The 68254-nt window shown below is 37.3% G+C and overlaps 5 protein-coding genes across 11 annotated transcripts in view; 2 read left to right on the forward strand and 3 right to left on the reverse strand.

Moving 5' to 3' along the window:
* Window positions 1-3681: 3681 nt before the first annotated feature.
* fbp1b (fructose-1,6-bisphosphatase 1b) lies at window positions 3682-7229 on the reverse strand. Its single transcript, XM_024299781.2, has 8 exons — window positions 7023-7229; window positions 6743-6905; window positions 6576-6668; window positions 4592-4732; window positions 4371-4508; window positions 4171-4290; window positions 3908-4097; window positions 3682-3801 (listed from the first exon to the last, which is right to left on the reverse strand). Exons 1-7 carry the CDS (start codon window positions 7190-7192, stop codon window positions 3909-3911), a joined length of 1014 nt encoding a protein of 337 aa, XP_024155549.1. The 5' UTR covers window positions 7193-7229; the 3' UTR covers window positions 3682-3801; window position 3908.
* Window positions 7230-7240: 11 nt separating this feature from the next.
* Window positions 7241-28981, forward strand: LOC112163410 (KN motif and ankyrin repeat domain-containing protein 1). 2 transcript variants are annotated; one of them, XM_036214523.1, is made up of 12 exons: window positions 7241-7364; window positions 13111-13189; window positions 15352-17802; window positions 18893-19042; window positions 20701-20803; window positions 22577-22723; window positions 22807-22894; window positions 23145-23364; window positions 24181-24323; window positions 26285-26485; window positions 27974-28069; window positions 28145-28981. In XM_036214523.1, exons 2-12 carry the CDS (start codon window positions 13153-13155, stop codon window positions 28208-28210), a joined length of 3702 nt encoding a protein of 1233 aa, XP_036070416.1. In that variant the 5' UTR covers window positions 7241-7364; window positions 13111-13152; the 3' UTR covers window positions 28211-28981. The 2 variants fall into 2 exon arrangements, with proteins under 2 accessions (XP_036070416.1, XP_024155547.1); XM_024299779.2 differs by lacking the exon at window positions 7241-7364 and adding an exon at window positions 12947-12999 and having other exon boundaries at window positions 28148-28981.
* A 7841-nt stretch (window positions 28982-36822) lies between these two features.
* Window positions 36823-49017, forward strand: LOC112163442 (probable global transcription activator SNF2L2). Its single transcript, XM_024299827.2, has 7 exons — window positions 36823-38541; window positions 38652-38692; window positions 44095-44324; window positions 44599-44704; window positions 45512-45613; window positions 45773-45917; window positions 47535-49017. Exons 1-7 carry the CDS (start codon window positions 38313-38315, stop codon window positions 47645-47647), a joined length of 966 nt encoding a protein of 321 aa, XP_024155595.1. The 5' UTR covers window positions 36823-38312; the 3' UTR covers window positions 47648-49017.
* A 5208-nt stretch (window positions 49018-54225) lies between these two features.
* Window positions 54226-59877, reverse strand: LOC112163443 (neuropeptide FF receptor 2). Its single transcript, XM_024299828.2, has 4 exons — window positions 59167-59877; window positions 58011-58346; window positions 57838-57937; window positions 54226-56129 (listed from the first exon to the last, which is right to left on the reverse strand). Exons 2-4 carry the CDS (start codon window positions 58336-58338, stop codon window positions 55241-55243), a joined length of 1317 nt encoding a protein of 438 aa, XP_024155596.1. The 5' UTR covers window positions 58339-58346; window positions 59167-59877; the 3' UTR covers window positions 54226-55240.
* Window positions 59878-64639: 4762 nt separating this feature from the next.
* The window catches only part of LOC112163205 (electrogenic sodium bicarbonate cotransporter 1), a 44683-nt gene continuing 41068 nt past the window's right edge, over window positions 64640-68254 (reverse strand). For 2 of the 6 annotated variants that reach the window (XM_024299481.2, XM_024299477.2), the window contains 5 exons: window positions 66857-67030; window positions 66628-66792; window positions 66432-66522; window positions 66196-66263; window positions 64640-66116 (listed from right to left, as the gene is read on the reverse strand). In XM_024299481.2, the coding sequence (XP_024155249.1) occupies window positions 66220-66263; window positions 66432-66522; window positions 66628-66792; window positions 66857-67030 (474 nt within the window). In that variant the 3' untranslated portion in view covers window positions 64640-66116; window positions 66196-66219. Of the gene's footprint in view, window positions 66117-66191; window positions 66264-66431; window positions 66523-66627; window positions 66793-66856; window positions 67031-68254 lie in introns of all 6 variants that reach the window. The other 4 variants (XM_024299480.2, XM_024299476.2, XM_024299478.2 and 1 more) reach the window with 3 other exon arrangements.

The raw sequence follows: 68254 nt of genomic DNA on the forward strand, positions 1-68254 counted from the left end.
CTCACTGTAACGTGAAAGTGCTAACCACTGCACCACCATGCAGCCTCCCCCCCAATGAGCACATGTACTTTTTTTCTTACTTCAATATCTATAAATTCTTCTCTTTCTAAAGAATTCCCATTGGGGACTGCTGGGAAAATACCAAATTCTTCTCCATTGAAAAAGATGGAAAAAAACAGTTCTTCACTCAGATGCATTACATAAAAACACACAGCAAGCCTAACAGAAATGTATAAAAAGATGAATTGGAGCCATTCCAGAAAAACAGAACCTATCACATCACCAACGTATCCACTCAAAGATCTGGCACCTCTCAAGGGACCCCAAATTCTAATTAAAGAGATTAGGGAGAAGTCAAAACAAGCATCAAGGAGGGTTTTTTTTTTCTGTCAAAAATTCCCTTTCTCTCATCCAGTTGGCATTCCAGCCCGACTGTCTGACTGCACTTTCGATTTAAGTCGGCATCAAAGTGGAAATGACAAAAAGCCCAAACGCTGCTCTGCAGCCGTCTCTTAAGGTCCATGAGAACCTGACATCACTGCAAACCGCCGAGACCAAAATCAGCACTTGAAGAGAAACGTTGCTTTTCTTTTGCTGAAAGCGGCAATTCTGCGCTTTTGTGTACCTCCAACTCTCCTGTGAGTAAAGCTCAACAAGGCTTTCTTGTCCGTAACAGAGAACGTGCTCCAGAACTTGGCCAAGACACACTTGGATTTCACTTTTAAGGGGTTCGTAATGCGTTGCAGAACCAAAAATCCAATTATGGCTGGAGGGAGGCCAGATAAGAACAATGGACGGATTCAGTGAAGCCTGCAGCTGCTCCCCCCACCACGACTGTGCCTCTTAAATTATATCTCCATACATTCTTCTATTTATGCCAGGGTTTTCCGACTTCAATGCAAGACTCGGACTCCCTTCTTCTCATCTATTTCAAACTGCATGAAGATATGTTAACAACATGTGATGGTGTTTCCAGAATTGGAATGCGGTTCCCTGGAGCCGATTCGTAAATACTCATGCAGAGACAGACATACTCCTCAGTTTGTCTCCGCTGCTGTCAGAAGTCATTACACAAACAGCGCTGCCAGAGTAATTCACTCGGGTTTGGACTCAAGAGCTCCCAACCCAGAGAGAGGCCAAGAGAGAGAGGGGAGTTAGGAAAAACAGGGGATAAGAAATATGTGTCAAAGCTTTTTTTATTGTTGTTTTTTCCATCTGCACTTTTGGCTCGTAAATATTCTCCATTGTTCATTTTTCTCCCCTCAACATAAAAGTCATAACTCATTTTTAGGGAAACAACTGAAGGACTTTTTGTTGGCCTGCAGCTCTGACAACAAATCGACATTTTTTGTGTTTACTGTACCTACGGTGGCCCTGAAGTACAAATCGAGGTATAGGGAAGCTGTTACTAACTGCGTTTCTATGACATATTTGTGCAAAACTTTATTGAAATGTCAAAAAAACACTTAGTAAAACATCATTACATAATTTTTTTCTCAAATATTGTACTTAATACTGTACTGACATTGTGTTAAAAAACAATTGTCATTATAAACAATGCGGGTGCTCATGACATTTTACACATGCACAAAACATTTTTATGGAAAAACTATTTTTTCTACAGAATTACAGACACACAAACAGTTATTTTCACTGGTACAAAACCTTTTTATGGATGTACAATTTATTTTGATAAGTACAAAATATCTCATAATAAAATATTTTTATGGACGGACATCTTTTTAAAATAGATTTTTCTCAATTCTGTTTTTACTCTGTTTTACTGTTAAGCAAATTATTAATTTTATCTTAAAATGTGTTACATAAATAAAAATCATTATTATTAATACTTCTGCTGCACATCTCGCTTCATATGTCAACCATAAGTTTTCACTCTGTAGCAGTGAAAAAAATAAACATGCAGACTTTTGCTTTTCTAGCTAATCTAAATATTGGCTTTGTAAACTGTAATCATCCAGCGTCTGAATAAACAAGTTGTGCTTGAAAAATGTTTGTGTGTCTCACGAGGTTTGTGACTGCTGACGCTCACAAACAGCCGTCCACAAAGGAAGAGGTCTCACCAGACTGGATGGATCTGATCCAGAGATGTGGAGCAGCATAATTTATTGTTTAGACTCCACATATATAGAAAGAAGCTCGACGAAAAGAGCTGAACATCCAGTTTTCAACCAGAAAACTGCTGCTTTTGTGATTTTGGTTGATTTAACTTTTTTATATTTTGGGCTTTAATGACCTACTCCAGTGAATATCATGTTTTTAAAGTGTTCTTGTTGGATTTTCATTTTAATTTATACATAGTTTGTCTCCACCATGAGAAAAATGCTACAAGAACATGTTAAAAAGACGATTTTCATTGGAGTGAGTCTTTAAAGAGAGCGTGTCATTTAAGTGTCATAACTTCGCACTTTATGTTTAAGTGTAAATGTTGACCGGTAAGAGCTATCATAACATTAAGAAGACCACTTTCTTTCATTTATGATTTTATGTTTAAATTATAAATTGATATTTCAAATTTAACAGATGGATGTGATTTTATTTTTATTGTCCTTTTTTGTCAGCCCTCGCTACATAAACTTAGCCAAACATAAAATCAATCAGACAGTTCACCATATTTGGTCCAGATCGAGTCGTAAACCTTGCATTTGGTCCGGATCTACTGGAGATTTCTGTTCTGGACTAAAGCTTGTAAATAAAACCACATGACTAAAGATCTCTTCAGCCATTGGCCAACAGTTACGGGTCAAAACAAAAAGAGAAAGATGAAGATGCTGCATTTGGCAATACTTGTCAATACCAGCAAGTTGTCTTATGATTGCTTTACTTTTTGTAAATAGTGTATAACAGGAATTTGATGTTTTTGAAAGAATATTGCAAAAAAGAATACTGCCGTAAAGAGGAAAATGAAATGAAAAAACAACAGTTTGAGCTTTTAAGTCTATTATACTGTTCATTTATAATTAACCACAAAGTGATATTTTGATCACACATTCGGAGTATTCTTCTAAAATTCTGCGCTCTCAGTACCATCCGCTCCCATATGAAAACAAGTGTGTTCTCACATGCTGATGTCACAGAGTGAGAACGGCCCATTTAAGTTCTGATAGCTCCGCCCCCAGGTCAGGCACAGTTGTGCAGATGCTGAGTGTATTTATGTCGTTTGGATTTTTTTAGCGGGAGAAGCGCCAAAGTTTGGGCTTTAGGATGGCGTCATGAAATGGGCGGCACCCACACGCAGCGGGAGGCGGAGCCTCAGGAATTGACTTGTTTTACTTCCTAGTTGGAAAAAACTAACGAAAAATGACTAATATTTCATAAATAATTTGTTTTTTAGTGTTCCAAAGGTAAAATATGATCACATATATGAACATAGTTCACTCTGAAAAGCTTAAGAAAATCATGGTATGGCCCCTTTAAATAAAAACCCAAAACTTAAATTCAAGTTGTTGCAGTTTTCAACTGTTGAATGGATTTAGTTTTATTCTGATCACACATAAAAAGATAATCAAATTTTTTCTTTGTGCAGCTTTTGGTTCAGGCATGAGCCATCTTTTTTCTTGTTTTGTGAAGCCTCAAAGTCCTTACAGATGCAGATTGTGGGAAGTTTCCATTTTCAATCTATACTTTGAACACACATAGTAGTTTGGGTAAAGGACACAAGCATCTTTTCCATTTGTCTTTATTTAAAAAATACAGGGTATCTCTCTACAAATAGCATGCAGTACTAGGATGTAATTAGCCCAGTGTGAGGCAGAGTGTCTGGATCCTCTTCCTCCTTCAGTCCTGCGGAGAGACGGGATAAAAACAAACCGGAATGTCATCAGTTGTGATTTCTCTGAGCCACCACCGGACCGAACCGTCTTCTGGTGTCGTTTTCTACTGAAACTACCTCATTTGTGATGCTTCTTGTAGATGGAGATGTACTCTTGCACATCATCCGGGGATCCCAGGACCACAGGCACTCTCTGGTGGATGGATGTGGGCTGGATGTCCAGAATGTTCTCCGAGCCGGTCGTGGCCACGCCTCCTGCCTGCTCCATGATGAAGGCCATGGGGTTGCATTCGTAAAGCAGCCTCAGCTGAAAACAAGAAAGATGGTGAAGAAAAATGTATTTTTTTTAATCACTTTTAAATTTCTTGAGTGCTTCTCACCTTTCCCTTGGGACTCTTGACATTTGCAGGATAGAGAAAGATCCCTCCGTACACCAGCGTTCGATGAACGTCGGCCACCATTGAACCGATGTACCGACTGCCATACGGTGCGGAGCCATCCTGGATTTAATACACTCATTTTTTATTAATCAAACGTTTATAAGTCATTTTCATTATTCTGTTTTTATCCTCGACTTTACCTCTGGGAATTTCTTCTTCTGGAGATACTCTGTCACATCTGGGTAAAACTGTTGCGCATATCCTTCATTCAAACTGTAGATTTTCCCCTTTTTCTTGATTTTAACGTCTCGATCCACCAGTATGAACTCCCCGATCGCCTAACAGAAATCACGCAGGGGGAAAAATACACAATGTTAGCTTGTTGAACAAAATCTGAGCAAAGCTTTCAGGGAAATCTTACGGGGTCGAGCATGAAGCCGTTCACTCCCTGACCCGTGGAGAGAACCAACATGGTGGCGCTGCCGTACAGAGCATAACCAGCAGCCACGATGTTTCTGCCCGACTGCAGTGCATCCTTCTCACACGGATCACTATTGGTGGTCTGTGGAAGCAACACAAATGTGGGACAGTGACTATTTTACTGTGAATAATCCAACTAACAACTTTATACTTACTTAGGGTTAAATTTATTTTCTTATTTCTTTGCCTTTCCATGCAGAATGCACATTATGAAAGAACAGACTTTCAAGTTCTTTGAAAATTATGAGTTTCTCTTTTTAATTTCCCACTAATTACAAACAAATGGAATATTATTCTGAAAAAAAGGTTATTCTGCTTTAGTGAAATCTCTCAAAAAATCGGACATCTTTAAAACTGGTTCACATTTTTTTAAGTGTAGCTTTTTCGAAGCTCAAATTTATAGCATAAAAAATATAAAAATAATTTTCTGTTGGAAGAAAAAAAACAATTATTGTTTAGCTTGCTATCAACAGAGCTTCATTTTTTTAGCAGCCGTCCCGCTAAGCAAAACTTTTGGAATTCATTTAGTTTTGTCCATCCTTACAGGGCCCCCAAAAAATTTGTTGAAAAAAAAACAAGAAAGATCTCACTTTAACCTAAAAAATTGTCATTCAAAACTTTAATAACTACATTGAAATAAACTCATTCAAATTTGAAAAACCTTGTTTTTCGAAATTGATTTCCTGTTATAGACAAATATTGTGTGAAAGTTAATTTTATGAATTTTTATTATTACTAATCAAAATGGTGCTTAGACAAAAGTGTATTTTTATGGATATGTTATAGTTAAAAATCTGACTGGATATCTTTTTAAAATGGTCTGTGCCAGTTTCTTTGGCCATTTAATAATAATGATCAAATTAAAAAAAAAATGAAAAAACAACATTTCACTTCAGAAATCAAAATAAAATTCCAGAAACCAAAGTATTATTCCAGGAAAATTAATCAAAATAAAAAGGAAACATTTCAAATAATTTCCAGGAGTCGAAATGAAATGTTAAAAAAATGAAACACAATAAGAAACACGAAAAGGTCGGTATTTTAAGACATCATTGATTTGAAGATGATGTTTGTTCACCTTTTATCCTAAAGTTATTTGGTATGAAGCGTAATCTTCTGATCATTGACTGTATGTAAGAACTGGACTGAGCAACCCCTACCCCTTGAGTTCCAAACAGGAAGTACCCGCTAGTCCCAAAAAGCTGAAATCCTCTTGAATTTTATTGAGAAATAAGCAGCTATTCAGTCATTCTGTTTGCCAGAATAGCCATTCTTGCTCTGCGACATATTTTTAGTTAATTCAACAAATCAGATGCTTCAATAGAAGTAGGTGGTCTCACATCAAACGTTCAAAGTGTTTGATCAACCGATTTTCCTGAGACGCTTTCAGGGAATGGGGCGTGGCCTTCAAACATGCTCGGAGAGCGTGGTTGCCATGGAAATGTAGACCAAGACTACGACAGAACAATCTCAACTTCCTGACAATGTCTGGTTCCAACATGGCGACGGACATATCGTGGAAATATAGCCAGTGAATTGACTTCACTTAGTTGGAACCGGGAGTAATTTATGTGGCTGATGTCACACTTGATCTGTCCAGTTCTCTATGTACAGTCAATGCTTCCGACAGAAGATATTTCTTCAATCTTCCTTCTACAGCCACAATAAAAGTTAAGTGATTTTTTCATCCACTCTTCTGCTTTCTCTCTTCATTTTTTTTAGCATTTTATTTTGATTTAATCGTTTTTCAAAACGTTTTTTTTTTTTTACCTTTTGGTTTCTGAAATTTTGTTCCGATTTATTATTTGTTTTGCTTTTTTAAATTGTGATCTTCAATATGTTTTTGCGTCGATGCGATTTGAACTTCAGGGCCACCGTACTACTGTGGGCACCTCCCAGAATGATTTGATCCTCGTCACACCGACCTTTTTGTAGATGGCAAAAATCGTCCCGATGGAGACGAGGCAGTCGATGTTGGAGGAACCGTCGAGCGGATCAAAGCACACGATGTATTTTCCCTGAAAGCAGCAGAATGAAACAATGTCACGCAAACATGAATCCAGGTGGTTTTACTGTCACTCAAGTCACACACTTGCTTATCTGGTTCCACGATGAGGGCGTGCTCATCCTCCTCCGAGACCAGGACGCAGGAGCTGAAAGAGGACTTGATCATGTTGATGACTAGATCATTGGACAGGATGTCCAGCTTCTTCACCTGGTCTCCAGTCACATTGGTGCTTCCTGCGATGCCATACCTGACAGGAAGGAGGAGCAGGTGTTTTCAGTCACATTGACCTCTGGAGGTTAAGCATGAAAACTACACCCTACCATGTACGATTAAAAACCTTCAACTTTCACAGAGTCCTACTCACAGGTTGGCAATCCCAGCCTTCCTGACAGCAGAGGAAATGGCTTTGACCGCCGTGCAGATGGAGTTGAGCAGGTTCGTCAGCTCTCCCGTTCCATGGGCCTTCCTGCCCTCCTCCAGGACAAACCTGGTGAGCGTCAGCACGTTGGTGTCGAAAGCTGCTTTCTCAGACATTTTTTCTGGCAGGTGGAGGGTCCCAGTGTGCAGGCGCTGGAGCTGACAGAGACTGCAAACTCAAAAAGTGGACTCTAGAACGGAGATATGAGGATGAGGAGGGGTGTGAAGCTCTTCCAGCCAATGAGGTGGCTGGTTTGAACGCTGCTGTGACTCCGAGCAAAGTTCAAAGGTAGTGTTGTTTGGAAGAGACAGCTTAATTCAATCAGTAGGTTAAAAAAAAGATATTTCTTAAGGTTTACTGAATTAATTATACAATTTCAAACATATTTTTCCAAACATTCATTAAAATCTGAAGGTCTTTCTTTCATCTGAGCTCTACTTGACTTTTTAAATCCTAGCTACTAAGATTGTTTAAAAACTTTTAATCGACAAAATACAAAAAAATCAATTAAAGATGTCTCCATTTACCTCTTGCTAAGCACTTTTTCACAATTTTCTGCTAGGATGCCTCACACATGCCCTCTCTGCATGATCCTGAGGGAGTGTAAAGTTCATATCTTGCAGATGAGGACCCTTGCTCCCGCGTATGTGGTCATGTTTATCTTTATTTGAATCAATGGTTAGTTTTTGCATTAATATTTGCAGCAAAATATGAAGGATTTTTGTTTTTTAAGATGTTTTCAAGTAAATTCTTTGCACATAATACCTAGCTAACCTGAAATCACAGATTGTTCCAATCAGTGAGGAGACTAAAGAAACGGAAAAGTTAATTTTTAAACTTTCAGATAAAGATGAGAACAACATCTACAAAATTTGATCTCACTAGAATTTTGACAATTACTTTGATGTATAAACTTGTTTTATTTTTCACATAGAAAGACCAGTGGGAATTTTATTGGGGAAAACATGTTATTTAACCTGCAAGTGCAAAAAGTAGTGTTGTTCACAGTTTTTCCACAGGGTGACGCTGTTGAGTTAAAATCCGAAAAGTTTGGAAATTACCAAAAGTTCATTTGAGTTTATACCTCAACTACAACTAAAAAAAATGTTTGGTTTTTTTCCTTATATTGTATTATTTTAAAACAAACAACAATTAGTAACAAGATTTTTTAATTTTCAATAGTTAAAACTGTTGCTTTTCTCTCTTTTCTATAAAAAAAACTATATTTAAGGAAAAAAAGTCTAAATATTTTTAGAATAAAGTTGTGAAATGATAATTAAATGTCCATATTTTTTGGAAATAAAGTCATAACATTATGGCAAAAAAGTCTGAAATTTGCCAAAATAAAGTCATAAAATTTGGAGAAAAAATGAATGAGAATAAAGTCATAAAACAATGACAGAAAAATTTACATTTGTTGGCAATAAAGTTGGAAATTATCAGGAAAGAAAATTCAGGGAATAAAGTCATAGATGTGTAAATAGAACTAAGACAAAAAAAAGTCTAAATTTGACAAAAATATAGTTGCAAAATGAGTATAAAGCTGTACTATTCTGAAAAAAAATCATAAAGTTATGAGTATAAAGTCATAAATGTATGCTTCAACAAAATATAATTTTACAAGGACAAAGCCAGGCTTAAAAAAAAATAAAATGTTATATTTAGCTTTTGAAAAAGGGGTTGGGCATTCATAGAATCTCAATAAATCGGCTTTACTGTTTTGATAAATGTATACATTTATTTTCATGAATTTACAACCTCATTTTTGATGAGGGATGACCTTTGCAATGTTAAAGTAAAACATTTTAAATCGCAAACTTACAATTTTATTATTTATATTTAACATTTTTACATCTTTCTCTTATTTTGTTCCCATTTTACAACTTTGTTACAACCTAAACTATTCCTTACTTTACACTATTTTCAGATTAAGGAAGATAAGATTTTTTTTTAAAGTTACAAACAATACTATACTAATATCCTAGTAACTTATTTTTTTAGCTAGTTTTTGAGACAAGTAATTAAACTGAGAAATGTACCTATTTATTTGTCTGCATCGGTACTGTAGTACTTTGTTTTTTGTTTTCTGTAAAAGTACACACAGGAAATGGTTTAATACATTAAATTATTCAGATTTTAAATAGATATATTCAAAATGACCACAAGATTAAAAACTGTACTGTGTGTTGAATTTCAAATATTATTATTGGCCATAATTTATTTTGCTTTAAATATTTAGCCTATTTTGTTTAAAAAAAAACAGTGTAGGACAATAATTTTATATATCAAATCCACCAAATTAATTATTTTTATTCATAAAAAGTTTAATTAAATAATTAAACATTTATATATGTTCTAAAATAGCAATTATTTGTAAAATATACATTTTATTATTATTTTTTTTTAAAAACGATATTTTCAATATTGTCTCACAAAATTATATTTGTTTCTGGTGTTTTTGATATAAATTAATCGCTTCAAATATGAAATAATAATGGAGCTTCACAGCTTTACATCCATTAAAGTGGGCCAGCAGAAGAATAGATTAATATTTTAGTGAGGACCGCTCAGCACCTGACCGGCTCCCCGTCAGGTGAGCTCGCCTCAGGAGCAGTGAAAGTCAAACGCGCATGCGCACTGTGACGCCTGCTCCATTCGGGAACCTGAGCTAAAAAGGTGAAAAAACAACGTCAAAATGAACGAGAAATGCAGCTGGTAGGTTTATCGACTTTAAAAATACTCTATTTTACATTCGAAAGGTAGTATAACTATGTTTAACTACTTTAGTTAGCTTTGTATAACCTAAAAAAAAAAAACAGACTGCTTCTGCACAGGTAAGTGACTCTTCTAAGTTTAACTAGCTATGGTGGTAGTCAGTTTTAAATTCTTTTAAAAAGTACAAAAACTATAATTTTGCAGCTCTTTATGGCGTATTAATTAGATTACATGGATGCAAATTTATCTAGCTGCGCTTTTTCTCGTACTGGCCACTAGGGGGCAGATTTGGGCTGCATTTAGACTAGAAAAAAGGATGAATATTTTTGCACGTCATTTACTGTTATCATAAAAATATTTACGTTTATTACACAAAATATTCAGTATAGCATTTGATTATATATTCGATTAATTCAAAATGTTAATAGGATCTGCATTCAAATGAAGTTTTGAAATTTTAATGTGTTAAAAAATACATTATTGGTTAAATTGCATGCATGAATACAAATTATTATTTGCATACATGCCTGCATTTAGAAAAAATCATACAATATTGTGCATATAAATGTATGCATAAATACATAAAAATTGCATATTTAGTTTTCTACTTTTTATGGAGCCACTCCTTTGTGCTAGAAGATTTAGCATGTTTCATTCATTCTTTCACTAATAGAAGGAGATTTTTTCCTAACATTCTCACTATAACTGGACACAGTAATCCTTTCCTTAAAATGGTTCAGTTATCCTATTCCATTTGCAGAAAAACAGCCACAAATCATAGTTTTCCACCCCTATGCTCGGTGTTCTAGGGATTCATTTTAGTTTTATATGACCAAATAGCCTTCTACCAATCACTCCTTTGGATACAGACAGGTCTGGACATGTGCTGGTTTTGGAGCACTGCAGGATTAGAATCTAGAACGATGTTTGTTACTGATGGTAATGTTTGTAACTGTGGTCCCAGCTGTCCTCAGGTCATTGACCAGTTCCCACAGTGCATTTCTGGGCTGTTTCCTTATGAATTTCACTGAGATCTTGCTGTGTAACTCTTGGTAGTTGGAGATCGTCAGTGATCTTGTATTTCTTGCTCCAACAGTCGATCTCTTTCTCCAAGCTGCTATCTTATCGTAGATGGTTCATCACAGTCTCGTTCAGTTTTACTGCTCATTTGACAGCTCAAACTCACCTGTCTTGGTGAAGTCTAACTGTTTAAGGGTGTGGACAGGTGTCTCTTATAGATATAACCACTTCAAGAAGGTGACGTGAACACAGGTAACCATTGGAGGATAGTAGAGATTCTTACAGAAAAAGTAACATATGTGTTACTGTTAAATACATATTTCTGCACCCCTATGCAAGTAAATTATTATAACTAGTATTATTTGCCTTTTAAAATCATTTAAAAACATTAATATGCTAATCCAGTTTGAGTTTGCAATTTATTTCTTACATGGATAAACACAATTCAGAAATTTTTCTTTTTTTTTTACAAACAGCTTTCATAGAAACACTCATTTAAAACTAACTTAAATGTCTTTTATTACACATTTTTAAAAGAGAACTATTATGAAGACGTGCTCCAAATAAAACTGTGTTATTGAGCTGTTTTTTTCATGATGAGGGACAAAACAAAACAACAAATAATATTAAAACTGAGTTTCTGTGAGGAAGTGATGGTGGAGGAGACCAGGAACTTAACACATTTAATAAAGTAACCAAAACGTGACAAAAATCCATGAAGAACAAATATAGCAGAACAAAAGAGAGCCAATGACCCAACAAAGAAGAACTGAAAACCACACACTTCCATACACTGAGGTCGATGAACTAAATGAAGACAGCTGTGGGTGATTAACCTGAACATGATGAGACTGACAGGAAAACAGAACATGACAAATACTAAGCATAGAATCATGACAGTTTCTGAGTATTTCTTCATTTAAATCAGGAGCAGAAAAAAATCCTGCTTGAAAAAGCTCAAAACCCAAACCTAACATTAGTGGTGCAACAAAAATGGCAAGCAAAATTGGTGCTATCCAGATGTACAGCTTTGAGCCAGATTTCAGCTCAGAAGAGGAAAACAAAGACATTAATGGATCTTTTTGTCCATAAGTGGGTGTATCAGAATGGAGATGAGTAGGGAGATTGTGGTCCGCCTGTAAAGCTGATTTTTTTTTCCAACTCCTGATCCCCAAAGGTTTGAATAAAGAAATATTCAGAAATTTGATTTAAAGCTAAATTTTCTCTTTATATATATCATCACAAACATCTCACAAGAACATGTTAAAACACCATTTTCATCAGAGCTGGTCTTTAAATGCAGATTATCCTGGAAATTAGTCTTTTTCAAATATTTAATGCATCTTTGTGATTCATTCTGATGACAGGTCACTTTGCTTTCTGTAGAGACGACTTTCCTGTTGAAACCTCCTGAGGAGACGATGGGTTTGGTTTGCTAAGGACGGCTTCTGTCCTCTTATAAATTCCAGTTCGTTCTGTAGTTTTGCAAGTTTATTTCTTTTTTTTCAATAACAGTGGGGGATTTTTTTTTAAGTTTACTTTGTATGAGTTGATGAACCTGATTAATAAAGTCGAGAAAAGGTGACTGCAAAGAAAATGGTTGCGACAAAAATATATCAAAAATAGTAGTGAATAAAAATAAATAGCCCAAACGTCCCTCTCCTTCTCAATCACCAGTGCAGGTGAATAGATGGTTGTCAAGCCAAGTGTCACTAATTATCAAATTAAAAAAGCAAAATATACAAAAACTGCTAAGTAAATGAGGAAAAAGTGGAAAAAAAATCATTTTTAGGCTCCTAAGTTTATGAAATAATAATAAAAAAGGTTTTATATGACTGCAGATTCATTTTGAAACCTTTTTATAGTTTCTAGTTGAACAGTTAAGTCATACATGATTTTTTTCAGTTGATTAATAAGGTTTGTTTTTGATTGCCTGCTTTAAAAATCCCAAACTTCCTTTTTTCTCACGTTTACACACAAAATCCTTTGAAAATGCTGCAGAAGAAAACCTAAAGGAAGGCTCTTTAAATCATCCTGGGAACCAAAGCTGCTTACTGATGGGAAAGTGATATGACATAGCGCTGCACCAAGTCAAGGTTGTACACTGAGGCTTATCATTTTCCTCCCTGCAGTTTTGCAGAATTAACTGGGATGTGGTCGGGGATTGCATTTCCACTAAGGCAGCAGTGTAAGTTTAGCTGTTATTGACTCGTGGACCCGCACCCAGACAGGAGAAGTTGCAGATAAAAGAACAAAGAATAATGTGAAGGAATAATACAGTTCTGTTTTGTTTTTTCAGACTTAGATTTCTGAACCATTTGGGTTATTCTGAAACACCGTCATGGCTCAACGCAGCTACACACTGAGGCTTTGTCCAGGTAAGGATTGTGATGAAAAATGACCAAACTGTGAACATTTTAAGCATATTTTCATCCTGTTGGTACAAAAAGACAGCACAGCAGTATTTTTTCAAGCCTGCAACGATCCGAATTTACCACATTGAAGTATTACTTTGTTTTTTATATTTTACTCACTGTCTAAAATACGTAAAGAATGTTTGTGGTTAAAAAAAAATGCTGCCAAGAGAATGGCGGGCCGTTTAGAGGGAGAGCTGCAGAGTAATTACAGAGTGGGTTCAGTCTATCTTAAGAGACATACCATTTGAGAAGACCATACTGCTGAAAACAGTGTCTGTGAGAGCGGAAAAGTCCTCCTTGGTCCCGCCTTCTCTGGTGGGACAGGCTAAGATAGATTTTTTGTCAAGAACTATCAGGATTCAAGTCGGCATCTTCAGCGAGAAGGTAAGACTAGACCAGCTTGGAATCATAGTTCCACCTGTTTAAAAATATGCTTTCCATTTGAGTAGTTTTGAGCATTTTTAGGAATGTTGCCAACAATATTTGCATCTGCTGAATGAAAATATGTTGTTTGAATCTTTTTAGCAATTTCGTTTTGGTGTTATGCTACGTTCACACCAGTGTCGGTAACACGTTTTCAAGCGATCACCTCCAATGAAAGTCTATGTAAATGTGCTTATATGCGTGTTTCGGGCTTCCACGTTCAAAACTCTCACGCAAGTGTTTGGCCAAATCCGAATTGCTTTCCTCCCTACCTCTACATTTATCCCTACAAGCGGAGAGATGTGGAAAGATAGTTTCTTCAAATTCTGACATAACTACTTCTCGATGACATCATGATAGTCGCCGACGTTACTGCGCAACTACCAGTACTTGGAAAATACATAACATACTTTTTTAACTTTACCTTAAACTTCGGTTCTTCAGAGCACACCCAGGTAAAGGAATGCTTTTCTTCTTTGTGCCACAAGCTTGGCGCAGAACACCCAACTGGCAGAGATACAGCCAACCACAACGTGTGGGTTCACACCCCACACGGAAATACCGTGGAATAGAGGCGGCTTCCATTACCGCTTCCCTCCATAAAAAACACCTGCTCTGGATAATAATTATCCTCCGCGATTATCAGGGTCTTTCCCAGCTGCTTCTGAGTCAGCTGATGCCATTTCTCCATGCAGGCTCCCTGTTAGTGTGTGCACGCTTGTGTGCGCACATGCGCCTGTGTTTGTGTGTGTGCTTAGCGGATGGTGTGATCTTCAACTGCACTCACCTCCTATTAAATTCCCGCTGCACCTTGGAAACAAAAGTTTCTTTCAAATAAGCATCTTAAGTTGTTTCATGACGAAATGGAGGAATCACGTGACTGACAAAAAATTCGTGAAATTGCAAATGAGCAGGAGAACGCTGTAAACAAACAAGCAACGCAAAACACAAAAAACAAACAGACACATATCAATGCAGTGGCCCGACTACAGAGTGGGAGATGGGGGTAGAAGCTCTAAATAACCACTGCTGAGGAGAAGCACCGGTGGACCATCGTAAAAAAAATGTGCTTCTAGTGTGAACTGGAGGTTGGAGTGCGTACTTGGCTAGTCCTTATTGCTCCTCCTTAAAAGAACACTTTTGGACACCGGTACAGCTCCAAATGCCACAACAATTGGAGCAATAGGGTGTAGCCAAAGCGGTAGGGAAGCAATTCAGATTCAGTCATAAAGTCAATTTTCAGGCTCTATACATACAAAACGAACAGAGAGTGCGTATAAAGTTAAACTAATGGAAGTTTGATCAATTAGAGACTTTGATTTGGTAGTGACATTTGAGTAAAATTCTTTTCAAAACACCCAACTGTTTGAAAAGTGATCATGAAAGAGAAATCAATTATTGCAGTTTGAGCCCGGCTGGAATTATATGACGCCAAGTCTTCCATATATCGGAATAGAGCTGTGAAAAAAAAAAAGCCTGGAGCAAAATTTGTGTGATTTGTACCTCTTCGATATTTTTCAACCAAGCCTCTTCCAACTGTGAGTACATGTGCTAGTGTCGGATAGCGACAGTCCAGAAAGAACTCATGTTCAGCACATTCTTGAACGCGCATCTCATCCCTGGTGTGGACGTAGCATTACAGTTAAATATGCTGCACTGAATATGAAAGCTGAAAGCTAATTTTGCTGTTGGTCCAACAGGTCCAAACTCTGAAGAGGGCATCCCGACTCATCTCGGTGTTGATTATAATTACCAGTTGGACAGATTTCAACAAGGTATCACCATTAAGCGGCTAAGCCTTAAGCGGAGGCCCAGAGTGGCCCTCAGTGATGCAGAAAAGACAGTTTCATCTAGTCAGTGGCATTCTGTTGAGTCCTTGTCATCGTCCAGCAGTGATGACTCAAGACTGTTGGGCATGTCTTCTTCTGCAAGAGGCAGACCCCCTCTTCCTCCATCACACATGTCTTCTCAGGACAGCAAAGTCTCCAAAAGTGAAGACCCAAGTCCTTCTCGGATCCTCTCTGGATCAAAGCCTCAATCACCTGCAAGATGTTCACAAAGTGCCGTAATGGAAAAGACGGAGACCCCAAAACTCTTGAATCAGGATGCAGTGGGTCTGACACCACCTCAGCCTCTTCCACGCAGACGGTTAGCCAGCTTTGGAGGTGTAAGCTCCCCTGGATCAGTCTCCCCTTTCACAGGTCTTAGTGCATATAACCAGAACAACAACAACCATTCTTCTGATGCAGATGTCCACCTTGGCTCATCACTATCAAGCAGAGGTAGCACAGGGTGCCTGCAGCTAAGCCCGCAGAGCTCAGGCAGGAGCACTCCGGTTTCAAGTCCCATGCACCTCCAACATGTCCGCGACCAGATGGTGGTAGCTCTGCAAAAGCTGAAGGAGCTGGAGGAGCAGGTGAAAATGATTCCTGTCCTCCAGGTAAAGATCTCTGTTCTGCAAGAGGAAAAACGACAGCTTTACTCCCAGCTGAAGAATCAGAATGACAATGAAAACATAAACAACCTGATCTGGAACAGTTCATGTGATTTGGAAATGACTGACATCGAGAATGAGGAAGGTGTTGACGAAGAACTGGCAGATCCTGCAAACTCTAAGGAAGTGAGGCAACTAAGTGAAGAGATGGATGCTTTGGAAAAGGAAATCAAAGAGGGACATTTGCAAGTGTGGCATAGTAAAGGTCTAATCTCTCTGCAAGGCAAGGCTACCAAGTCTATTTCAGTTGGAACTGATACAGATCTTGTCCCTTCCAAATCTTCAAAAGTAAATAAATCTGTGCACACTGACCAGGTGGAGACAAGATCTATTGCAACAGAAGTTTCTGAGGTTGATCTAGGCATTTATGCCGAACAGGAGGCGGAGCTTATTGCCCAGCAGCTACTAAATGGTGCCTTAAAGGAAAGAATTTGCCACTTAGAAGCGGAGTTAAAGGAGTCAGCTTTCCAGATAGAATTGACTCGTCTCAAGTTGGAGCTTCATGCTGCAGGCGCCAGGAACCGGGCTGACAAGGCCTGCTTGGCCAGGCCATCCACTGCAAGTATCAGCACAGAAACCAAGCCTTTCACAAAAAATCAAGGTGCCGGTAATCACAAGGAATTTCGAGATGCAAGCACAGGAGAGGTTACGGGGGTGAAAACTTTAGGAATCTCGTGTAAACCAATGATGAAGACTGTCTGCATAGGACCCGATGTGCCTATGAACCACTGGGAGATTCGGGAGCGAGTGGAGAACAAGGACGCGGCTGTAGGGATCCAGATTTTCACTAACACCCTTGGAGTAGGAACAGAGATGAAAGTCCGAGATGCTGGAAGCAACACAGAAATTCCATCTGAGAATATTTGGTCCAAGAAGGAAAAGGTTAAGTGTCACTCAGTGGGTTGTGGAGATTTCTCTATAAATGATTCTTGCTGTGAGGCCAAGGACATGGTTTCTAAGTATGTGACAACAGATCTTGTCAGAGGAGTTGATCTGGGGATCATGGCATCACCTGAGACAGCTTCACAGAGAACCAACACTGTCTCCAACCTAGTGTCTCGCTTCACCAACACCAGACAAGCCTTCAGTAACGACTCCAGCACCAACACGCTGCTCAGCACCCAGGACAAGCACACCAACACTATGCACACTTTGACTCGGACAGTGTCTGTCGGCAGCAGAGTCAGGGAGTTCACGTTCACTACAGAATACCGAAGCATTGGTGTCAATACTGTAAACCTGTATGAAAGTATTTCCAGGGACACACCTGAGACTGTGATCAAGATAACCCGGGACTCTGGAGTCGGCTTCACAAGCATTTACGAGAACTTTCTGGTTGGGTTGAAGACTCGGAACATGGCCTCAGGACCGTCCCATCTTCCTGATCCAGTCAAAACAAGGAGCGTTGGGGTTGGAGACGGAAGGATACAGGAGTTGACAGTTTCATCTAGTACACCTGGGCATAAAACATCTACACAGAGCCAGAGAGGCCATGAACTGAACCATTACATAGAGAAGTTGCATTGGCTCCTGAGTGAGCATGGAGATCTGCTCACAGGAGTAGGAGTTGACCACAACATCTCCAAGACAGTGCAAAGCGGCAACCCTGTATCAGATGATGGAAAAGAAAAACACAAGCTTTGCTCTGAACCAACAGGTAACTTTACATGACTAACCAAATTAATTTGGAAAATATTTTAAACCTTTTTTGTCCAAATAAACTTTGAATTTACATGTAGTGTATTTAAAGACTGGCCGTAATACAAAAAATGTCATATATAAGGTGCACTGAACTATAAGGCACATCAAGTGAGACAAAAGGGTGTTAAAAATAAATCCAACAGTCCAACTTAACTAACTGTGTTCACAGTAACTCTAGAACTCGTTTGTGAAACGCCACACGTTAGCATATTTACCGTACCGGTAACTCCTAACCTTATTATTAGCTTGAAAAAGACGATGTGATACCACTAAAAAAAAGCAAACGTTACTCTTACTACACTATCTCCCAATCTTGTTACTAACAAGTTAAAAAAAAAACACAGTTTGACACCACTGTACAATAGCCGCTTTAGCGTATTCACTTTAACCCTTTCATTTTGACAGCAGATATAGAATATATACCATTTGATAATAAGTAAAGAGAAGATGGTCAGTTCAGAAATAACAATTCATAGATTTGATGGGAAGCTGGATCCTATGATGACTGATACAGAGTTTATGACTGTTTGCAATTCAGAGACATTGTCTTTAACCACGTTTTAGATAAATCAACCTATAGAGATCTACAGTTATACCTATAAATTACCAGATAATTACAGTGATATTTGATGTACAGATAAATACATCTTTATATGATTTAAATATAAAACCTTTGAAAAAAAAAAAAAGTTTTTGATGGACATGAATCACAAAGGATCAAAAATATCCAATAGTTCAGAAGATACTAAAGCTACAGTCACCAAACTTTTTCACATGACTAATTACCTATTTTTATTACAAGCTAATAGTTAACTATTTTTTCTAGTTGCACTATTTTTGCCTAACTGTTCAAGCAACTTCACAGAAATGTTAAATGATAAACAAAGGTGAATAAAATAAAAATAAGTGAAAACTTGGATCTTTATATTTTTAGTATGTGTTAGAAAAATAAAGAGTTGAGACTCTGAATCAGATGTGGCCATAAAACCTGATTTGGACATCCCTTTGCTGAATTCATTCAATCAGAAAGTTGTTTTCCTTTGCAGTAAACATGGACCTGCAGCCCAAACCTCTGATTTTAGAGGACGACTGTAAGAGCACCACTGAGAAACCAGAAATATGCCATCGGAGCAACTCTGAGGTGAAAAGAATGATTCAACTGTTGGAGCAGCAGGCATCCTCCACAGCTCTACAAGGTGCGTGTGCCTCTTGGTGGTTTATCCTGTATTTTGGTGGTAAGAATTCTGTTCAGTTTGTGGATATTTTGAGCCCTAATCTCCTTGACTTTCAGTCCACTCTCGTAGCCCCATTTAAACCCGTGTTAGGTTCTGGGGAAGTGACTTTCTCTGGTTTGGCTCATTGTTGTTTTTTTGTTAGTTTGGAAAGTCATCCTCCCCTACATGGTAGTTTGTGGTTGAAGGTCTAAAACTGAACAAGTTTGTAGGAGGATCTGGTGTCTGAGAATGCTGCCTCTCACATTTGGAGGAATGTAAAGCCTCGTATATCATGTTCATGTCCTTCCCTACCTGCTTTGAAAATGTTTTTTTGTTTTAGCATATAGATAGATAGATAGATAGATAGATAGACAACTTTATTAATCCATTTGGGACATGCCCGCAGGGAAATTAAAGACATGTACACTAAATCATTAGTATAAATAAAATATATTTGTTTTAGGTTTTGTCACAAAGATATTTTAAGATAATATTTTAAAATTTAGCAGATTTACCAACTCCTATAACCCTTGTAGATCAAATGCACACTTTGTTTTGTTCTGTCAGTGATAAAAACAAACATCTGTGGTGCTTTTTTTTCATGCTTTGAATATTATCTACTATTAAAAAAGTAAACTGTTACGCTTAGACTAAGAGAATGGCGGAGAGGAACACAACAAAAGGCTGAAAGCAGGTCTAAGAGCACACAGCTGGAACAGACCCACTTTTAGCCACAGAAAGGGGGCGGGGTCCATGTGGGAGGAGCCACAGAGACCTAACCAGAAATCAAAACATCCAGGCACAAGCTATTTCAAAATAAAAGTATTTTCAGCTCTAAAAAAGTCATGGTGAAGAGTTTCAAAAGGGAAAAAAAAAAATCTAAAAAAAAGTTTTGTCTTTTCTTTCTATTTATAATTTTTTACACTCAATTCTAAAAATAATAATAAATAAATAAAAAAACATGAAAAAGAGGAAAATTCAGCTGGTGGGAGAAAGAGGATTTTTTTAATGCATTTTTACTATTTGGCATGTTTTTTTTTTTTTTACTTGGAATTTTTTGAACAAAATTTGTTTTGTTTTTTACTTCTTTGTTTACTTCTTCTCTTTATGATAATTTAGATAATTTGGCTGCATTCATATGCATGCCAAACCACACCAGGGTTCACTTGCAAATATTAAAAAAAAAAAAAAAAAAAAAAAAAAGAGAGAACTTTCACACTTTCCAAGCGGACCATCTGAGTAAATCAACTTTGGTACAATCCAAATAACTCTAAAATGCATTGAAGTTTCACTACTGGTTCTTTACCTTCCAGTTAACTTGTGCTGACATGCCAAAGGTCTGATCTGCTGTTGAATCCCTTAACCTACTAAATGTTATGTTATGTGCACAAATTACATGCCATCATCCACTGATGATGTCATTACAGTTCATTTCCCATCAGAGTGTAAGTTAAGCGTCTCAACATTTTCCTGCAACAATAACAGAGAGATGCAGCAAATGAAAGTTTTGGGTTTGAACCAACATTTCAGTTTTCCTTCATGAGTCTTTTCATTAGAAATAAAAAATAGAGGAAATGGTTTTAAGTGTAAAAGCTGCTTTCACGAGAATTCATGACATCATTTTTTTATTTTCTTTTTAGACAAGCCATCAAACATTTGTAAATCTGAGATAAAGAAACAAAGTGGTGACCCGAGCTCCAACAGCAACAGCAAGAACGTGAAGTTTCTGAAACCAGCAACAGGGTAAGTTTCTCTTCTAAATAACTTCTTAAGAAGAATTACATCTTGTGCAAGTAAAAGGTTTGATGAAAAATGTATTCCTTTTTTGCTAACATTTCAAACAAATGAGTGGAGTAAAGGCTATGTGGTTGGTTCAAGAGCAGGTCTGCTAACAGTCTGATTACTTCAAGATGGTAAAGTTTTGTCATGGGTGACATCCTTAATGAGTAGCAGCAGAAAAAAACCCCACAAATTATTCGGAAGTGTGGAGAATTACAACAATAACTACTAACGACATTGAATAAAAAAGTAAATCCTGGAGTACCTTAATAATAAAATGTGTTAAAGCAGAATTTGCCTTATAATATGAAAAAATGTTAATTTATAATTAAATGCTACATTTTTTTACAGAAAGCAGAACCTATCTTAAGGTTGTTAAGCATTGCTAGTATATAAAATGATATTAGATGAACAAACCCTAAGAAAGCATAATTTAGCCTGATGACTGAAAAAACTAATGTAAGCACTATGTGCAAAACTTACTTAGAAAACTGGATAATTCACTAGTTCTTGTTACCAAAAGAAAGGCTAAAGTAGCTAAAAAAATAATGATTAAATGCATTGAACTCTGGTAATGTAAAGGCTTGATTAAAGCAGTTAGGCCGCTATAAACCACCCACTGTTCTTGTCTTCCCCTGCCGCCCTGGTCAGAGCTGCATGCCATAAATTCATTAAAAAACTCACTTTTTTTCAAAATGGCGTCTTTTCTGTTGGCTTTATCTCCGTAGCAACCATTTTATCTTTTGGTCACCTAGGGTTGATGAACAGATCTACGTAATTTTTAGAAGAATTGGCAAAACAAAATTTCTGGATTTCCATAGCAACGGAGATACTTTGTTAACCACGCCAACATCCCTCATATGTTCATATTACATGTCATGTAGCATCATTCAGCTTGAGCTAAAGACTCATGTATTAAACTTTCACTATGCTATTGTAAAAAATGTGTGCACCCAAACATGAAAAAGACACACGAGCGCCATTCATAATCTACAATTTTTACTTAAATAACTTCCCAAGGATGACAATTAGACAATTAGACAATTAGACATAGCTTTATTATGTTTGAGGAGTTAGGAGGCAATAAATTAAAAAAGAAGTTTACATTTGTGGGAAGTACCAACGATTATTTTGTGGGTGAGATTAAAGATGGCAGATTTTTCCAAAGGTCAAAAAGACTTAACATGGTGGCATGTGAGTGACATTTTCGAGAAAATCGTTTAAACAAAAGTTTCCTTTCCCATATGTTGCAAAAATAGGAAAATTTCCAAATTTTATTTTAGGGGAACAGCATTTCCCTCAAGCGCAGTGAGAGAGAAGAATTATAAAGAATATATGATCCTTGCACTCCAGGACTGCTGTGAGACATAATGAGCCGAACAGACCAGGAAAACCTAATTTTGATTATGTGTTGACTAATAATAGCTATCATTTTTAGTGGTGGGAAAGTTAAACACTTTGATTTTAAATAAAAATGCTAAATTAAATGGAAAAAAATGGTAAGGAAACCAAATTTAACTCGTGAACCGAGACTTACTGAATAAGTTAAACAAAATGCAGTAAAACAAACAAAACAAAAAAAACCATAAAAATAACTAGAAACTGTTGTGATAATATGAAGACTAAATGCACAAACGGAGTCAAAAGTGGCTTTAAAAACATAGAAAAACACTAATTTGAAAGGTAAATAGTTAACATCAACCATGTAAATCAATGTCTGTCATGTTTTAATTTCAGATTAGAGTCCATGTTAGTAGATGAGCAACAAGAAAGAAGAGAAAACGAAACATTCAGGGAGTTTTCTCTACAAGGACATCAAGCGACAAAAGGCAAAGAAAGCTTTAACAAGCGATTAAAAGACACAAAGATGCACAAACAACAGAGGTAATGTAGGAGCACAAATGCTTTTGACCATGGAAAACAAAAGCATCTTATCCAACTCATCGCTTTCTTTGTCCTCTTTACAGGTACAAGTTAAATGAGAGGATGTTTTCAGCTTGTCAGATTTTAAAGGCACATCTGAGCGAAGCCACACCTCTGTCCAACAGGGAATTGGTAAGATTTTTAAGTTCTTTAAAGGAGCTTTTAAGTTAAAAGATACTGCAGAACCGCATCATTTTTAAAGTGCTCTGATACTTATCTTACATTTTAAGAACGTAGACCGCAAAAAAGTTCATGCACTTTTTTTCCTATGGGCATGCTGCTAGCAACAGAGCATAGCAAACACTTGTGTAACACGCGAGGGTAAGTACGTAGCCTCAAGATGAGGCCACTTCTTCTTCAATTTGTATCTTCTTCTTTGCAGCAGGAGTGTCTTCACACAATCAGTCAGGAGTGGTTCTCTGTTTCCAGCCACATGTCAGCCTCCCCTGACACAGTTGACAAGTACTTATCAATGTTTGAGGTCATTTCAACCGCGGTGCTGGAGCACATCGCCAACATGGCCGACTGCAGCGGAAACACGGCTCTTCACTACAGCGTTTCTCACTCCAACTTCAAGGTCGTCAAGAAACTGCTCGACGCAGGTACTGTGAGTGCTGTCCAGTTGGAATTCTGACCTTTATGGCCCTTATTCTTATTAGAACTGTATGGATTTATGTTTTTAGGTATTTATAAATAAAAATGTAAAAAAAATAATTATTGTTCTTATGTAATTCCAAATACACTTATTTTTAAGTGTTTAATCACTGAAAAAGAAGGCAACAAGATACAAGAGCTCTGTGTAGACAGCAAAGCCTCAGACAGCCACCAGGGGGCAGCATCATCAACATTTAGAGAGCTTTGCTTCTTATCAAGAAATGAAATTACACAAGACTTGTGCAACATTTTGTTACAAAAAATAAGTAAAGATGTTTAAATAAGCACAAATATACTGATTTAATGAACAGTTTAGTTTCAAAACAACTCTAGATCCATGTTGTGCTATTTTAAATGATTTTTTTTTAAATATGTAGGGAAAAAAGGAAAATTAATTTAAATTTAGAGATGTTTTTTTCACATAGGATCTCATCTGCAACTCTGAGGTTGAGTCAAAGCAAAGCTTTTGCAGAAATAAATCAATAACACAGAAGAAAAGAGTCACACAGATATAAGAACCACTTTATAGGTTTAAAAAAAAAATCAAAATATTAGCCTCCCTAAAGGCAAGCTTCTTTGCAGCCAAGAGTTATGAAATTTGAGAGTAGTGAAAATAAAAACAGAGCAGTCTGGTGCTTCAGTGTGAGTTGAGCAATCTCTAAAGAATGATTTCCAGAACTTCTCCAAAAGAGAATCCAGAATCATCTGTTGATGTTTGGAGGTCATTTTTCTTGTTTGTCACATGTTGATTTCCAATCCCGTAGGAGTGTGCAACGTGAATCTGCAGAACGCAGCAGGTTACACGCCCATCATGCTGGCTGCCCTCTCGACCGTGGAAAATCCGGACCACATGAGGGTGGTGGAGCAGCTCTTTGCTGCAGGAGACGTCAACGCCAAAGCCAGCCAGGTTTGTCTGCCAGCCTCTCAGTCCTGACCGAGTCTGTTTTTATCAAGAAATAGAATAAAAGAGCTTCATTGTGTGTTTTGCACTTAAAATAACATCCATAAATAACATTCCATTTAAAATAACATCATACGAGTAACGTAAAGCTAATAAAACTACAGTAAACCTCTAAATGCTGCAGATAAAAAAACATTATCTCACCTTTCCAGAACTTTCCCGCTCATGTAAACTAAAACTACAATTTAAATAAAGCCTTTAGTAGCATTGCAGGTGCCACCTCCACCCATTACCCCCTTTTGTCAAAACTGAATATCAAAATGAATGAGAGAAAAAAAAACTTTTTTCAAAATTGCAGCTTTTCCGTTGCTTTTATCTCCATAGCAACCATTTCATATTTCAGTCACCCGGGCATGACGAACAGGTTTATTTAATTTTTAGAAGAATCAGAAAAAGTACATTTTGTGGATTACCTTGGCAACTGGAGTATTTTGTCAACCAAGCTCACATTCCTAATATGTAATATGTCATATAGTTTTGTTCAGCTTGAGCCAACAATTCATACTTTTAATTTTTACTGTATTTTGATTGAAAAAATGGGTCCCCAACAAGAGAACGCCACTTTTGTGAGTTTGCAAGCTGACTCCCTTAAAACTCTGCAACCAACATTTTGTAGGAGCTAGGAGGCGATAGATCAAGATTTACATTTGTTAAAGGTACTAAAGATCGTTTGTATTGAATTCAAGATCCCAGCCCCTTCTTGAGTTCAAAAGTTCACAAAACTTCTAATGACGTAACCTGTTAGGATGATCGCTTTAAACAAAAGTTTTAGTTTTTCATACTGTGTAAAAATGTGAAAACCGTCGAATTTCACACTTTTGAAAGATTCCCGCCAAGCTGTGGGTATGATCATTTCGATAATGCTAGTGGAAATGCCTTTATTTTTTTTCGTATTTTTTTCATTGATGATGTCATCATTGTTTTTAAGGGGGGCGGGGAATCTTAGTCAGTAAATTCATTAGCTTCAGTTCCATTATATATATATGCAAAAAAAATTATCGAAATTCTAAAATTGTAAAAAAGAAAACGTTTCTCAGTTACACCATCTCCATTAAATCATAATTATGCAAAGAAGCACAAACCAACTCATTTAAAAACATGGTGACAGATGTGAACGATACTTTGATTTATAGCAGATACGTTCGAATTTCTGCCACAGCACCAACGCTCATCATCATCCATCAAAGGAGACGTCAGCGTCTTAGCCACGAGCTACAGATGAAGCGATTTTGGCTAAATCATGGTTGGGGATTTTACAGAGGAACTGTGGATCCAACAATTCTGCTTCACACGCTCAGTTTTTTGTGGCCTCTAATATCAATAATATCCGGTAGTTAGTCATTCAAAAAGTGTTTTTCCATTGCAGTTTTGCGAAATAATACGCCTCAAAAACCACCTTCAAGTGCAAAAACTTTTTTCCAATTAATGCAAGTTTATTATCGTGTTTCCATAAGGCAAATTTATTATGGTGAATCTAATTTTCGCTATTTCATAGTGATGGAAGCGTTTTTATTTTCAGTGGTGCATGCTAATTCTGGAGAGTTTTTGAGTGTGTGGTGGGTACAAAAGAGGCGCAGTAAGAAAAAAGAGACGCAAAAACAATGCAGTCTTTGCAGACTTCTAAAGGATGTAAAAGTCAGTTGAAGACACCTTTAATTTGGTGAGTTTTAGAAAACTCCTCTCAAATGCTGCCAACATTTTCTGACTTACAAGTCAAGTTAGACAATCAGCCCAGTTTACTTTGCATAAAATTACAACTTAAAGATGTGCCTTGGAAATTGCTTTCATGATTATGGTGTGAAGCGCTCATATAGGAGATACAATTATCCTTCAACATGACTAAGTCGTCTAGACTGAACGTCATCCCTCTGCATGTCCTGTGATTGACCCCGCCGTCTGCTCTCCAGGCGGGGCAGACCGCTCTCATGTTGGCTGTGAGTCACGGCAGGAGGGACATGGTGGAGGCGCTGCTGGCTCAGGGGGCGGACGTCAATATCCGAGACGACGAGGGCTCCACGGCGCTGATGTGTGCAAGCGAGCATGGCCATGCTGACATCGTGAAACTGCTGCTGGCACAGCCGGAGTGCGATGCCACCCTGAGTGACAGTGTAGGTGGTTAGTTTCCTGCGCTCCAAGAACACGCCGGCTTCCAGACGAGCAGCAGAAGTCTTCATCTCACCCCGAACTAAGGCTGTGTCCTAATTCCCTCCCTACTTCCTAAGCCCTAAAAGAAAAGTGCGACACTTTCTACTGACTCGGATTTTAACACAATTCTGAGACATGCTCATACAATACATTTGGTGCGTCACTGAACTCACGGCTCGCTCTCAGCACCGCCACGGGCATGGAGCTCAGGAGGCGCCGTCGGGCGTTGAGTTCTGGAAAACTTTACAAAAAAATGAGTGTTTTAATAATGTGTATATCCTTTCTTTTCTTAAGCATATTTGTTTATGAAAGTGGAAAAAATGTCACGTTTTTACTAGATTTTATTCACAATCTAAGTTCAAATCGAATTATAAGAAAACTCTAAAGACCCATCATTCTGGCAACATTTAAACGCATCATCTACTCACAAATCGCAGTCAACCCCTTGTGTGTTTGTAACTCCAATCTGTGCTCAAATGTGGTTTTGTGTGTGTTTATCGGGCGATTGGTGCTTACTTTGTAAAGATCTGTACGTGTAGGAGTCATTTCAAATTTGTAGTTAGTTTTAAGCTGGTGTAATTTAAAGTTGTGCTTGCGCAAATTTAATTTTATATATTTGATGTTCGAGAGTACAAGAGAATATACAATTGTAAGTATTCATAGTTACGCACAAAATGTACTTTATGAGTTACAAATCAAGCATTACGCACACACAAATCAGGCAGACGCAAGTTACAAATTAATATAAGCTTAGAGATCCGACAGTTGTATTTTTACTCATCTACTTTATCCAGCGAGTCTTTGCACATAACATGTCGGAAGTGAAGAACTTCGGCCGAATCTGAATTCTTCCTCTACCTCTACAGCTTCTCCCTACGCCTACGTTTAGCCCTCTAGTGGAGAGTCATGGGAAAATAGTGGCTATGACTGAATTCTCACCTTAATCCTGAACTACTTAAAACTATATAGTGTGGGACTATTTAATGCCCTGGATTTTTAAAAGCAATTCGGACACCATGCTCACTACTTTATTTTCATTTTTCTAAACACCGAATATGACGTCACCAATTTCACAAAATTAAATCAATATAAATATTTCACGTTTATTTATGACTCCACTGTGTTCTGATGACGAAAATGTAGATGGTTTGTTTAAAAAATTACATTTAAACACGTCTTTTTTGCAAAAATTGCTCAATATCTTACATTCAATATCTTACAGTCTATTTTCTCTCCATACTCCAACTGTAGATTCAGATCTTCTAACAAAATGACAAACGTCCAGCACAGTGCACAAAGTAGAGAGGGAATTTGGGCACAACCCAAGTTTTACACAGAGTAAACATTGATAGTTTTAGTTAGTTGCGCCTTTAAAACCTTGTTTTAGACGTAACAAAAAACTATTAAGTTTGCTCTTTAATCTTTGGCTTTGGAATTTTGTGCGTTAACAGGATGAAAGCACAGCCTTGGCCATCGCCCTGGAGGCGGGACACAGTGACATCGCAGTGCTCCTTTACGCTCACACTACTTTCTCCAGACCGACAGGGGTACTGCAGCACTAGAACTCCACACGGATTAAACGAGTCCTTTCTGACTGTTCTTTTCTTTTCTTTGCATTTCGGCAGGCTGGTGCTCGGCGCAGCGGCAGGTTCTTCTCGTCTTCAGGAGGAAGAAGTGCGTTAGAGTGATGGAGCGCATTCGTACGGACGGATGCTTGTTGAATCTCACGCCTAAACACCTCAAGTGTTCTTAAAGTCTCACTCTGATCATCTTTTTTAAAATCGTTCCCAGTTGTCCTCTTAACTATGATTATTCAGTTTTTGGCCAAAATCAAAAAATCTGTATTGTTTTCTAGGACATAGTTTCTGTGGGTGGAACCGCCCCCCTTCCCTTCGCCTTTGCTGAGAGCTCAGAGGAGGGAGCTTATGGCTCACCCAGGGTATTTTCTGTCACAAAAGTCATCAACAGAATTTTTCGTCTGCTCCTGATTCACAATTTGAATCTAGACATTTCAGAAATGCAATTTTATGGTTAATTTTCCTAATATATGTCCTCCATCGTGAGAATAATGCTACAAGAATGTGTTAAAAAGACAATCTTTATCAGAGTGAGTCTTTAATCTAGCAATGATCTGTTGTGAAGGAAGAAAGGGAATTCCAACAGGCTGACTTCGACTCAGTGTGGAGGTTCAACTACAGGATAGAAATTATGAAAAGAAACAAAAATTGAAAGAAAATGAAGAGGAAATGGATGAAATGTTCAAGGATGGTATAAAATGTAATGATAATCAATTCAAACTTTTGTCATAATTTGGATTTGCAAATATAAGTGCACTATATATGTGCTAAAGGTTATTTCCGCATGACTTGACTTTATAAATCTATTCTTTGTATTATGTTAAAAAAAACATTGCATGTACAATAAATTATTTTTAAAGCTGCAAAATAAAGTAAAACTGTTCAGCAAATGTTTCAGGAAAAAATTATTATTTTTGTAATTTTTCCTAAAGTTTTGTTTCATTAAAGCCAATTTTTTCCTCCAAAACATAAATATTTACTGTTTTTATACTTTAATTTTCATAAACACTAAATATTTTTTTGGTTTCGTGTTAATTTTTTGTACAAAAGATCGAAAATTCTCTATAACAGGTTGTCAGAGGACTTTTTAAATCTTTAACTCAACATTTTGTTCAATAAAAAAAACAGTATAACTTTGAAAACGAATGAAACGGCCCACATTGTCACCAATCAGCTCTCCCATCTTCCACTTGACTCATCCTGATCCGTGGATCTCTGGTGTCTCTTTTCACAGACAGACAAGCGCTCCCCTCTCCACTTCCTCCATCTCACAGGTGTAATGTTCTTTTCAGGTGCAGCGTGTCCCGGCTTGCATCAAATCTGTCTCCATTTTCGCAACATTATCCTGAGAAAGAATTTGAGTTTTGACCTCGGAGGACAGCTGTGAGAGGAGTGTTTATTCGCTCTCTTTGTGCCTTCCTCTGTCTTTATTCCCTGATCAAAGTCTCATCATCGCGGCCCCTTTTGGGCTGAACTGCAGGCTCAAACAGCATTTTACATTTCACTGGCTCATGCATCATTTATCAGATATGCTGAGTAACCTTCAGGCTGCAGTTGTGGCTAAACTTCATGCGATTGTGGCAATGCAGGATTGATTTATAACCCAACAAACACCATTTAGATTTTAGAGCTCCAAACTTTATTGAAATCTTTTAGTGCGATATTTAACCCTCCTGCTCTCTTGCCTTATTTCATGATTCCACTTTGAATGCATTCGGCTGCTCCTGAGAGCTTTTAAAAGCAAATAACAGGGAGAGGTTTGCAGGAAGAGTAAAATGTGAATGAGTGTTTTTGTCCTTGCTTGCTGTGGCCTGCAGCCGCTCTCTTTCTCTCACAGCTCCAGGGCATTTCCATTTCTTGTGTTTGTGATTCAACACACTCTCTGGGTTAATTCCCAGCAATAAAATACAGTAAAAGGTCTGCCATCGGAAATCTTACTGTTTCCATGGTAACAGCAGTGTTGAGCAACTGGGTAATTCTCAGATGATATCTGCCTTTTGTTATTATTTTTTGAGTGGCTTGAAACTGACGTGCTAGAAAAAAAACAATGTTTATATTTATGGCAAGACGTTATTACAGATTTTAAAGGCAGCAAGGCCAAACATCTGCAAAGAGTTATGACTCTGCATGTGCACCACATCTGTGCGGTTTGCAAAACAGTGAATGTGTTTTGGCATGTGGTTATAGCGATGATTAATGCATCCTGCAAACATGTGAGGCCCGAAGTCTTTTGTGTTTCTGCAGCCCTTTTTCAAAGGTCCTCCTGGTTCCTATAAAACTGATATTTGAATACAAAAACATCTCAAATCAGAGACCTGGTATTCTCAAACATAGTGGAATGCAGACCTGCAGTATCCACATGCTGAGGAAACTTTGTAAAGTTTGAATCTTGTTTGGGGTAATTTGAGTTTTTGTTGAGTTTTGAAAGATTAAAAAAGATAATCAAAGACAAACAGACTGAAAAAATAGATTCTTGGACGAAACAGAACAAAATAATCAATCTGGCAGACAATTACTAAAGATATAACCTAACAAAAGGAAAAAGAAAAACAGACTTAAAAAAAAAATCAATTCAAAATACTAAGAATTTAAATAAAAAAAGGTTTTAACTCCAAGTAGTTTGGGGACTTTGAGAGGATTTTTAATACTTAACAATTTGCTTTAATAAACTATCTTTAAAACTCTATTAAAAAACTGATAGATAACTTTTAAAAAGTGCTTAATTATTTTACTTAGTTACTGCATGAATTGTAATTAAATTACTTTTCTCTTTCCCAATGTACAAAGTAATTCACTACTTAATACTTTACTTTTTTCCTCTTACATAAAAAATCTTAAAAGAATAAAGCTGGCACAAACAAAATATTCTTGTAAAATCCACAAAATGAATTCATGGAGGCTACACGAGGGTAATCAGGCTTTGTAACACCAACACGAGAATATGTACATCTCATAGTTGTCTACATAGTGCAAAGACAGGATGCTCATTGACACTAGAGGTTTGGAAAGCACTTCCTCTCCAAGACAAAATTTGCACTAAAATGTTTTTGTCTTTATTTAAAAAAAAAGAAAAAAATTCAAAAATCTCTCTCTTTATCTTACTTTGACCATTAGCTGCACTAGTGCATGTGTGTGTGCATGCGTCAATAATTAATTATTATTAATATCCGTTCTGTTTTATTTAACCAAGAGACACTGTCAGAGCCAAATGTTAACACAAGTTCATTTGTTTTCACCAGCTGTAACAAAATGTGAGTACGGGTAAGGAAGTGATGATGGATTCTGTAGTAATTTAAATTGATTAACAAAATTTGAACTGTATTTGCTATGTTACTCAGTTACTAACAAAAGTAATTACATCGCTTTCTAATTTATTACCACAACAGCGAGTAATGATTCCACAATGACCCCGAAACTATCAAAAAATTATTTTTTTTGTGATAAATTTAGTCATTTTTTTATTTAAAGATTAAATGAAAACAGTTTTTTGTTTCATAACAACAATCAAATGTGTGGTGACAAATTAAAAATGTATAAAATGGAAACAAAAGAAACAAATCTGGTTAAAGCTGCATGTGACGAATTCATTAATACTTATTTTATCTTTTGGTTTCCTGGCAATTGACAAAAAGGTTTATCTAGTTTTTTGAATAAATGACAAAAATACTATTTTTAGATTTCCTTGGAATAATTTTGTTAGCCACGACTATATTCCTAATAGGCTGTGTTCATATCATATGTAATTTAGTCTTCGTCAGCTTGAGCAAAAGATTCATGGGTGAAGTTTTCACAATATTCCGGTAAAAACTGTTCCAGCAGCAAGGAAGTATCCCTTTTCCTAACTCGCCACTCTAATGGTGGTAGCTAGGGGTTACTATGGCGACTGCAAGATTTGGCAAAGCAACCCCAAATTTGTTCAGACCTAAATCTAAGGCTTTGTTAAAAAATGTTCATAGTGCACACATTTTTTGCAAATCATCACTTTCAATTTAATGTTTTTTATGTTAGTTTATAGTTTACTTTGTGTTAAAATGTGACAAATTGTCGATTATTTTTAGAATAAAATTGAGTTTGAAAGCAAAAAATTGTAGATAAAGTTCTCACAAAATCTCAACAGGCTTTAAAATATATTGGCGTCGCTTTAAAATTTTAGATTTATACTATAATTGAATAATATAAGTCTGAATTTTTGGGGTAAAACTCTTGAAATTAGTTTGATAACTCATGAATAAAAGAAATTTCAAAAACGGATTTCTATTCATTTCATGAAAATAGAAAAGAATGAAGCTCTTGATCCTAAAATAGATGAAAATCCTGCCATATGAATCAGCCTCTCTTTTTAAATTATTTTTTTAATTAAGTATTATTATTATTGCTATGATTCAGGGCTATTTTTCGAAACTCATGGGCTGTAAAAACAAAGCTTTCATTCAGTCTTGTATTTCCCTTTAAAGAGAGATTGAAAGGACAGCGACATTGGGCTTTGTCTTCATCCAGAGGTCTCCTGTCTGCAGATTGAGTAAAACAGCATCTGTTTGCTCTCACATTCATGGAATAAAACGGCTTTCAGGAGAAAATTGTGTTTACAGCTCGCCCTGCTGCCCTCAGTGGCTAAAACAAATCGATAACACTGCTCTGACACATCATCGTTTTATGAAACCAGCAGCTCGACTGTCCAAAACGTTCTCATCAAACATTTCATCGCATCCTGAAAGTACGGAAATGTTCTCTTAAAACTTGAAGCTTGAACGCATCTGTGTGGACTCAAAGAAAAAAAATCAAGAGAGGGTCTCCTCAGGGAGTTTACTTATTTTAATCAAAAGCAGGAAAAGAGCCAAACCGTCAAGAAAATGACAGTACTTAGAAGTTTGGAGAAAAAAAATACATGCTCAGGTCATCGATCTACGAGTGCCCAAAAAGAAACAACTTTTACGGTTTCCCACACGCCTCACAAACTTAATAGCTCAGACCCACACATCAGTTCAGAAAAGCTGTACCCCTTGCAAAGTCTTTGTTTTCTTGACCCTAGAGCACTATCGCTGGGTGATTTTCACTAGAGCAGAAGTATTTACAGGAATGGATGGACCAAAAACCAAGTCTCTAGTGTCATTATTTATTTATTTATTTTTTTTAAGAATTAAAAAAATATATATATATATATTCGGATAAAAATATATATTGGGATACATATTGTATCATGACACATGTTTCGCAATATGCATTGTGTTGCCAGACTCCACACGCCTACTCCAACACCATTGGAAATAGCACCAGCTACATTCATGAATCGTTCCCTGGATCAATAAACCTTCTCTTTGGTCTTCTTCTAGACCTCTTATAAATATTAAATTTTAAGTCAGAAAGGAAAATGTTTGAAAACTGGCGACCAAAAAAAATAAATGTCTACTTTTCAAAAAGTTTGCCTAGTTTGGAGAGGTTGACAAGATCACACTGCTGAAAAACTGTCTTCAGATCAACTCAAATAGTGTTGTAACCAAACATTCTGTCCATCATTGGGTTTAATCAAGTTATTTAAAGTCTTGCTTCTGCAGAGTACACACACCAAATATTAATTAGATTTTTAGTGGCTTTTTCAATTTAATTGATCAATAAAAAACGGAATATTGATGTTACTAGGAGCTTGTTTCTAAGAACCTTTGCTCAGTTCTGCGAATCAAACCTGTGAATGTATATTTGTGTCACCTGTGAGAGCTTTCCAGGAAAGCTGCAGCATCTCTAAAGCATTTTGTCAGGGACGGACATTTCAAAGTATAAGTGTTTGCTAAAAGCTGCAAAGTGCATTAAAGAGGATTTGAACTCAGCAAGCTCATGTGCAATGATGTCCTTGACAGGGTCGCAAGAAAAGAACATTTTCATTGTTTGAGCTGAATTTCCAATGAGATAAGCTCCAAGACAAAATGGTTTTAATGCAGAGATAGCAAAAAGCTGCGTTACTTTATTGGAGTAAAAAATAAAATTCTCTCATGTTTAAAATGGTGAATGAGGAAAAACCAATCAAGATCTGAGGAAGAGTAAAAATATTCATCTGGGTTTATTTTTTTTAGGACTGCCAATATAAAAACTGTATTTCCCCAAAAAATAGATAATTGAAGTAAGAATAAACACCCCCCTTACTATGTTGTATTTTCAAATTATAATATTCCTTAAATGTAAATTAAAATAAAAGCTTTTTTAAATATAAATATATAAATAAAGCCCATTGTATCTCAGGGAAAGCAATGTTTTGTTTTTTTTTTTTTTTACAGAATGACTCATTTCATAAAAAAGGGAAAAAAATAGTTCCCAAAGTAAATACATAAAGTACCTTTCAGAGGAGAGTAAAACATCCAAATATGCCTTTCATTTGTGTTACTTAAACGTTTTTTAAAAATAAATTAAAGTAGAAAATGTAACTATATATTCAACTTTTTAAGACGTTGAAAGAACTTCTCAAATGAAGATATCGGATAACTTGTTGAATTCAGTTCATTCATGAAGCTTCTTTTCATTGCAGACTGATCCAAGGTCCTAACAATAATCATAATTGACATAATCCAAAGTATTCTAAATATTTCAAGGTGGTTCATTTCTATAGGTAAAAAGGTTTATCTGCTAATTCTGTCATTTCTAAATACTGAATTGATATTTAATATCAGTGTGTGTGAATGGGTGAATGGGACTGTGATTGTAAAGCACTTAGAGCCTTCAATGAAGGTAGAAAAGAGCTATACAAGTATACGCTATTTACCATTCAATAAAAGGATATGTTTCGAAATATTTATAGGACGTACAAACCCAGCACACCAAGACTCATGAGTGTGAGATTCAAAGTTTTGATAGAAAGCTCCAGGGAGCTGAATGACGGCCCACAGCAGCAGCAGGGGGTACGGCGACATGAGCACGTCTCCTGGTGGCTGGAGATTAAAGAGACTGACAAGGTAAGTCTTTCTGAAGAAGCAAACTGCAGGAGAATCAGTCTTACCAGAGTTTTGGTCGGCACAAAGCTCGACTGACTCAAGCGGGGCTAATGGCTCATAGCAGGGGACACTGAAAAGTAAACAGAGGGTGAAAACTGAGTGGACTACAACTGGAGTGACAAAGTCTCCTGCTACCTGTTTTTTCAGAGGGTCGCAAACAAGAGTCATGATACTAAAAGTCTTGTAATCTGGTTGACATAATTTGTCTTGGATTTGGGGGTATGAAAAAGAAAGGATCCAATGACTATAAATCCAAGGGAGGTCCAGATAAAATATATCCTATGACTATACTACAAAGCTAAAGGTATATGCTTGGCCAAGGACAGAAAACAAGTTCAACACAACAAGGTCTTGACTTGAGAACTCGATTAGAGGAGACGGCTATGTTAATCAGGATGGCAATGATAAAAATCCGAGATCAGGGTGGGGTCCAAGATAAAATGAGCTAGAATCACCCCAGTGGTAGGAATGAAGAATGGGACAGATCATGTAGGCAAGATGATCAAGGCAGAAGTTGTGGATTCTGAGTAGGGAACCAACCCAAAGGACCAAACAGGCTTAACCCTAGAAATGTGGGCAGTGGAATGGACCCTAAGAGGTCTTTGCAGACACTGGTGAACAACCTTGAGGTTACCAATCTTCAAGATAGCAAATGAGCCAGAAAATCAGGAAACCAGCGTTCTGCAGTACCCCATGAGAGGTAAGTCCACTATGGAAAACTACCCTATAAAGGTAAATGGCATATGCTTATATAGTACTTTTCTTCCTTCCTTGAATGCCTGAAGAGCTTTATAGTCAGTCCCATTCACCCATTGATGGCAGCCCCACTGCCAAACACTGGGACCAGCCTTTGACCACCAGGAGGAGTGTGGGGTGCCCAAGGACACTTGGACACAAGAAGATACAAGGCGGGATCTGAACTTGCAATCTTCCGATTAGAGGTCGATTGCTCTACCTCTCCACCACAGCCACCTGTAATGATGAGGTGGAACCTGCTTCTTGCTGTCAGAATACATCTTGTATGACTCCAATATTTGGAGTAGAACCTGGTAAACCCTCCACCACACCCAATGGCAGCAACAAACTTGATTAGATCAATCAGAGACCAAACCCTCCTTGGAGACAAAGACAGTTGAAAGGACCATAAGCTTGTGAACGGCACCCTGATGACGGACTACCAAGCTCAAGAAGGGCAGGACGATGGACAGGCAGGCCCTGGTGTACAACATTGTTGCTGGTGGCCTTCCACCAGTCTGGACGCGGAAAGAAACAAGCACTTTGTCCATATGACCATTTTAAATCTGTGGTTTTGTTTTTGCTGCACTTAGTGTCAAATTTTGCCACTAAGCGTCAAATTTAGCTATTTTCTATATGCTTTGTTGATTCTTTTATGTAAACATTTTAATTTCCTTTTACAATTGAAAATTTACACCAACTTGGAGAAAAAGCCAATCGTAAGAAGTGGCAGAGGTAACTGGGCAGTGACTGTTTCCTCTGCAAAAGAAACCAGGGAGAGCCACCAGATTTTTTGCTGGATAGATTTGTACTTGTATCCAGGATAGCAGAAGAGACAAGAGGCGGTAATAACTTTTGATTGGAGAGTCTGTGGCACTCCCTAAGCGTCCTACCAGGTGGACACTCAAGGAGGAAAGAAATTCTCTAAACAGACTATGCCTTACCCTCTGGATCCTGATCTGGATGTTGAAAATATTAGTTCAAGATTAGGGGTCAAAAATGATTTTGGCCAGGACCCTAAACAATCCTCAGGACCATAGCCCTCCAATTCCACCTGGTACTAAGTATCACTGCATCAGTAAGATTGAAGGTGGAACTGTGAAGTTCCTCCCACAGTCTAAAAACTTTCTTCATAGTTCATCCCTTAGTCACAACTGCCCTAACGGATGGATACGGGCAAAAAATAGGCAAACTACTGCTCCTCAGGAAAAGGAAGGGTACCCTGGGTGCAGCACCAGACGCTGTTAGCTGCTCGTGCAACTCCTGGTGGTCATCCTCTCAGGCAGTGGGTAGGTGCCACTGTTTTTTGATTGACCGTTTGACAGTTGTTTTGGTAGTGTGATGGCCGTTTGGGTCTGTTTCTGCTGCCTTTCCCTTTGCTCCTCCTCCCACACAGGTGCAGGTGTTTTCCTACCAGAGGAGAGGGATTAAAGATCTGCTTAGAAGGGAAGCAAGACTTTTCTTCGAGGGCTTCGTATCAGGTCCAGCTCCATCGCCATCTGCTGTTTATGCATATTAAAATTACATCAAGTACTAAAATTGATTTCGTCTCTCCATTTATTTGTTATGGTCTAGACCCAGTCATAACAGGTGGCACTGTTACCTGTTTTTTGGGCATCACTATTGGGGCATCGCCGCTGTGGTTCAGCTGAGTGCCGTCCGTCAGTGCGTCGGCTCAGCGTGATATGGTCCGGCTGAGAGCCGTCACCCCTCTCATTGGACCTAACCAGAGTTTAGGACTTGTGCACTATATTGGAGGATTTGGTGCGGGGTCTGGTGTGACCCACCCTTTGGGTTCCTGTTTCTGTATTTAAACATCTCCTTTTAAACACTATACTACTGAAGATGTCTCAATCTTCCTAGTAGGAGAGCCCTGTGCTAATTTGTTATTGTTTTTTTTATTTTATTTTATGGAGGCTCACTCGGCACAAAGGGGAAACCATAATGCCACACTCTAGAGAAAAAAAAGTTTAACTGGATAGCTTCGGTATTGCTCATCACTTTTGTTGCAGTGGTAATAAATATTAGGTTGGGGTTGTGATAGACTGTAAGCTAGTGGGAGACAGATGGATAGGAACTCAGGAGAAGCTTACTTGCGCCAACAGTCCGCCCACAACTCAAAGGTGAACTTCTAATGAACTATTTGCAGAAAATATATCCTTATAAGCAACAGTTTTTTTGTCGTTGTTTTTTTTTTTTTTTTTTTGCCTTAAAATGGCATAATCATAATTAAAAGACCACTGTGGCTACTTTAAAAATAGATTAAAAGAGGATCGGAATGGGTCTTTAAACTATTTTCACTGTTGTAACTCTTCCCCATAACACACACACTTAGTTTTTTCCTCTTTTTTTTGACTTTTTTAGTTTGTTTTTGCAGAAAAACTTGGATTAGTCTCTAATTGATTCACAGAAACCAGATGTGCTTCTGCAGCCAGGATGACTGCTGGATCTGTTTTTCTCCTCCCAGTTGGAGTCACCATTTCTGCTGAGAAGACAAAGTTATGAAATTTACGAATCGAAATGAGAAGTTAGAGGAGTTCTTAAAAAATGGACTCGATAACTTTAACAGCGGGGAAGAGGGGAAAAGGGGGGTCCGGCTGGAGTGGATAATAAAACCATGCAGGGGGAGACTTGCTCGGGGCCTTCAGGAGTCAGGGACAGGGACTTGTGGGAGCTGCGGACGCGCGATGGATCCGGCGTTGGCGCTTCCCCCCGGTCCCATTGATTTGTGTATGAAAACGTTTTTTTCTTCTTCTCCCCCCTTCTGCTTGTGAGTGATCAGCTGATGAAGAGACTAGCAGCACGCCGCTATGCTGGTTTGCTAATTCTCTCCCCCACAGCTGCAGCCGATCCCGCGCGCCAGCCTGCAGACTGCAGCCAGGTAAATATGCCCTCTCCATCTTCGCGCTCAGGCTCGGGATTCGGCCAGGGTGCATGGGAAGAGATGGATAAAATGTGCGCGCGCGCGCACGGGAAAGAGCGCGTGTGTTTATGTAAGGGCAGGGAGAGAGGGAGTGTGCAGGAGAGAAGGATGATGAGGGTGGGTGGGTGAGATGGGGGGGATCTTTGCCAGATTAGTCAGGGAAGAGGCAGGCTTGTCAGGAGATAGCACACGCTCGGAGCCGCACGCGCACCCCTGACACCGCGCGCTGGCGCATGCAGTCAATCAGCTGTGTCACACTTCTTTGAGGATTACCCTCCAGTATTCTGCTCCAGCCCCCCCGGAGAGAGTCGCGGGGCTTTCAAAGGAGGATGGTTTTTTGCAGCACTTTCCCTCGATGTTGATCAGCCTCGCCATCATTACAGTCGCAGTTTTCCTGCTGCAACAAACCCGATTTTTAAAAAATATTTCTGTGCATGATTGATGCATCAGTGTTCTGCCTTTTTTTTCTGTTGCTGCGAGCATGCTCATCTTTCTGGCCTCTAATTGCCTTTGTGGAGATTACAGGCTGCTGCAGATATTTGGGGGGAAAAGCTGCAGTGAAATGGCTGAAAGTAGCTGCTTGTGAAGCATCTCACACAATCATGTTTGTCCTCTTCGCATGAATGAAAAATGAAAAAAAATCATATCTATGTCTTTAAGAGGTGTAGATTTGGGATTCTTCATTGAAACAAATATTTATGCTTAAATATTTAGAACAAAAACAGTGTAAAAGGGTTTAGAAAACACAAAAAATAGTATAAAAATGATAGCATCCTGGAATTTGTTTGGCTAAAGGTGGCTACATTTCTACATTGATTTGACTTCTCTAACATTTTAGATAATTGTCATTTAATTATTTGTCAGTCGACAAATAGATAATCTTAACTCACCAATTCAAAAATTAAAAAAAATATCTGTAATTCAGCTAACGTCGTTTGGACTAAAAAGCTGTCAATCCATTCCATGGGATGATCAGTCATATATTTTTTTATTTTTACATTCTGCTGTCCCTCTTTGTTTCATGACTCAGCTGTTTCTGTCATTTCAGTTGCTCCACGTCAAATTCTGCTTTTACGTTTTCTCCTGTTGGAGTTTTACTTTTTATTTTTCTTCTTTCAATCTGAGTTTGCCTCCATAGTCTCTATGCAGCATTTGGTCCTCCACAACCACTTGTCCTTGAGATTTCTTGTTCACATTTCGGCTTATCCCTTCAGGCATCGCTACAGCGAATCAGCTTTTACTGATCCGCACATTTTAGTTTTGGCATCCAGACTAGGGACCAGCACAGGGAGAGCCCCAACTTGGACAGTATAGCATGAAGGGTCTTGCCGATTGACTGTATAAAGAGATCTGTACTGAGCGAGTGTGAGGTCTCCTGATAAATCAGCAGAAACAGAGTAAGGGTGACCATCAGTAGAAAACATGAAATTAATTTGAATCAATTCCAAGTCAAAAGACGGAGAAGTCAGTAACAGCAACAGTGACATGAATTTACCAATTAGAAGGACAGAGGATACAACACATCAAATATTGTCATATCCTGGAACAGCAGTAATTCTTACAACTGGAGTTTAAGTTTGACATGGGGTAGAAGCATAGACTGTAAGTTTGTGATAAATTACATGGGAAATGGCAAAGCAAAAAGTACGAGGCTTATACCACAGTTTCTAGTAGAAGAAAAAAAATCCTCCAAAGAATCATTTTGAACGGTGTCATTTGTCTGTTTTAGCCAGTGCATCAAAGGATGGAATGAGTTCTGTTGTGGCAGTTCTCAGGATCAATTTGAGGTGCTGGTCAGTGAACTCCAATCTCTGATGGGTTTTGTTGAAGGTGATGACTCGGACTGTCAGCTCCAATGTTTTAGATCAGTCAAACAACAGTGGCTTCTTCTGTGTCAGCATTTAGAAATGTTCGACGGTGCAGAAAAGTCATTTGGTGGTATAGTAGAATTGAACTTATCCCTTTAAGATGGGCTCAGAATGAGGATCTAGCAGTTCCGACAGTAGAACATTAATCACTTTTTGCTGTTTCAGGGTCTGATGACACCACCTGAAAGGAATTTACAAACTTTTTGGTGGAAGATCTCTTCTTGTTCTTTCTGCACAAACTGATATTTTCACTGTAATGTAACATTTTAAGGTCTATAGCAAATGTGTCACCAAGCTTCCTTAAGAAAAAATGTTAGGAATAGGAGTAATGATGTATTTGAGTTAGAGTCTATAGCTTTGGGGGTTAATGTCTGATGAATAAACTCCAGAATTTAGAAGCTGATGGTGGTTAAAGGCCAGAGCTGTCACAACATCGCTCCTGGTGGAGAAGTGGGTGGAAGAAGGTCTGCAAAACTGTCTTGAATATGGAGAGATAAACACCCAAAAATATGTATAAATGTGATTGGCTGAGAAGAAAGGTGGGCAACTTAACCCTTATGCTATCGTAGGTATGTTGGGAGTGGGGTCATCTGGTCATCAACCTTTATTTTCAAAGATTTTTTTGATTTTCTGTGGCAGACATGAAATCCTCTCCACCATCATCCACATTTACCATGGGATTGATAACATGTCAATGTAAGGAATGGGTCATCTGGAGCCCATAAGACAGCACTAGGGCCATGTCACTCTGCCTTTAACATGCAATTTGTGCATTCTCGATGTATTTAATTTAAGTCTTTTGTGATACAAGCGTAATAATTTATGTGTTTCTTGTGTTCGTCTTTTGTTGGTGTGAGCAAATTTCTTTCAAGGGTCTTGGCCAAAGGGTTTTTATGTGAATTCAATTTTGAGCTGTTCAAAATTTTTGGTCGGTTGAGAATAACGCGGTTCATGCATATTTCAATTATTACGTTAATTTTGGGCAATTGTGCATCATTTTTGTAAGATACATTCAGAAATTTGTGACTTTCCACAATTGTTCTGCATTTGTCCAGTTAATAACTTTTCCATCGTATCACATATGATGTTAATATAATGTAATTGGCACAATAATCACTAATAATTGCACATAAACAGTGCACGGTTTATTCATTTGCGTATTGTGCGACAGGTTCATAAATCCGCCTCCAGCAGTCTATACTGAGTGAGGGTCTCTTGTTCCCTCCATCCAGCTTGTCTGGACGTGGGGTCGGGTCTCCTGGGGGGTCTCAATGTTGCACGAGAGGGGGCCAGGTACAGCAGGCATGTACGTGACTCTGGGTGCGCTTCGGGTCCGGCTCCCGGGATCCCACATTTAGCTAGCGTCTAACAGCTGACTTAAAACTGGTGGAAATCCAATTGTTTATAATTAAAGAAAGTGACGACTAGCGCCTGATTTTTATTAAATATTTATAGCCAGTGCTGAACGTTTTGGGGGTTAATTTTGGCTGCACTGACACGCAGGAAGGGTTAAGGTTAGGGTTAATACATCAAATGGTTCCCAAGCGCGACTGTGTCTGCAGCTCACCGCTCCCCCAGGAAGTGGGTAAACTGCGGAGAACTAATTTCACACACCGAGGTGTGTTTTTAAACGTATTTTTGTGGATTTTTTTCTTTATAGAGAACAGTTATGTGTAGAAAATTAAGCTTTAGTGAGCGGACACAAATGCAGGACAGCTGGCAGCTCCAAAAAAAGTCTTTAATACGAAAAATCCAAAAACCAAGGAAGAGCAAAATGCTGACAAACGGAATCCAAGTCACAAAGGCAAAGTAAGGTCAACACGCAAGATCAAAAAACCTGCCAAAGGAGCTGGTGCGTCGGGCAACATAACAAACCTGCAAGGAAGTGAGGAGGGGAACCTATTAAATACAGAAAAGGGAGGGGAAAAACAAACTCAGTGAAACCCATTAAGGCGGAGTGGTGATCAGCCCAGGAGGAAAACACATGACAAGTTAAAAATTGCATCTCTGAGTATTTCTTTATTAAAATTGTTACGAATCAGGAGCATAGAAAAAAAATGTTGAAAAATAGTCTGTTTGCTTGCCGTTTTTGTTGCACTGTTAATGTTCGGTTGGGGGTGTGAGGGGCTGTAAGCTAGTGGGGGAGAGTGTAAACAGGTGGATTTTAATAAATCACGATGATCCATCACTTTCTTTCAGTAAATTCATAAATTGATCGATCAATTTTAGAATTTGAAATATATTTGGAGTTGAGCCATTTATGGTCGCACACTTGAACCCAAAACTCATTTGTCCTCTTAAGGATTTTTCAGTTACTTTATGTCAGTCATGTTCACATATAATATAGTTAATCAAACTTGTTCTGGGTGGCTCTGCTGTGCTTTCCTTTTAAAGAGCACCTTGCTAGCCTTTGTCAACTCGAACGCCAGCATAAAGCACGCTGTGACACTTCTCTTTGAATTGACAGCTATAATTGGCAAGGTTTACAGCAAAGTGTCGGTTGATGTTTTACTTAAAAAACACACACACACACAAAATCTAATTTCCTGGCACTTTGAACATTCAGCCATTGTTTGGACTTCAGGAAAAAAGGTTTTGTTGGTCACTTTTATTTTTTTTATCCACTCATTTTGACTGAAAGGAAAATGCAGGGAAAAGAAGTTATGAAAAATAATGATAAATGCCTTCCATCTATGGGAGTTTAACCCCAACTTTAAGGTAAAAATGAGTTTTACAGCAAACATTTAAGGAGGTGTAGCAATGGAATAATTCTAAATAAGTTGGAAGGTGGATTAAAAAGTCTATTATTATGTTGAAAACTTCAAATTGTTTTTATTTGATAATTGCTATGCAGTGCATTATTTTGGTCAGATCAAATCAAACTTTTATTTTCAAGCACTTTTCTTTCTAAAGCAATACCTAAAGTGCTTTACAGAATTAAAAAAGAAAGAAAAAGTTATGCTTTGAGCTCTCTGGGTCACCATATATTGATTGGCTGTCCCAGAAGAACCCCAAAAGGTCAAAGCTGCATAACTTGAAGTGTTGCTGAGGGTCAGGTAGCCAACCTCAACGCTTAAACACCAACAGGCCATCGAGGTCAGCACATTAATAAACCAATAAAAGCTTTGGACAAACAGCCTAAATAATTTAAGAGCTGTAAATTCTACTTTATCGATTTTGAACATACTTTGTCATGTATGATTTTTGTCCTTTGTTTGTTTGTAAAATGTTCCCAGAAAATATGAGAGAAAACAATAATTTGTGCTATAATCAAATTGTTCACAGTAAAATAAACAACTGAATAAAAAAAATAAAAAAATTCTGGACAACATATTTAAACACAAAAATTGTTTAAAACAAGCCAAAAAGGAAAACTGTTTCTATGTAGAATAATGAAGTGATCCATATAAAGCGAGATGGCCCGGTTCTGTCTACATGTCTGCAGTCTTTCATGACCCCCCCTCTCAGACGCTGCTTTTACTCCATTTGCAGCCTGAGGCAGGAGAGAACGGTTCTCTGGAGGACATGGAGGACGACGTGGGTCTGAAAAAGCGCAAAAGTGATCTTCCTGTTGAGAAAGAGCTACCGGCGGGGCAGGAAACCAGCGAAAAGGTCAAAAGGAAGAGAGGCCGTCCACCGGCCGAGAAGCTGCCCCCAAACCCACCGGAGCTCACCAGAACGCTGAACACGCTGGTGGACATGGTTATGAACTACAAGGACGGGTGAGGATCTTTCAGTGAGGTGGTTCACCGAAGCATGATGGGACAAATTAGACCCGAGTTTGTAGTTTAAAGGGTAACCAAACATTTTGAAAGCACAAATGATTAAACAAAAAAAAACTGCCTGTAGGCCATAAATGTGAACTTAAGGCTGAAGCTAAAACAAAAATTCATATTTACGTATTTCCAGCTCATCTGTATTTTTCTGCAAGTCTTTGGTTTCCACAAACCTTCTGCCACTGTTTCTGTCATGTGGAAGCTGACCCTGTTCTTGCAGGTTGGGGCGACAGATCAGTAAAGGTTTCGTGCAGCTTCCCTCCAAGAAGGAAGTGCCGGAGTATTACGAGCTGATCCGGAAGCCCGTGGACTTCAGGAGGATCAGAGTGAGTGGGACTGCGCAGACTTAGAACTCAAACTCTGATCTCTGCAGATAACGAGAAGTTTGATGCAATTAGAAAGTTATGTATGATGAGGACAATCTATCAAACATCTCTATGAGATAATGTAAAGTAAAAAAAAAAAAAAATCCAGAAAATGATTGGCAAAGAATCAGTCATCTAAATTGTTTTCTCTAAATCACATTTTTATTTATCAAATTTTCAATTTTATAATTTTTTTATATGGCAACTATGTATTTAAATGAATTTAACGATTTATTTTTTTTAAGAAGATTTAATTCATAAAGGAAGCCAGTGAAAAACCTGAAAACTAAATGTCTGACTTCAATTGTGAAGCACAGAGGTGGTGCTATCATGGTTTGTGTAGCTTTTTACATGAAACTTATGGTCAGTTTAAAAAATATATATATTTTATGAAACATAACTAGATTTCGTGAGATTTACAAGAACAAAATAAACAAAGTAAACAATTATTTTAGGTTGTAATGTAACACATGCGTTCAAAAAAGTAGCAATTTTTATCTTCAGTTTTCTTCAAAAATTGTGTCCATGACCCAAATATTTGGGTTGTTTTTACTGTTGTTTTTATTTTAGTCCTTTAAAATGATTCAGGATTTTATTCGCCTAAATAATGAAGTCCCATCTTTTTTTTTTGATTCAGTCAGTGTATTATGTGTAAAACACTATTTTCTTTTAAGTAGAAATGACACACTCGTGATTTTTCCCAGCACTTTAAACCTTCATCCTGAGGGCTTCATTGTAAAAAGTTTTAACCACTTTCTGCTTTTTCAGGAGCGTGTGCGAAATCACAAGTACAGAAGTGTGGAGGATTTGGAAAAGGACGTCTTCCTTTTGTGCCACAACGCTCAGACTTACAATCTGGAGGGATCCCAGGTGAATCCCAGGAAATTTTGTTATTTTCAGGCAATAAAAATCACCTCTCGGAGTCTATTCTGTTGGCGTAAATAGGTTTGAATCTCAACGCTAGAAGGGACATCTCATGCTCTGGTTATCTGTGTGTATATGTGTGTGTTTGTGTGTCGACCACTGCAGATCTATGAGGATTCAATTGTTATTAAGTCTGTTTTCGAGAGCGCGAGGCAGAGAATCGTCACAGACGAGGAACAGAAGGAGACCGTTGGCGGCAGTCACAGCGATAATGGAGGTGCAGCTGAAGACCAATTTGTTCCATCAGCAGGTGAGAGCCGCATTTTTGACAAAAATGATGTCCCGGCTGACCCAGACTCATTTCAAAATAGATCAAATGTTTTTCCTGCAGAAAATTAAATTGCAGATTATCTAAATAAATTCAGATAACACAGTTTAAGTTCTAAAAAAAATGACAATAATACATGTATTAATATTATATTTTATTATTGGTGTGAAAGCTGTGACATCGAAGAAGAAGAAGCTTAATAATGATTAGCAATTTAAGAATAAATAATGACCCAAACTGGAGGATGGATGAAATTAACTCAGCAATTCAAAATAATAAAAAAAGCTAAAATATAACTTGGTTTAAAAAGTTGAAGGCATGTAAAATGACAGAAATATGGTTAAACTATGTGAAAAAAATGCTAAAAATTATATATCGGTTTATTTTAACATGTCACTTTTGATGAGAAACTGTTCAAAATTGACTCATAAAACAAGAGTATATCAAATTCATAAAAAGTTAACATTGGGAAACTAAATTACAAAAATTAGACAAACAAAATAAGACATACAAGAGTAATAAATGCTAAAAGGGATAACATGGTAGATAAACAAGTTGTACGAAGCCTGAACAGATTTAAATGTACTTTAGTGATACTGCTGCAAAATTAAAATTGTGTTTTAGTTTATTTATTTTAGGAAAGCCAAATTTATCTAATAAAAAGAAAAGACCAAAATTAAGCTAAAAGGTATTTGCTAAGCCATGTCTCATCGTTTACCGACCTTTCCAATATGGCGTCGTTCTTTACGTATCTTGGAGAATGGCTACAGGCTAGTGTAGCGTCTCTAGCAATATAACGGATTAGCGCATTAGTTAGTCTCTACTAATTTCCCCTCATCCCTTTATTTATGCTATAAGTCGCTTTTTCTTTACATTACAGGGAACTTTTCTCAGCCTCTGGTGTCACACTCTAAAACCTCCTACCGGAACCCAAAAGTACACAAGCACTCTTTCCCACTAGCTTGTAGCTCCTCACAGCCCCAAGCTAGCATTCGTGTAGCATAAAAAAAGAAAAGAAAAAGCAACTAATACCGAAGCTATCCAGCCATACAGTTTAGAGCCACATGGCACCTCAGATGAGAAAAATAAAGATGTTAAAGAATCTATTTGTCTGCAAGTGGATTCATCAGAATTGTTGTGGAGAAAGGAGACTTTGACCCGGTTTCTGCGTCACAAGCCAGAGCTTTTTTAAACCTCCCGATCCATTATATCAATAAATAAATACTCAGAAATGCTATTTTAATCTTAAATTATTTTATATTTCATCATGGGAGAAATTGAACAGGAACGTGCTAAAAATACAATTTTCATTGAAGTGGGTCTTTAATAATAGACAGTGGAAAATAATGCAGCTGAAGGCCCTTCTTTATTTTGGTTTGCTAGGTAAAGCTAAATACTTCTAAATAAATGAGTAGATGAAAGAAAAGGAAAAAAATTGAAAAAGGCTGAAAAAATAAAAACAATTACAATTGGGTGAATTAAAATGCAGAATAATTAAACAAAAATATAGTTTTGTCTTATTTCTTAAAGTCAGATTAACTAGCAGAAATATAATGTGAATTCATGTTTCTTTTTTTGTTTTTTTTGTCTCGTCACCAGTGAAACCTCTGCCAGTCCAGCTGAAGGAGAGAAGTAAAAACCCCAAGAGGCTGCACAATGATTTAGACGGTGATGAAAACCCAGAAGATAACACCTCAAAAGATGAGGGCTGAACTGAAAGACCCTGCTATTTTTTTACTTTTACATTTTTGATCATGTCAATGCTTCATCTTTTCTCATTTCTTTTTTTTTCTATCAAAAACTATTTAAAAAAACAAAAAAAAAAGTGGACCACTCCACAAAAAGCAATTACCCAACTTCTTCCCAGTGATTCACACCTCTTTGAATTACACGTCGCTGCACAATGTGCTGGTTCCTTTCTGTCTTTTACAATAATTATACTTTATGGTTTATCTGCCTCTGTCCCTGTGATTGCTTCTGCAGACATTATGTAAAATGCCACTTCCACAGACTGTTTTTAATGAGCATATTTGATTGTATGATATGCCTTTTTATGTCCTGGGAGCATGATATTAATCTGGTCCCTTCGGAGCCGCAGCCGATATTAAAGTTTATAGGACGCCAGAATTAAAGCACACAGTGAAGCTTTTTTAAATAAAAGATTTGGAGAAAATGTACAGTAACTTAAAACAATTAAGCTTGGAACAAAATCTGTGATAAATAAAACACTAAATAAAACAAAAGCAGTCAAGTGGAACATTTCTACGCCTCGTGCTACAATATATATATATTCACATGGTGTAAAAAGTCTGTGTAAAAATGACCTTTTTTCATTGAGCATCTTTACTGTTTGAGGGTGGAAGATGTCACTGTTAAGACAATCCCTGGACACATGTATCACTTGCAAAATAAATTTGACCAAAACCTCCCAATGTGTTTCATATTTATGCTGGAAAATGAACATCCTTGAATCATTGAAATCATTTTTTCTTAGACATAAAGGCTGAAGTGCATTTTTAAATCATCCCAACAGGTGGAGCAAGAGGACCACATGAAGAATCTGTAATTTGATCATAATTTCAGTAAAATTGATGAATGTAGAAAACAATGTTTGTGCAAAAAATGCAATTGAATCAATTATTTAAGTAAACATGGATTATTTTGTTACACCTACTGGAAATTGCCATGAAAGCTCAATGTGTTACATCCTCCAATCCCATCTTTCCCTTTAACTCTTCTACTTTTACTTATTTTGTTAGATTTTTTTTTAAATCATATTTTTCATTGCACAGTTCATAGAAACCATATTTTTAGAAAATTTGACTAATTGGTTAACCCATTTGCTACAAAAAATTATTTTGTTGCAATTTATTTTGATAAAACAGTCTTTGGTATATTTTAATTTGAAAATTTTCTCTGCAAGGAGTAAACACTAAACTTCATTGTTGAGGATTAGATCTTAGTTTTGTTGGAAGACAAATAAAGTGTGTTTATATAGCACATTTCGTTGTATATATAAAAAAAAATCAAGGTATTTCACATAAAACAAAACATTTAAAAGAAATATTAAGAGAAAAAAAATTAAAAAGAAAAAAAGGCATGAATAAAACCAGGTCACCCAAGAATTTAAAGCAAGCAATAAAATGAAAATTCAAAAGAAGTCTTAAGAGTGATCTTAAGAATAAGATTTAAAAAAAACCTTAAAATCATAATTACAGAAACTTTAACATCAAACTGACTTTAAAATGAACAAAACCAGATTGTAAGAATAACCTCTGACAGACAGAGAACATTTAAAAAGGAACTTGAACCAACATGATGATTTACTGAGACGGTAACGAGTCAACGAGAGGCACCTGTGAATGATTACAACTGAAACCAGGTGCAAATGTTTGAAAAAAAATTAAAAATGCTGGAATTAAAACATCTAATTTATTTAAATCATAAAGTGGTCCACATTTAACTAAATTAAAAGCAAAAAAAACCCAAAACATAAAGAAAAAAATAGAGAGAAAATAAATCAGATGACAAATTGAGTTAGACTTCATCAACCAAACATTGTCTGATATGTATGTAATTTTTAAGAGCTTTTGGGTATAAACCTACATTTAAAAGCCTTAGATTAACACATTTAAATATTTATCATATTGTATTATTTATTGTAACAAATTTAAATATATATAAGTTCCCTACAACCAAGAATAATATAAATTCTTCTGTTTTACACCATAAAAATAATTTAACAAAACTTTCCCTTTTTGGGAATATTAAAATAAGAGAATGGAATTTAGTAAAACTTCGATAAATCACAAAATCCCTTAAAGTAGTAAATCTATTGCTTCTGATTTGAAGCAATCCTGAAATCAAAGCTCACTGGATTTAGGTGCAGTTCATAATAGAACCACTGGGAGCTTGTTACAAAAACAAATCATTCAAATATAAATCAATCAGAATTTAAAACAACAAAAAATGATCTAATTTCTGTCTGCTCCAAAAATATTTTTCTGCCTCTCGGTTTATTCATCATTGACTTTAAAGCTGTCCGTGTGCAGGACAAACTCTTGGGATTTCATTTAAAACATTTTACAAAGGTCTGCATAAAAACAAAGTATTTTATCTAGTTTCTACAGGATCTCATAGGAATTTGTCATAATCGTTGGGAGTTGTGGCTTTTTTCTGAAGAAAACTTGAGATATTTTTAAATAATAATTTTTATTAACTAAAAGCAGAACATACAAACTTTAAATGACAATTTTTTTTATTAAGTTTTGTGCAATTTTATGGAATCCCCATTAGGAAAGCAATCAGAGTACTATAATAATTATTTTATAAATATATAAATAGAATATTTGCATCTAATTTTCCATTGGCATAAATACATTATTCCGAGTAATACAATACATTTGTATAAATTGTAAGAGTTGTGATTGTGTTTACATATCTTCAAATCATCAGATCTTTTATCAAGTTGATACAGTGTAGCATTAAATACACTTGTCCTATATAGCTGATAACAGTTATCGAGCTAAGGGGTGGAATTTGTCATATAACTATGCTACCCAGAACACCAAGAAGAACTGGAATGCACGAGAGACTATAACGAAGCAAAACAACTTCAAAATAAGAGCTTTTGGATAAAAGTTGCAGTGATTGGCTAAAGATACGGCAAATGGATGAAGCTTCTGTGATTGGAGAAGGATTTTGAGATTGGACAAAGTTGTTAACACTGGACAAAGTTGATGAGATTGAACAAAGTTGCTGAGGTTGAACATATTTGCTTTGACTGGACAAAATTGCTGAGATTTGAAAAAGTGAAGGCCCGAAGAAGCCCAAAGCGCTTCACAGTCACAGACCCATTCACACAAATTAACACACTGGTGGCGGCTCCACTGCAGAACACTGGCGCCAACCTTCCACTAGAGGCATGGTGGGGTTCGGTGTCTTTGACACATAGGCAAGCTGCAATCTTCCGATCAGAGGTCGACCGCCCTGTCGCTGCACCATGGCTGCCCTATGTTGTAATTGGATAAAGTTGCTGAGATTGGACAAAGTTTTGTGAATGAACAAAATTGCTAAGATTGGATATAGTTTCTAAAATTGGACAAAGTTGCTGAGATTGTCCAATCTTAGACATTTTGTCCAATCTTAGGCATTTTGTCCAAAGTTGTTGAGACGGAACAAAATTGCTAGGACTGAACAAAGTTGCTGTAATTTGACAAAGCTGCTGAGATTGGACAGAGTTGCAAAAATTTGACAAAGTTGCATTAATTGGATGAAGTTGTGTTGTGCAGACAAAGCTGTTGGATTTGACTAAATTATCGAGAATTGGTAGGACTGCAATACCCAAAAGTGGTGTTGGTACTTGCTGAGTATATGAGTGGAAGGAGCTTAAATAATAATAATAATAGTAATAATAATGGATTGGATTTTTCTTTGCTTTTCCAGAGACTCAAAGTGCTCTTAATGTGTATCCATTATTTATTCACTCCTCATTCATACTTGGTGATGGTAAGCTACTGATGTAGCCACAGCTGCCCTGGGGCAGACTGACAGAGGCATGTCTCCCAGTACGCGCCTACGGCCCCTCTGACCACTAGAGATATTCTGTGTATGGGTTTGATGTGTGTGATGGTAGTATATAAATATCGAGTGGCATTGTTGACCTCAAAAAGTAAGTCCAAGGACCACAGCTGGGGTTGGAGTGATGCTCAGTGTCAACCAACAAGGTCCCCACTGATGTTCAGAATAATCCAGTTTGACCAATCCTGAACGACAGACACACAGAGGATCTCAAAGGAGACCAGACAATCACCAACACAAGCCATAGGTCATCAAACATTACAGAGCACACAGCATGCAAAACAAGAGCTGCATCGCCTCGGACCAGCAAGACATACAGACGAAACCACAAAGGGGCAGTAGAATTCAGAATTATTCTGGACAGACACAATAGTTACAGTGGTCACCATGGAGACATCTAAAGCCCCTTCTCAACAAGTCAAGGAGGATTGAGGCATCAAAGTCTGTCAACCAGGTAACTCCTACATTTCTATAAACACAAACACACCTCCAAAATTAAAACTCCTATTCAAACCAAGCGAAAGTGAACTAAAACTGGTTGATGGAGAATGACCCAAAATCCCTAAAAAATACTATCTTGGATGTTTACACCTCATGAAGACAAACAATCAGTTTAGTGATTAAATTCAAAAAATTAACCTTCCAAATCTTTGTCATTCCTCATAATTCCTCATCCTTTACCACAAAGTATTCTCCATTTAGTTCAAAGGTAGAATGAGTTCATCCATATAAACAAGCCAATTACAAGTATTTGGATATGCTTTTCAACCATCTTATAAACGGATGTTCAGAGATTAACAAAATCCTTAGTGCAGAAGAGCTAAAAGGTATGAGCTCGCAGCAAATGGCTCTGGGAAACAAAGCAGCACGGCGGCCTTCTTGATGAACACCTCACATAAAACAACACGAAGAGCTAATGGAAGACCTCGGATGGATATTTCACTGAGATGGAGCTACTAATGGTTTCTGGGGATTAGGTGGATCTGGGGAGTGACTTAAATCTGCTGGGAGGAGAATCCATTTTCTCTATTCCCATGTGACAAAAAAAAAAAAAAAAATCAATCGGCTGTGTGGTCCGTGCTTATTGGCGTCATCCCCAATAATGAACTGTACAATTGATTAACTAAGTTACAGTAACTGTGCCAACATTGTTGATGATAGCTTGCCACATTGACTGTAATGGTTTTTGGTGGTCAGACTTAACAAAACAGCATAATGTATAGTTATTTCAAGACAATTTGTTGTGTTTTTAAGAGGCCTGTATCAACAGGTTCAAAGCCTCTAATACAGACTGAAAACTCATAAATAAACTAATGCTACATCAGTTCGATCCACTGTCGGAGCATTCCATCTACTTTCTTGTCCAAAGACGTTACCGTCTTGCTACGTTCGCACCAGGTCCCTAAAGCGCCTTTAAGTGACCACTTCCAATAAATTCTCACTGGGCGGTTTTATGAATGCGCATCCAGCTGATGGTGTTCACACCGGACAAGAAGAGAGCGACAGGAAGGAAATTCCTGTACTTTATTTTTTCACTGTTTACTACTCTTTGTCCGGGATCTACAGTTGGTAGAAACTTGGTGCAAATAATCAAGGCGGTGCAAATCCCGTAAATCTTGCTCCAGGCTTTTTCTTTTACACCTGTACTCCGATATGTGAAAGACTTGGTGTCAAATAATACTGGCCAGGATGAGAATGTTTTGACCTTTCTCGGTGGATGGAGGGCTCTTGCTCCAGGTGGAGGAGTTTAAAAATCTTGGGGTCTTGTTCACGAGTGAGGGAAGTTTAGAGTGTGACAGGCCTCCACCGTTATGCGATCGCAGTACCGGTCCGTTGTGGCGAAGAGAGAGTTGAGCCAGAAAGCATAGCTCTGAATTTACCGCTTCGTTCCTATACTCACTTATGGTCATGATTTCTGGGTCATGATCGAAAGACCGAGATCCCGAATAAAAGCGGCTGAAATAAGTCTACTCTAGAGGGTGGCTGGGCACTCCCTTAGCAACTGGATGAGAAGCTCGGTCACCTGGAGAGAGCTCGGAGTATAGCAGCTGCTCCTCCACATCCAGAGGAGCCGGTTGAGGTGGCTCAGGGATCTGTTCCGGATGCCCCCTGACGCTTCCCTGGGGAGGTGTTCCGTGGATGTCCCACTGGGCTAAGGTCCCGGGGAAGACCCAGGACACGCTGGAGAGACTCTCCCAGCTGGCCTGGGAGAGTCTCGGGGTCCCCCTAGAGGAGCTGGAGGATGTAGCGAGGGAGAGGGAAGTCTGGGAATCTTTGCTTTGACTGCTGCCCCATGACCCGGTCCCTTGTGAACACAACAGTTCTGGACAAGGAAGCCCAAAATTCAGATTGATTTTAGTTTACATAGACTTTTCCTTAAAAGTCGACGAGGCCGGTGTGAACATACCCTCACCTTATAGAGTTGACTATTTGAAAAGATTGTCTGTAGGTGGTTTAAAACTACCCAAATTTCCAAGTTTCTCTTCATAGCTACTTCCATTTTTAAGATGAAATACTCATCCATACTATAATGTCCAAAAATGGCCAAGATTGGCAGAAATCCTAGTATGAGCTGCTTCTCTTGGACCAGTTCTATCTATAATCTATAATCAATGTTTTGGCTTTGTTTGCAGTTTTAAATACACCCTTTTCATTTTGTTTTGTGTCATTTTGACCAGTTTTGGGAGCAAATCACTTTATGACAAACTCAGTGATTCCACTTTTTTATTGATACAGTTGTCAAATGCAAAAGTGCAAAATTGTTACTTTTCAAAAGCCTATGAAGCAAACAAGTTGTTGCTCATACAGTCACAGAAACTTTTTGACAGCATTTGACAAGCCATAAAACATTGCATCATGGGTATGACCTCCAACCGATTTGATGGGTGTCGTGTCAAACAACAAAATCTTGCCAAAAACTTGTTATTGTCTTCAAACTTTTGCTAGCATGTCTGAGGAGGTGAAACCAACAGAAAGCTGCTTTGGTTGATGTAATCCAGGGTCAATGAAACATGGGGAAAATAGGGGGAAATTCTGTCCTGTAATGAAATAAAAGGTTTTATGTAGCTAAACTCAATGTCAACAAGACAAACGTAAACATTGGTTGCCACGGTAGATAATTAATTGAGTTAATTAATTGAGTTACAAGCAAGAGAACTGGTGTCTGTATGTATAAGCTGCAGACAGCTTATAATTTTCAAAATTTTCACATCATAAAAAAATAATTAAAAGCTGTTCAAACTTTTATTGAATGATGCAAAACAAGTGACCTCGTAGATTTAATTAAATAGAAAAACAAACATTTAAAAAAAAACACAGTGTCTGTAATTATTGGCTGAATTTGCTGTCAACTTTGAACACTTTAAATTTGGGAACATTGTGCCTCTGTGAGTGTTTCTTTCTCTTGCTTTTTTGTCTTGGTGTTCATGGAGACCTGACTGCTGTTGCCATGGCTACTTTGGATGTCACTAGTTTTTTTTTTTTGTTATTTAAGAAAATCATCAGAACCAAGGCTGCTTTATGGAAACAGTTGCTTTGTTAAAAGCTTTTATGCTATTATTACTACATTTATACAGATTTTTTTTTGTTTGAAACAAGCTTTTAAGATGTTGGCTTCCATCAACTAGAAAAGGACATTCACTTGGAACAAACATGAAAAACTTTACTTTTTCTTTTTTACTGGCACAGTCACTGAGGCCTCAATAGCAGATTTTCTGTCACAGTTCCTAAATCTGTGACACTTTTTCCAAATCCTCCATGATCACGTCTTGTTCTCTGTCGTTGTTTTGTCTTACCAAAGAGTCTCCCTCTTTACACGAGCACTTTCCATTTTGTACTAACACTGATCCAGCTCCGGCGCCAGGCCTGTTGCTGTTGGCAGACTGGACCGGGAGCACCGCGTTCCCCCGGATCCGATGGGAGAAGGTCTTCTGGCGCACGATATCGATGGAACAAAGCTGGAACTTGAAAGCCGCCTGAAAGCCTCTGCGGAAGTTCTCGTTGAAGAAGCCGTAGATGATGGGGTTGACACTGCTGTTGAAGAAGGCCAGCCAGTGAGCAAAGGGGTACACATAGATATTGATGACGCGATACTGGTGCTCAGTGAGGCGGGCGTAGTCGCTCAGCATCATCAGAGTCCACAGAGGCAGCCAAGACAAAACGAAGAGCAGCGCAACGACCACAAGCATCATGATCACCCGCTTCTTCTTTCTTGAAATTGTTTGCCGACCGTCCACGCTCAGTTTGTTGGCGCCGCTGCCCTCTCCAGATCCACTGCCTCTCGTGGGAGGAATGGTGGTCTTGAAGAGGGTAAAACCAATACGGGCATACATGATGACGATGAGACTCAGAGGGGCGAGGTAGATGTTAGCAAAAAGGACGGTGGTGTAGATTTTACGCATCTCCTGGCTGGGCCAGTTCTCCCGGCACCAGTAGAAGGGGCGGGTCTCGCTGCTGCGGTCCACAACTATTCGTACTGTTGGCTCTTTTGTGACCTGCAGCATCACCCCCGACGGACACATGATGAAGAAGGCCAGAACCCAGATGATGACGATGATCATCTTTGAGGTGCCGATAGTCAGCTTCTGTCTGAACGGGTAGACGATGCAGCGAAACCTAAAACAGGAAGTAAGCAAAAAATCCTCAGATTTTCAGAATAATTCACCTCTAAAAGATAGAACTGGTATCTTTCTAACAACAAAGAAACTATTTCGTTTAGATTCACAAATTCTTGAAACTAATTTGAAAATTATTTGGAACAAGACAAACTATCTATTTCATTGATTTTTTTGGGCAATGTTTTATCAGTCAAAAATTCAGAGAAGGATCTGGCTACAGACAAGATGGCTTGTATACAACTCACCTCAACCCTAACCCTAACCAAAACTACAAAAGCTTAAAGCAAGAAAAACTATAACTTTTACGATCGCTGGTTATAATAAAGTCATGGGGGTAGTACCAGTTTAAGGACTTTTAGACATTGATCTCTGCACCAGGTCCTCTTGAAAACTGCAGCAGTGTTGAAAAAAGGCCCTAAGACTTACACACATGAAGTGAAATCCCTCAAAAAACCTTGACTTTAGCAATTTTATGGAAACCAGTGACGATTTCTGTCATCTTCAGAAATCATCAGGGGGCTCGAAGCCATCTCAGACCTTGACTTAGTGAACAACTATTGAATAAATTGTTGACTCGCCTTGCAAAAGTGTAAAGAATAATTGATAGGTGGCCCAACTTTAACAACATTTATCCAATTAGGTGCGTTGGATGTTTTATTCAGCCTTTGAGGCATGACAACGTCAGTTCATGAACACTCTGCCTAAGGCTGCAGCAATCCACAATCTGGTTTATTTTCCATGTATAAGTGTGTCTATCTGTCAGACGCCTCCATCAGCAGAATATTAATAGCAAAGACCTTCAAGATCTAAAAGAAACTTTTTCATTATGATTAGCTAAAATGCTGATGACGTGTGTCAAACAAAACACACAAATTGTTCGATTAGAGGACACCAGCCAGGTGCCTCTCTTTTTGACGTGTCAAATTCTCTGCTCACTGGTTGTGGGAGGGGCTACAACAGAACATTTTAGGCTTCATCTGAAGTATTGACTGTATAACTGATGCACAATGCGTGGAAGATGTGGAAGATGTTGAGAGATTAAGAGAGATTATTTTGAAGAGCCCTAAAAAAACATTGGTAATCACGGTTCCATGTCTCAAAATGTGCCATTTCGTCAGTACATTAGCCTAAAAATGAATATGCATGCAATATTTAAATAATGTCAAAATCAGATTTTAAAAGTATTACTTTCCTGAAATTGGTCAAAATGCTTTGAAAAATGATCCCCCCTTTTAAAAATAGCTGAAAAATAGCTCAAACAGGAAAAGGAACCATTTTTATTCCTTTCAGAACTTTGAGAATCTGCACTTTGTAGATCCACAAGGGAGGTAGAAGTGTTTTTGTCCAGAGAATGTGAGAGTATTGGATCTATCTCTTGGTTAAACCGTACCAAACCATCTATAATCAATCATGGATGCACTGATGCTCATTACCACCTCAGGGAATGGGCCAAATGCAATTGTGCCAGCCATAGAAATACATTAACTGAACTAATAATCTCTGCTGTGAGCCAGAGGATTCTGAACAGGGAGGTGGTGCATCTACGCTAACAAAGGATTGGACAAGATGGAATAGTTATTGGGTTCACCCACCTGCCAATCAAAAGAGCATACCCTCTAATTATGGATGAATTTGAGCTTTAATAAAACCAGAAAACAATCAGTGAACCAGATGTTTAAAAATAACCGTAATCAGATGGTGCTTACCTGTCAACTGCTATGGCAACCAGCGTGAACACAGAAGCTGACACGGATATCCCTTGAACCATCCCACTTAGCTTGCATACAATGCTGCCAAACGGCCATCCTGCACGGAGAAGTGTAAAAATGTTACCAAACAAACACTGTCCCATATCCTCCAGGTATACCAGAACATTTACCTGTGATGATGTTGTCCAGCAGCGTGGTCGGCATGCAGAAGATGCCCACCAGCAGGTCGCTGATGGCAAGGTTCAGGATGAACAGGTTGGTGACGGTGCGCATGTTCTTACTGCGGAGCACGATGAAGCACACCACGCTGTTTCCCACCATGCACACCACAAAGATCAGCAGGTAGGAGACGGTGAAGACCGCAGCCACCGAGGGTTTGTGGAGGTAGAAGTCCACGTAGGTGACATTCTGGTGGATGAAAGGCTTTTTCTGCAGGACTGAGGAATTATCGGGGTTCCAGTCCTCCTCGCTGGAGTTAAAAACTAGACGTTCTGTCATGGTGAGACCTATGAGGAGGAGAGACACTGGGTTACGAACCATGTGGGTATTAAGTGCATGATATAACAGTGGAACAGTTACTGGAAAACATATTAGCATTGATTGCTACCACATGAAATGAAATACCCTCCCAAACGTCAATATCTGAACTGCTGGAGTTTTTTTTCTTTAATTGAATGTGCTGATGTGGCTGAGAGCATGCCCTCTAACATTCAGGCAATTTGAAAGAACAAAGCACATTCGGTCCTTACCCCGTCCATTCACACCTCTGCATCATTTTCACACATCAGAAATCTCTCTTCTCTCAGCCACGAATACATTATCACTCAATTGTCAGCCTTTGTGGAAATGAGGATAGTATTCACACATTTTTCGGCAAAATTTTAAAAAAAGATGTACCAAAAAATGCAAATTTGTCCAGTACTCTTGGAAGAACTGAATTCCCTGTTCAAATATGATTAAGTTTTAATTACATTTTCACTCTTTTCTTTGCAGAAACTCTTAAAGTAATACACACTTTAAAAGTTCCCCCAAAATACTATTATTTTGTGCAAAACGTCTGCCAATCATAGAGGTCTATGTAACCCGTTTCTATGGAAAAGTAACTTAGGAAACCAAGATAAGAGTAGTTTTAGCACATACAAAGCTGAACTATCCAAAAATGTGGGTAAATATAAAGGAAAAGTAAAAAATATGCATTCCAAACTCAACTACAAAATATCCAAATATAATTACAGATTTTTTGATAAAAATATCTCTTTTAAGAATCAAATTCAGTTTTTTTCCATATACATGCAAAGAAATACCTTTTTATTTGAGCATTCTTACCCTTCAAAGTGCTATTTTTGAACTTTAATCCTTCCTTCTGTCCGTCCAGATGTCCGGTATTTATGCAATAGAAATCCTCCTGTTTGAGAGCTGAAAGCAGCGCTCCTGCATCCCTAAGTGAAACGCTGCATATCCGCGCGGCACGCTTGACAGGCAGAAACTACTGCAGCATTTATAGATGACAGAAAGAACACAGGACTCGCATGGGAGAGAAGTGCTGGGAGGTGCACAGTCTGAGCCCTTCAGACGTGCCTTGTGAACTGAGTATTATTTGGTTAAGGAGAAAAAAACTCATTTATTTCTTTATTAAACCGGTTTTGAAGCAGGTTTTAAGGAAAAATATTTGGTTTTTATTAGTTCAATTGTTGGTGTGGATCAAAAATTTAATTCCAGTTAAATAAAAGTGTGGGGAAAATAGAAATAGAAAGGAAAAAGAAAAAAAATTGTGTTGCAAAAACAGGTGGGTAGATTCGACAGTGTCATTGTCTCACCAACAAGCAGGAGGTGAGACGATGAAAAGAAATGTCAGCTAATGTCAAAAACCCCCTCAGAGCCTCCATACCCAAATCTGCTGCCGAATGCTTAATTAATACATCAAGATGAATGCAACTCCAACTCCGTCACACAGAATTATTTATATGGAAGAAGTCTGGATTAAAATAAAACATCAAATTTACTGAATACATTATATAAAAAAGTAATGAAATCTTCCTCCTTAAAATAAACTTCTTCTCATTAAAATTTGATCTTGAGATGTTATTTTGACCAAATTACTGCCTTAGAAATTCAAATTTAGACACATTTACATACTTGGAGTTCTAGTATATGGCCAGTAGTTAAAAAAAATATATATTTTTAAGTAGCAAATAAGTTCCTAAATTTGTTTAGTTTGTTCTTAGAAAATCAAATTTGGGGATTTTATTTTGAAAATTCCCCAATAACTTTCCCCGATGTCAAAACTTTGTAGCTAGAAGTTTGAAATTTTACATTTAAAGCACAAAAGTGTACTTATATTATGCACAAAATTATGTTTTCATCAGTTGTTTCAAACACAGAGATGTATACTTTTTCAGCAGACTCCTGGCTAATTTAAACACCACCTGTTGACACCAGAGATGTCATCGGCGACGCCTAAATTACACATTCTTTGACATACCACAGCTCTTCGATCAACATGAATCAGCCGGTTCTGGCAGACAGAAAGCAGCTTTTTACATCGGCTTTGCGCTGATATGCAACTAATTATTGCATTTTAGCGCGAGGCTGCTTTTCTCTGCTCGAATTTGGCTGAAGAGCTGAAAAAATGTCAAAACTGGAGCTAAAACTCTAATGTGAAAGAGTTAAAACATTTTTTTTTATTGGTAAAGCAATAATTGACCAATTGCTACATTATTGTCCATAAAAAATAAACTGCATCCACTGCAGTCTGGTGTTAATTCCTTGCAAAAAACCCTGAAAAAAATAAAAGAAGTGTATTATTCATTTGAAATATATTAATAATAATAAAAAAACTCTAACTTTGTAAAGCAGTTTACACTGTACACAAAATGATACTATGCCTTACCAGCTCAGTGGCCTTGTGGTAGAGTGTCCACCCTGAGACTGGAAGGTTGTAAGTTCAAATCCAGGGTGAATCATTCCTAACACTCTAAAAATGAGACCCCTGCTTGATAGTCAACATTAAGGGGTTAGATTAGGGGTTAAAGCACCAAATGGTCCCCGAGCGCGACTGTGTCTGCAGCTCACCCCTCTCCTATAGACGGGTGAAATGTGGAGAACAAACTTAGGTGCGTAGAAGTGACGGGACTTTAACTTTTACCATTTTTCCCCAATAAAGTTTATTGTCAGTGCTTTACATATTACTGATGATTTTTATTTTACATTATTTTAAAAGCCATGTAGAAGCATCAATAACTGTACTGCTGTGTTTTTTTAATTGAATGGTTACTAAGAGCATGCCCTCTAGAATTCAACTAATTTAAAAGAATTAGCATAACTTACAGCAAAAGTAACAAAAAAAATAGCATCCACATTTTCAAAAGAAGTCTTTTAGACTATGCTAATTGGACAACTATAACAAAGTATTAATAATATACACAAAAATGTAATGGGTTATCCTTCATTATCCTGTCATTTCCTGATTTCTCAGTGTAACTGCCAAGGGACTGCAGATGTAAATTAGCATTGTTGCTATAATCTAGTAAATTTACATCTATGACTCTGAATAGATGTTTATCAATGTACAGGGTCCCTAAAAATAAATACATAAATACATACACATTTGAAAAATAATGTATGCTAAATAATACAATAATTAACATAAAATTTAAATACAATGTTGAAATGCTTGTTGTAAAACAGTAACATATCTCATATATCTGTTTATTAAAACTGTTGATTGAAAAGTTGTACATTTAAAGTAAAGCAAGTATAAACCGTGTATGTGTAGTAGGAAGTGTACTGACCGAAAACTTCTTCTGACTAAAATGGAACATTTCAAGATTGATTGATTTGGTTTGGTTTATTTCAGACAAAAATTGTGGACAATAGAGGATAAAAAAAAATCAAACTTATTACAGAAAAAATGAAACGCATTAATTAGAAAATAAAATAAACAAAAACTAAGAAAAGTTTATGTCACATTTGATTAATAGACATAGTAATTATTAGCTAAGGTCAAGTAGAGTTTGATTGATTGTTTGAAAAGGAGTGGGAAGAAGTGAACTTATAAAATCCGAACCCCTGCAATATATAGATAGAATATATGAAGTTTACTTTTAGAATACTTGTAGTACTCCTAAACATACTACTTTATGCCAAGTAAATGTAATCAGATTTTTTAGTATCTATCAAGTTTTGAAAGCAGAGAGTGATCATACTTGATTCTGGATCAGCAAAGTTCATCCTATCCTCTTGAATTTGATGGGATTGGGACTCGTATTCAGGAATGATGTAATGTCTGCCAACCCGCCTGCAATGCTGACATCTTTCACCTCTCCTATAAGGACCATTTTCATCTTTTTTTCATGAGTGCACAAACTTTAAGTGTTATTTTTAGTGCTCTGCAAGACATTTGTGTTTTTCTCAGTCAACTTTTAAGCTTAATGTACCACTAAAAATTACATTTCTTGGAATATAACAAGCTTTGAAAATTTAAGATGAACAATTTCCAGAAAATCATGAGCATTTCCATCTTTTGTGCAGCACCAACATCATGTCACTTAAAATGACATAAAAATCAATACTAGAAATGTAAAATGAGTCAATATGTTTTAAAAAATAGTATTTTTTTACTTACTTTTACTATATTTTTATCTTCCTCCACCATCAAAGTTGCAATGAGCAATATTTACAGAATATTTTAACATTTATGAGTAAGAAGCATTTATGTAAATATGTAAATAAATGCAGAAATCGCTTGATGAAAAATCATTTAATGATCTGCAGTCTCATTTCCAATACTATACAGGCCTTGAAAAGAAAATGTTGACCATTTTTTAGTTGTAAAAAGCACTGCAATCATATAAGAGGATCGATTGTGAGAAAATCTTACTGATATTAAAGAAAAATATGGTTTTCTTTTTAAATCAATCAAAGAAAAGGTCGGATGAGCATATGTATTTGTTGCAAAAACAGAAAAGCAAAGCAAATAGATGTTTTTAAATCAACAAATCTCACTATTTTTGTTTAATTTATTTAATTGGTTTAATTTAAAGCTAAATTTTTACACACTTGAAGTCAAAAAGCTCACAAAAATTGTTTAGAAATCTTCTGGTTCCTGATTTTTTTGCATTCCCTAAATAAACTAAGTTTGTACAGCAAATAAAATAATAAAAATTAACTTTTCTCTTTGTTTAATGTCTTGTTTCATGTAAAAATAAAAATAAAATAACAGCCAAAGGGAACTATTTAAAAATGTGGAAAAGGAGCCTAGTTTTGTATGAAAAATGAGCATAAAATTTAAGAATTTCTAAATTTTCTGCATGTGTATAAAAACATAGCATTTTTCAGGAAGAAAAACCGAGCACTTGACAGCTCATTTTCTCTCCACTCTTACCATAAATTGCACAATTGCAGACTGCATTTATAATCGCAGGGGTTTTTTCTTTTTTTCATGCTTTTACGGTTCTAATAAAAGTCTTAGACCTGCCTGCTTTTTTTTTTTTAATCTAGCGCGTTAAGAGCACGTTGTTCCACCACTGTAAGCACAAGTGTTTACCTTGTAAGGACAGTGTCCTCCATTACCAAACCTCACGGAGTGAGAATAAAAAGCACTTTTTCTGACACAAGTTGGAAAAAAAAAGAAAAGCTCTAAGCAGAAATACCTCCTTCTTGAGTAAATTAATCAACAATCATCATTCATTTGGACTCTATTAAGCTCTGCACCGACTAATAAGAAACACGGAGTTAGAAAAGCTCAAGCTGCCAGTCCTGGAAACTGCCTGAAAGGCCCTGAGGGAAAACGCACTAATGGGTTCTCTTGACTGAGAAATGACAGTCTGGACGTGTAATCACTGGACACTGTTGTGAGCCTTGGAGACCATGTCATTGGAGGCATGAAGCCTCAGTGAGCACTGACGGTTCATTAAGGACACTGAAGCTGTTAGATGGACAAGCTCAAAATGTGCAAAATGGTTTTTACTGCAAGTGTATGAATTTAATTCTAAGCTCATATATCAAAAATCCTTTTTTTTGGGAAGACTATGAACTTATAGAGTAAAAGTACTTGAAGGGTGAAGATGAATAGCAGGAATAAAGTTGATAATTTTGAAAATAAGGTTGAAAGAGATTATAAAAAGAGAGAAGACATGGACAAATTGGTAAAAAAAAAATAAAAAGTACTTTTGTTTTTAATCAAAATGCCAAATTCTCCCTAGTTCTCAGAGGGTAAGTTATAAATCACTTCATCCTAGTCATAAAAACTTTAAAAAAGGGATATAAATTTATTTTTATGTGTATAAAGTGAGCACAAAAAGATCAAATGAATTATGCTGGAGAAAAAAAAAGCTTTTATGTTGAAAAGCAACACTGCCCTCTTAAGACGAAACCCGATACCTGCTGCAGACTCCATGTATATTGTTTTTTTTGAAGAGTTGCAGAAATTTACCAACTTTTTTTAAATAAAAACTTGTGACAAAATTACACAGTAAGTTAGCTATAATTTATCCTGAAGCTGAAAGAAACGCTTTCATCAAAACCAAAGAATCGATATGGATCATTTTAAGTGAATATTCTTATCAGATTCGTTTTCCAAGTTCCATTGACTTTCTAAATTAAAAAAAAAAATTGCCACTGCACGAGGCCTTTAACAACGTAAAAATATTTATATTTTTTCACAAAATGAAATAAAAGGAGTAGAAGAAACTTGATTTGGCTTGAAGCATGAAAAATATTCAGAATTATAAGCAAAAAAAAAAAAAAAATTTTGTACTAGAAATTAAAAGCCAAACAAAAAGAAAGACATAAAACCACATTTAAGAATCATTTGGATCACTTTATTGCTCATTTAAAACCCTACTCCAAAAAAAAAAAAAAAAAAACATTTGAGTAACATACAGTTATTTGAGCACTTAAGATGCTTGTACAAAATAGTTTTTGTAGTTTCTGTATTAAAAGAAAATAAAATACAACAATTATTGAGTCAGATGTCAAAATATACAGAATACAGAACCAAGCGTTGCTTTTTGGGTCAGTCTTCAGCTTCCCAGCATGTTTGTTTGGTACCTGTGTGCGCTTTGATCTGCGACGGAAGCACGATCCAGTCAAATGAACAGATTCTAAACGTTATTGCACATGATTGCAGGGTGAAATCAGAGTGGAGCATGAACAAAAATGCCTCAAAAATTACAATTTTGAGGCAAAAATAAGAATATATTTATATGTACTTCTATGAAACAGTAGTTCTTCCACAACTGGATAGTGTACATCTCACAGTGATTATTTTGATTTAAATTTTACAATGATATATGAGTTAGAAAGGTAATCAAGGGCTGAATCAGTCGACCGGATATGATTTAAAAACAGACGTGATTGACTCGTTTTTGAGCTGCTTTGGTTTTAAATTTTTGTTGCGCCAGAATTTGAAAATACGACATGAAAATAAAAGTTTTATTACCACACATGAACAGTTTTTTCTTTATTTCTAACAAAAAATCGGTGCAGTAATCCTTCTAAATAAAGGCAAATCTATGTAATTTCACCCCGATGAAAAAAATGTGAATATTTATACAAATTAGTGATTTTAGGAAAATATTCCGGCACCAACAAAAAATAAGGAGTGAACTTCAAAATGTTCTGGATTTCTGCACCACCAAAGATGTTAGAGCAATTATTGAGATTTTCTGGTTATTTTACGGTGAGCTTATATTTATTTAGGTATAAAAAAAGGGGGACAAGCCTTCTAGAGGTGAATAAATACTCAATAAAACAATAAATACATACTTAAGGAAGCCCTTTTGTTCACCACGTTTAAAGGAGGACTCCTGATCCTCCGCAGTACCTCTGCGATGTTTTCCAGAACTTTTACAGTACGGTGTGGAAAAAAAAAAAAAGATACGTTCGATGTTCTTTATATAAAAAAGAAATTAAAAACTCCAGTATAAAACTACAATATCTCTATATCATGTTTTGTCCTGGACCTCTGACAATCACACACCTTTGATAAATTAATAAGAATAAAATCGTTAAAACTGCATTCAGTAGTGCTTTTGTTTTCTGCAGGAAACCCTGCAGGGTTAGTTTCAATTTGCTGCCTTCATTATATTAGGAGAAATACTTCCGGGGGACATTGGGGAGAAGGAAAAACCACCGTGATGAAGCGGCACTGCGGTGCAGACGAATTAGCAGTTTGTTTGTTTTTTCACAGTTCCGATTCGGAGCCCTTCCTCAGGAGGGAGCCGGAAACCTCTCGCTCTATCCGAATCCGAGGTGAACCGTGGATGCGGTAATCTCTGCAAGCAAAAGGAGGAGAAGTCATGTTAAAATTTCCCCAAAAATGTACCACAAAGAGTGGGAGTTTCACTCACTTACACAGTGGGAGATTCAAAGTAGCTCTCAGCACGGTGAATGGGCGTTAAAGAAAGCTTTCGGCTCATCTCCTAAAGGAGGAAAACGTGGAGACTGTTTATGGTTTCAGTGCACAGAGAAAAGAAAGCCAAGCACCGCAAAGCCTTTGTGAAAACTTGTGAAAAAGTCACTGCTAGAGGGTATAAGCACCAAGGGAAGCGAAGCTCCAGCAACTCAAACAAACCCCGGCTAGTACTCACTATCCACAGATTTATCCGCCAACATGGGCTCCTGCTCCATTTCCATAGAGATTTTTATAGTGGGAATATTGTCATGGTAGGGGTAGTCAGACTGTGGGAGGAGGGAGCGACAACATTAACAGTTTCGTCGAGGGGTGAGGCTCTAAAGGAGGCCGACCAGGACGAGGAAAGGTTGGTTTAAATAAATCACACTTACAAATTCCATCTCGCTGTCAATGCTTCCCTTCTTCTTGTTCTTCTTCTTCTTCTCGTCCTCCTTCTTCTTCTTGTCCTTCTCTGGGATCACGTCGTCCAGGTAGCTGAGGTCGTGCTGGGAAAAGACGTAGTCCATCGCCTTTCGGACGGCGACTAACGCCAAAATCTGTCAGCGGAGAGAGGATTCTTAAAATCTGTTCGCACTCCACCGCATGTAATCGGTGTCTCACCATGACGGGGAAAATGATGGCGGCCACGGTGGACTTGAGGATCCAGAGAAGAGCGAGACAAAGGGCCTGGATGAAGGTGAAGAGGTGGATGCGCCGCTGGGGGACGTGGCGCAGGTAGATCAGGTCTGGCTGGTGCTTGGCCGGCATGAGCAGCAGCTGCAGGCGGTCCATGAACTGTTGGTGGAAGGGGGATTTATCATGAATTCTATGAAGTGAAAGTTCACATTTAGTCACATTGAACATGTTCAGCAGGAAGTTTACATTCTTAAAAGCACAAAGCAATGATGGAATAAGCTAAAAGTGAAGGTGGAATGGTTTGTTCTATTAAAGGAGACCTATTTTTTAAGCAAAAACTACATTTGGGATGTTTGTATTGTAAAAAATAATGAATTTTACAAATGTAATTTTGTTTAGTTTAAATCATTAAATCTGTGCAAACTGTTTTCCTAACAGAACTAAATTGGTTTTGGAGGGAAATTTAAAACTGGATATTAGATTAAACTGTAAAAAAACAGTAAATTTGTGAATTAAAATCAAATGAAGTATTTTGACAGTAATACCGAGTCTTAATATTTAATTAAATTGAGGGGAACAGGAAATCAATCTGCTCAGAAGGAGTAACATCTCAGCTTTTTAGACTTCCCAAGACTCAAAAAGTATTTTTTTAATAGATAGTTTGGTGATTTCTCATTTTGATGCTATAAACTCACAAATGTACCTTCAAGTAACTACCTTGAGTGAAAGGTTTTTGTAAACATGCGTACGTGTGTTCGCTTTAGGCTTCAAAACGCTCATGTTCACACGTCACTACACACGTTTTTCACTCCATTTTTGGTCTTTACATACAGAAGGTGCAGCCGTTGAACGCGCGTTCAAAAGTTAAACAAGTCGAACTTTAACCAATTAGAGAAAAACGTGGAGAAAGCAAACGACAAGTCATGACACACGCATGAGTATTGGATAGCAACAGTCCAGTGTGAACACCATATGTCAAAAATCATGTTCAAGAATGCCCGTTTAGTGCGTTCTTGAACGTGCATCACATGCCAGTGTGCACGTAGATTACATAGTCCAGAAAGCAGTGGATGCAGTTTATTTTTCAGAGAAAAATGTTTGGGTTCGGGCTTCTAAGCTACTTTCTGGAGGACAGTTAGATTTATGAGTTTGGGTTTTACATAAAATGCTTCTAAAAATCAGAATTTTTAACTAACCTGGACTTGGAAACTCTTAGCATAGAAGTAGTATTTTCTAGTGTACTAAAAATATACTCAATTTACACTAAAAGTGACACTGTGAACTTAAAATGCACTTTTCATAAACTATCTGTATATTGTAAACTTAAAATGTTCCAATTTAAGTGATTAAAGTGATTCAATTAAAGTGATTCATTTAGATTCA

The sequence above is a fragment of the Oryzias melastigma genome, linkage group LG12, assembly GCF_002922805.2.
Source record: "Oryzias melastigma strain HK-1 linkage group LG12, ASM292280v2, whole genome shotgun sequence".
Taxonomy (NCBI): Eukaryota; Metazoa; Chordata; class Actinopteri; order Beloniformes; family Adrianichthyidae; genus Oryzias; species Oryzias melastigma.

What these genes read in the sequence shown, in the direction of transcription:
- fbp1b (XM_024299781.2), bottom strand. Translation starts at nt 7,192, where the DNA reads ATGTCTGAGAAAGCAGCTTTCGACACCAACGTGCTGACGCTCACCAGG. An exon ending in AAGGCTGGGATTGCCAACCT is followed by an intron (nt 6,906 to 7,022) that starts GTGAGTAGGACT and finishes CCTTCCTGTCAG; the next exon opens with GTATGGCATCGCAGGAAGCA. An exon ending in TCAAGAGTCCCAAGGGAAAG is followed by an intron (nt 4,098 to 4,170) that starts GTGAGAAGCACT and finishes TCTTGTTTTCAG; the next exon opens with CTGAGGCTGCTTTACGAATG.
- LOC112163410 (XM_036214523.1), top strand. Translation starts at nt 13,153, where the DNA reads ATGGCTCAACGCAGCTACACACTGAGGCTTTGTCCAG. An exon ending in ATCCTCCACAGCTCTACAAG is followed by an intron (nt 19,043 to 20,700) that starts GTGCGTGTGCCT and finishes TTTTCTTTTTAG; the next exon opens with ACAAGCCATCAAACATTTGT. An exon ending in CAAGAAACTGCTCGACGCAG is followed by an intron (nt 23,365 to 24,180) that starts GTACTGTGAGTG and finishes CCAATCCCGTAG; the next exon opens with GAGTGTGCAACGTGAATCTG.
- LOC112163442 (XM_024299827.2), top strand. Translation starts at nt 38,313, where the DNA reads ATGAAATTTACGAATCGAAATGAGAAGTTAGAGGAGTTCTTAAAAAAT. An exon ending in AGCCTGCAGACTGCAGCCAG is followed by an intron (nt 38,693 to 44,094) that starts GTAAATATGCCC and finishes CTCCATTTGCAG; the next exon opens with CCTGAGGCAGGAGAGAACGG. An exon ending in GTTATGAACTACAAGGACGG is followed by an intron (nt 44,325 to 44,598) that starts GTGAGGATCTTT and finishes CTGTTCTTGCAG; the next exon opens with GTTGGGGCGACAGATCAGTA.
- LOC112163443 (XM_024299828.2), bottom strand. Translation starts at nt 58,338, where the DNA reads ATGACAGAACGTCTAGTTTTTAACTCCAGCGAGGAGGACTGGAACCCC. An exon ending in GCTGGACAACATCATCACAG is followed by an intron (nt 57,938 to 58,010) that starts GTAAATGTTCTG and finishes TTCTCCGTGCAG; the next exon opens with GATGGCCGTTTGGCAGCATT. An exon ending in GTTGCCATAGCAGTTGACAG is followed by an intron (nt 56,130 to 57,837) that starts GTAAGCACCATC and finishes TTCCTGTTTTAG; the next exon opens with GTTTCGCTGCATCGTCTACC.